Here is a 59,894-nt window from a genome sequence, read left to right as displayed (position 1 = left end):
CCATTGTTTGAATAATGTTCTTCAATACCTCAGTGGTTGAGTTCCCTTCTAACCTCTTTCTATTAGTTGCTCCTCATACTTCCTTTGAATAGTTTTTTTCGTACACATTTCACTATTATTTGTCTAAATTGTTCCAAACTTGAGCAAATGTTGTCCTTGACATAGACCCAAATACATTTATAATCTCCATAGTTTCTCTATAAAAAGAAAAGGAGTACTAGTGGCACCTTAGAAACTAACCAACTTATTTGAGCATAAGCTTTTGTGAGCTACAGCTCACTTCATCGGATGCATTCAGTGTGTATGATAACACCCATTTTTTCATGTTCTGTGTGTATATAAATCTCCTCACTGTACTTTCCACTGAATGCATCCGATGAAGTGAGCTGTAGCTCACGAAAGCTTATGTTCAAATAAATTGGTTAGTCTCTTTGGTGCCACTAGTACTCCTTTTCTTTTTGCAAATACAGACTAACACGGCTGCTACTCTGAAACCTGTCATAGTTTCTCTATAACGTCATTGAGAATCCTCCTCCCTCCTCACCCCGCCCCCAAAAGAGGAGAGGTGAAAAAGTGTGAATTCCATCCGGGTGTCATTACATCTCTACACTAATTGCACTCAAAGCCAACAACAAGGTGTTATTTCCACAAAAATATTTTCCCCCCGCAAAGGAGGAATATTATGTTTCTCCTTTGGGAAAAACAGTGGATTTTGGTAGCAGTTCTAAAATGTTTAGGGCATTCGCTTCTATTTCTGTACTGGCATTCATAATAAACTGGGTTCAGTACATCTGAAAATGGGAGTCATTTCTGATAGAAAAGTGAGAGCAGAGAGAGACCACGAAGAGGGTCAGGAAAATTTCAGAGGGTGCTTGGTGACCAATAGGAGGAAAGGATCCTTTCTGCATTGTTCAACCTCTTACTCTTTGATCTCCTCAGGAAGCCAAACCACTTGGCAGTCAGCTTGGTGACCGAATCAATGTAGAGGTGGATGCAGCTCCAACATATGACCTAACCAAGGTCCTGGGAGAGATAAGATGTCAGTATGAGACCTCAGTTGAAAAGAACCAGTGTGAAGTTGAGGATTGGTACTGTGCCCACGTGGGTATTTTATGGTAGACAAATCAAAATCAAATTCCAAACCCAAAGGGTGCCCGGCTGCCTATAAAATGGAGCCACCATTGTCTGATTGTTTCCTTTCATCTTATTTGTATTTCAGACAGAAGAACTGAATAAGGAGGTGATCTCTGCTGGAGAACAGTGCAAAGCAGCCAGACATGGGTCATTGAGCTAAGACACACAGTTCAGGCTCTGGAAATTGACCTGCAGGCCCAAACCAGTACGGTATGTAACACTCAAAGCATTCACAACATCTCTGGAATGTCTGAAAATGAATTAACAGGCATATATGACACAGCACTGTAGTGGAAACCGAAATAACTGGTGGCTGTATATTTATTGGTATATCTGAGAGTTTTGCTACACTGCAGTTGCAACCATCCTTTCGACATATATGTGACAAGTGGCTTTGGGGCACTGCCATTTCATCTCTGATGGCATGGATTTGAAATCAGACAGAAAAGTTCACCTTTCTCAGCCTAGTCTTTAGTGGATGTTTATTCCATTCTCAGAATAAGGCATATTTTAAGAGCGGCAGTCTCCCAGTTAAGTGCATCTTCATAAGATGTTGTTAGAAACAGGACATGTGACAGGTCATCTGTTTTTATCATTCCAGACACTGAGAACTGAACAGGAGTATGTGGGTTTGTCTCTAAACTGCAGGCAAACACCGGGTAATCATACAGTATTTGCAAGTCCTGGCTTGCATGAATAACAATATTCCTTATTTCCATTTTTTTCCCATCTCAGAACACTGCTCTGTAAAACACCTTGGCAGAAACTTGATATAGTAACCAACTGCCAGAGCTCCAGTGCCTGATCAGTAGTGGGGAGGCACAAATAGCTGAACTTAGATCTGACATAGAACACCAAAACTGCGAGTAAAAGGTCCTCCTGGATGCCAAGTGCCAGCTGGACTGTGAAATCAGTGCTTACTGCAGGCTGCTGGATGGAGAGGACTGCAAGTATGTATTAGGAAGCCCTGTCCTGGATGCTAAGGTTATGCCTCTAAGGGTATGTCTGCCCTGTTGCAGGAAGGTGTAATTCCCGGCTTGAGTACAAATACTCACTCTAGGTCTGATCCTGCTATCACAATAAAAATAGAAATGTAGCTGCAGCAATACAAGCAGCAGGAAGAGCTAGCTGCCCCAAGTATGTATGTAGGGTCCCATATGGGATCATACTCAAGGCAGCTAGTCCCGCATGCCTTCACTTCTATTTTTAGCCTCCATGGGTATCTACATTCCAGCTGTAGTGTAGACATACCCTAAAATGAATTATTTCAAAAGAAAATCCTCTTGCACTCCAAAACAGCCCAGCTTCCCCTTTTTTAAACTTCAGAAATATAAAGGAAAGGATCCAAATTGCTCAAAGTTGAGTTCTCTAGATTTAGATTTACTCTATAGCATTTTATTGTAAAATTTTCATATTGCTTATTTTTTGTTTCACGCTGATTTCTGTAAAGTCCATCACCTCACATTAAATCTATCCAAAACGATTTTGTTTTACCAGGCTGCCTCACTACCCCTGTAAATCAGAGAGTACAACCTCCATCTGCTCATCAATTTGCCAACCAGACTGTGCACCAGAACTAATCTGTGCATGAGCTTTTCCTCCTGACTGCAGCCACTGTGTTCCAATGATTGAATCAAACCTGGCTCTGGCCTACTGCAATCTCTGTGCACCAGCCTGTGCGTCAGGCTGCAGTCCCTGTTCATCAGTAACCCGGGTCACTACTAAAATCTGTCATATTTGAAAATCCTCAGGAGCAGAAACACTGATCTATGGCATCAAGACAAAGATACAGAACAGTGATAGAGAAAATACACTATACTCAAGACTTACCAAGAAGAGCCTAGGCTAAGATTTTCATAGCCACCTTATGGATTTGGATGCACACGTCCAAGGGAAGTTAATGGGAATGGGTGTCTAAATCCACTAGTTGGCTTTACAAATCTCAGTCCTATTCTCTTGAAGGTGCTAAACTTCTTACCATTTCAACATACTTTTCTGCTTTTTTGTTGCCACTTGTATTGCATTCCCTGTCTCCGATTCTGTTTCAGTGCCTAAGGCAGACTAAAGCTGCCTTGTTAATTTTCTGATAAACCTAATTTCTTTGGCAAAGCAAAACTTAGTTATCATTGCTATTCATTCCTTTCCATGTGCTTGTGTTCTTCATTAAATACACACAAATTAGAAAATAGTTTATTTGATTTCACATAGGGCCGCTAGACAGTACCGTAATGTGAACACTAATAAAAATTAAAACCAACATCAAAATTCCAAAGCAAAATAAACTCTAAATTTAGCCATTAAATTTATATGATTCCCTTTGCAAAGTATGATACAAGAAATACTTTTTCTCTTTGCAAGATAAATAAACATCTGATAAACATCAGTAAGATATATTTCAGTAACAAGAAATGTTTCTTAAACAGTTGTATTGGTTCATTATTGTTTGCCATTTTGGTCAATCTGTGACTGACTCTAGATCAGAACGTGAGAATCGCATTGCCCAATACAGGTGGCAGTGTGTCACTGCACCATCTATTACGCCTTAAGAAGAGTACTGCATGAACTCACCTTCCAGACCAACCAGCTCTGCTGGCCAGCTTGGGGACAAGGAGGAATGATTCTGCCTTTTCCCTGCCATTTTTGAGTTAGATCATCAGATCCAAGGGACACTAGCAGGAAGCAATCCCCTCCTTCAAGAGAGCGCAGGGACTGCAGATGTGGCTGCATGAGACATATAAATGTACTTGTACTTTTCCATTCTGATTCTTCAGCCATAACACAAGAGCCAGTGGCCATCTGGTCTTCTGTGCACCCAAGGGACTGTATCAAGATAAAATTATGAAGATTTACACCTATCAAAGAAATACACAAGGGCACACAGATAGCTGCTCCCAGAAAACGAGAGGTTTCAGAGTAACAGCCGTGTTAGTCTGTATTCGCAAAAAGAAAAGGAGTACTTGTGGCACCTTAGAGACTAACCAAATTATTTGAGCATAAGCTTTTGTGAGCTATAGCTGATGAAGTGAGCTGTAGCTCACGAAAGCTTATGCTCAAATAAATTGGTTAGTCTCTAAGGTGCCACAAGTACTCCTTTTCTTTTTGCAGAAAACGAGAGTGCATTTCAGCAACTGCCTTTTCAATTGACCCACACCAGGGCTGGACTCATAACAAATACTCACCATGCAGTACAACATTACGGGGTACTGTTCTGTTAGAGGAGTAGTCCTTTAGATAAGGGTGAACTGAAGTCCCGTATACTCATCTGATGTGGATTGTCTATGTGGAAGATAATGATCACCAGGTAGTTTTCAAAAAGAGTAAGAGAGAAATCTGGTGTCTTGCATAACTTTCCCTCAATACAGTAAGTTCTAACATCTATGGCTGTGCTCACTCTGAATGTTTCATTTGTCTCTAGAGCCACTGCACACTAAAGGTAGTGGAAAAACAGGATTTCTCCACACAAGAACATTTTGAAGGAAAAGTTTTTGTTCAAAAATTGTAATTTTTATGGGAAATTCAAAAGATAAAACTGATATGTTCATTTCATGTTAAATTTTAATTTGAACAACAAAATCAAATTTTAACAACATTAAAAAATGTTGTTCTTTAAAAGAAATGTTTCAACTTTTGATTTTGGGGGTTTCCCATTTCTCTCCCCCTCCCTCTTTTAAACTCTTTCCTTTTTTTCCCCACTGGAAGTACTACTTTTTCTCTTTCTTCCTGCCCTTCCCTCCCCTCCAACCCACATACACATTTTTCCAGTTGAAAAAAAAAGTTTTAAAAGGTGTGGAAATGTGTTCCCCTTCAAGGTTTCCTCTCACTTTTTTAAACGTATCTAACCAGTTTCTCTTTCATTCTTTCAACGTTTCTTAAGTGTACCTAGTACATAAAAGGTCCTATGCCAGTCCAAATTCTAAATCACATACAAGAGGATCAATTAATATTAATTAATATTATTACTTTTTTATTTATATAGTGCAAACAGCATGTAAAGGTGTTTCACACAGGCATAAAATAAGGTCCCTGCCAAGTATCAGCTGGATTGTGAGATCAGTGCTTACCAGAGGCTGCTGGAAGGAGGGGGACTGCAAGTTATGTATACCACAAATGATTGCTAGTTAAGCCAGGTACATCGATATGAACCTATTGGTAGTAAGTACCCATCCACAGTGCCTGAAACTCACAGGACATGAAAGTATATTTTAAAAGTGGAAAGTCTTGAATAATACTTCATTAAGAAGCTTTCTACTTCAGTGCTTATCTTCTGTACTTATTAGGAAATCTTTCAGGCTTTCTCAAAATTGTTTTATGGTTGCGTGAAGGATCAACTGAAAGGGACATTTAATTCTCTAAACCACATACCCTTCTGATGAAGTTGCTGTCTCCAACTGCTGATTGTTTCATAGTGTTTCACACTCTATCCCCCCCAGTTGCATAATTCCAGCTCTGATTCTCCCATATGTTTTCCCCCTCCTTTCTTTGCCCCTTCCACTAACGGGGGGTCCAGTTGTGTGTTGCTGGGGATGCTCAATGACCATTTGTAATTGGGCTCAGCAAAAAGAAAACTATTTATCCTGAATGCTGAGGTGAACTATTCCAAGGGAAAATCCCCTTGCCTTCCAAGACTTCCCACAATGACATTGTCTAATTTCCTTATATTATTTTTTACTTTACACATATAAAAGAAAAAAGATCTAACATGTCAAAATTGAGATTTTTCTGGATTTAATATTTTACTATATATTCTTTGTTGCTTACTTTTCGTGGTTCACATTAACTTCTGTAAAGTTTATTCACCTCATGTTAAATTTATCCAAAAATATTTTGTTTTACCAGGCTGCCAAAATACCCCTGTAACCCAGAAAGTACAACTCCATGTACTCAACAATCTGCAAACCAGCCTGTGCATCAGAATCAATCTGTGCACCAGTTTTTCTCCCTGACTATAGACCCTATCTGCCAATGATTGAACCAAACCCAGGTGCAGCCTACTGTAATCCCTGTGCACCAATGTGTGCTCCAGCCTGTCTACCCTGTGTATCAGTAACTTGGATTTCCACTAATATTTGCCGCATTTTAATATCCCCAGCACGAGACATACTGATTTAAAGCATCCAGACAAGGACAGGGCCTGGCAACTGAGAAAAGAAACATACTCTCTACCCTTTGCTTAGGAATCTAATCAAGGCTTATAACTGAACTTCTGGACACTGGAATTTGCTGAAGATCTTTTCACTTTAGCATGTTTTGCTTTCAAGGCTTCTCTCATATTGTGTTTCCTGTCTTTTATTCTGCGCACTTTTATATCTTCTTTGATGCAATGAAATTTTTTTGCTTATATTCTAATAAACCTTATTTCTCTTGCACAGCAAATTAGGTTCCCATTGTTATCAATTCCTTTCAGTATGTTTCTGGTATGGATTTGAAAGTCATTTGACACTGTATGTATGGTTTAAATGATTTCAGTGGGCAAAATGGTTCCACAGCAGATTCCTCAACAAAATAACGGTAGAATGAGAAGCCCAAATATTCAACATGGCAAAGCAGAACAAATTGTTTACTCAGTATTTAAGGGTCCTATCCTGCTTCTACTGGGTAAAATTTTCAAAAGTGCCTAAGCAATTTAGAAACGTAAGTCACATTTTCAAAAGTGACACAGGTGCCTAAGACCCAATTATTTTAAATGAGATTAAGGGTCACATTTTCAAAAGCACCTAGGGCTAGATTTTAAAGGTATTTAGGTGCTTAAGAGAGCAGATAGGAACCCAGTGGGATTCTGAAAAGCACCTAGATACCTAACTCCTATTATGGAATTTATGCATCTTAAATGCTTTGGAAAATCTCACTAAGCACCTATCTGCATTTTTAGGTGCCTAAATACCTTTGAAAATATGGCCCTAAGTGGTTAAATCTCTTCTGAAATGGGACTTAGACACCAAAGTCACTTAGGTGCTTTTGCAAACTGTACCCCTGGATTGGAGTGGGAGATGAATAGGGCCCAAAAGATACATGATTTTCCCTTTTCCAAAATATACTCTAGGGAATACAATATTTTACACTTTAACGTTAAGAAACACTAAATGAAGTTGCTTTGACTCATAGGATGGGGTTTATAATTTTGAAGATCATAAAGATGTACAAGCATTTAAAATGGTAAATTAATATAGAATTTCCAGACATCAGAAGCAAAACTGTTCTTGGTCTCAAGTCTACTGCAGAAGGTTTGAACTCTTTGCTCAGTGATTTACTGAAGAAAAGGATCTGGGAGTCATTGTTGTTCACAAATTGAACATGAGCCAACTATGTGATACAGCTGCAAAAAGCTAATATTATTCTGGGGTGTATCAACAGGAGTGTTGCATGTAAAACAAAGGAGGTAACTGTTTTAGGCACCACACTTTAAGAAGAACATGGACAAACTGGAAAGAGTACAGAGGAGAGCAATACAAATGATAAGAGGGTTAGAAAACCTAACTGGTTGCATTTTTAAGAGTCTCTGAAACATGTCTTTTATAGATCTGGGTTTTTTTTTAAAGATGAATTCAAATTCTATGGCCTGTGTTACACAGGTCAGACTAACTGATCATAATGGTCCCATCTGGCCATTAAATATATGAATTCCTGGTGGGAGATAAAGATGGCTGCCTCATCCAGTTTAAGCACTAGGAAATGGATTTTGTGGAATGCTCTAAACAGATGAGATATTGGTTATTTGTTTTTTATTCATAATGAACTGGATAGAGCTGAATGTAAGGTTCATTTCTGATAGAAATGTGAGAACACAGAAGAGACTCTGTGAGGCTTGGACACTCACTCTCTTACTTTTCCAGCTCTCCTGGAAGCTAATCCACTTTGCTGTCAGGTCACTGACAGAATCAGGATGGAAGTGGATGCAACCTCCTCATGAAATCTGAATGAGGGGGAGATAAGATATCAGTACAACACTTAGCTGAGAAGAAGTGGGATTGAGTTTAGAACTGGTACTGCACCCAGGTGAGTATTCTGTGGCAGACAAGTCACCACAAAATTCCAAACCCAAAGGATGCCCAACTGTCATGTAAAGTGGAGCCACCATTGTCTGACTGTTTCCTTTTGCCTTATTTGTATTTCAGATGGAGGAACTGAATACAGAGGTGATTACCAGTGGACAACAGATGCAGTGCAGCCAGACCAAAATCATGTAACTAGGACACTGTTCCTGCTCTAAAGATTGACCTGCAGACCCATCTCAGCATGGTGTGTAATACTCAGACCACTGACAATATCTTTGACATTTCTGAAAATGAATTAACAGTACTATGTCTGACACAGTACTCCAGCAGAAGACCTAATATTTATATTTATCTATATATCTGAAGATTCTCTTACACTGAAATGGCAACCAGCCTGTAAGCTGACAAGTTGCTTTGTAGCATAGGAAGAATAAGGGACTTGCCATTCATCTCTGATGGCATGGATTTTAAATCAGACACTGGACACAAGTAAGGATAGTTCACCTGTCTCAGCCTAGTCCTTAGTAGATGTTTATCCCATTCTCATAATAAGACACATTTTGAGAGGGAGGGCCTCCCAATTAAGTGCAGCAGGGCAGGCCAACTTCATAAAAAGTAGTTAGAAGCAAAGTATATCACGGTCATCTGGAATTTTCTAATCTATAAAACTAGACATTTAGAATTGAACAAAACTGACTGCATCTGTCTGTAAACTTCAGAAAAAACACAGGCAATATTGGTTGCTTGGGACCTGTCCTGCGTAAATAATAATATTCTTTACAGTCATGTTCCTTTTTCATCTCAGAACGCTGCTCTGCAAAGCACCTTGGCAGAAACAGTAACTCATTCTAGCAACCAGCTACCAGAGCTCCTGTGCCTGTTGAGCAATGTAGAGGAAGAAGCTATCTGAACTTTGATCTAGCATAGAGCACCAAAATTGTGAGTAAATGGTCCTCTTGGATGCCAAATTGTGAGATTCAACCTGCTGGATGAAGAGAACTGCAGTCATGGGTATCAGTATAATGCTCAGTATCGCTATCATGGAGTAAAATGGAGTATATTCTGTCTCGTGAACCATCAGCATCACTGCTAGCCACGTTCTGACTCCACAGTGAGTATGAAGCAGAAAGGCTGCAGTTTAACTTTCATACACTAGGCTGAACCCACAAAACTGTCAGTCTCAAAAGTCCCATTTGGACTTGAAAATTGAGCAGACTTGATATGAGTGTTATCAGTGACAAGTTATACTGGATACCAAGAAGTCATGTTTTCCCTTACCATATCCCCATTTGATTAGATTAAGCTAAATAGCTTAATTTCTGGCCAGGTTTCAGAGTAGCAGCCGTGTTAGTCTGTAGTCGCAAAAAGAAAAAGAGGACTTGTGGCACCTTGGAGACTAACCAATTTATTTAAGCATAAGCTTTTGTGAGCTACAGCTCACTTTATCGGATGCATTCAGTGAGCTCTCCTCACTTTTACCAATCACTAATTTCGTGCAGCAAACAGAAAACAAACCTTAGCTGTTAGTGCCATCTTCTGTCAGAATAGTTTAATTCAGAAAGATAACAATAATTTTGTAGGATTCAGAGTAGCAGCCGTGTTAGTCTATATCCACAAAAAGAAAAGGAGGACTTGTGGCACCTTAGAGACTAACATATTTATCTGAGCATAAGCTTTTATGAGCTACAGCTCACTTCATTGGATGCATTCAGTGGAAAATACAGTGGGGAGATTTATATACACAGAGAACATGAAACAATGGGTGTTACCATACACACTGTAACGAGAGTGATCAGGTAAGGTGAGCTATTACCAGCAGGAGAGCCGGGCGAAGGTGGGTGTGTGAGGGGGGAACTTTATGTAGTGATAATCAAGGTGGGCCATTTCCAGCAGTTGACAAGAACGTCTGAGGAACAGCCGGGGTGGGTGGGGAGAATAAACATGGGGAAATAGTTTTACTTTGTGTAATGACACATCCACTCCCAGTCTTTATTCAAGCCTAAGTTAATTGTATCCAGTTTGCAAATTAATTCCAATTCAGCAGTCTCTCGTTGGAGTCTGTTTTTGAAGTTTTTTTGTCGAAGAATTGCCACTTCTAGGTCTGTAATCGAGTGACCAGAGAGATTGAAGTGTTCTCCAACTGGTTTATGAATGTTATAATTCTTGACATCTGATTTGTGTCCATTTATTCTTTTACGTAGAGACTGTCCAGTTTGGCCAATGTACATGACAGAGGGGCATTGCTGGCACATGATGACATATATCACATTGGTGGATGTGCAGGTGAACGAGCCTCTGACAGTGTGGCTAATGGGATTAGGCCCTATGATGGTGTACCCTGAATAGATATGTGGACACAGTTGGCAATGGGCTTTGTTGCAAGGATAGGTTCCTGGGTCAGTAGGTTTCCGGTATAGGGTGGTGTTTATGTGACCATCACTTCTTAGCACCGTAGTGTCCAGGAAGTGGATCTCTTGTGTGGATTGGTCCAGGCTGAGGTTGATGGTGGGATGGAAATTGTTGAAATCATGGTGAAATTCCTCAAGGGCTTCTTTTCCATGGGTCCAGATGATGAAGATGTCATCAATGTAGCGCAAGTAGAGTAGGGGCATTAGGAGACGAGAGCTGAGAAAGCATTGTTCTAAGTCAGCCATAAAAATGTTGGCATACTGTGGGACCATGCGGGTACCCACAGCAGTGACGCTGATTTGAAGGTATACATTGTCCCCAAATGTGAAATAGTTACGGGTGAGGACAAAGTCACAAAGTTCACCCACCAGGTTTGCTATGACGTTATCGGGGATACTGTTCCTGATGGCTTGTAGTCCATCTTTGTGTGGAATGTTGGTGTAGAGGGCTTCTACATCCATAGTGGCTAGGATGGTGTTTTTAGGAAGATCACCGACAGATTGTAGTTTCCTCAGGAAGTCAGTGGTGTCTTGAAGATAGTTGGGAGTGCTGGTGGCGTAGGACCTGAGGAGGGAGTCTACATAGTCAGACAATCCTGCTGTCAGGGTGTCAATGCCTGAGATGATGGGGCATCCAGGATTTCCAGGTTTATGGATCTTGGGTAGCAGATAGAATACCCCTAGTCAGGGTTCTAGGGGTGTGTCTGTGCGGATTTGTTCTTGTGCTTTTTCAGGGAGTTTCTTGAGCAAATGCTGTAATTTCTTTTGGTAACCCCCAGTGGGATCAGAGAGTAATAGCTTGTAGAAAGTGGTGTTGGAGAGCTGCCTAGCAGCCTCTTGTTCATATTCCGACCTATTCATGATGACGACAGCACCTCCTTGACAGCCCCTTTGATTATGATGTCAGAGTTGTTTCTGAGGCTGTGGATGGCATTGTGTTCTGCACGGCTGAGGTTATGGGGCAAGTGATGCTGCTTTTCCACAATTTTAGCCCGTTGACGTCGGCGGAAGCACTCTATGTAGAAGTCCAGTCTGTTGTTTCGACCTTCAGGAGGAGTCCACCCAGAATCCTTTTTTTTGTAGTCTTGGTAGGAAGGTCTCTGTGGGTTAGTATGTTGTTCAGAGGTGTGTTGGAAATATTCCTTGAGTCAGAGACGTCAAAAATAGGATTCTAGGTCACCCCAGAACTGTATCATGTTCATGGGGGTGGAGGGGCAGAAGGAGAGGCGCCGAGATAGGACAGATTCTTCTGCTGGGCTAAGAGTATAGTTGGATAGATTAACAATATTGCTGGGTGGGTTAAGGGAACCATTGTGGCCCCCTGTGGCATGTAGTAATTTAGATAGTTTAGTGTCCTTTTTTTTTGCAGAGAAGCAAAGTGTGTGTTGTAAATGGCTTGTCTAGTTTTTGTAAAGTCCAGCCACAAGGAAGTTTGTGTGGAAGGTTGTTTTTTTATGAGAGTATCCAGTTTTGAGAGCTCATTCTTAATCTTTCCCTGTTAGCTGTAGAGGATGTTGATTAGGTGGTTCCGCAGTTTCTTTGAGAGTGTGTGGCACAAGCTGTCAGGATAGTCTGTGTGGTATGTAGATTGTAATGGATTTTTTACCTTCAGTCCTTTTGGTATGATATCCATCTGTTTACTAGATAATAGTAAAAAGAAAAGGAGTACTTGTGGCACCTTAGAGACTAAGAAATTTATTAGAGCATAAGCTTTCGTGAGCTCTGTAGCTCACGAAAGCTTATGCTCTAATAAATTTCTTAGTCGCTAAGGTGCCACAAGTACTCCTTTTCTTTCTACGGATACAGACTAACACGGCTGCTACTCGGAAACCTGTCATTAGATAATAGTATTTTTAATTTAAGTATGCTGAAGTTCTTTATAAAAGTGGATAAATTGCCCTCAGCAATTTAAAACATTATGTGCCCAACACAGCTTGTACACATGCAATGATGTATAAACACAAAAGAAGGAAGATGTACTTTGAACGGGAATATGACCTGGGAAGAATTTTAAAAAGAAAATTCAAAGCTCTTTGCTAGTTCTGAGAAACCTCTATAAAGGGGAGTTTAAATCCTTTGCAACTCAGCGAAAGCTGGATGAGAGTGTATTATATAATGTTCCTGTGTTTGTCTCTTTGGTAAGGATGCCTCATCAAGAATGGGTAAAGGTGGCAGCAATATCTACTGCTAGTAATATTACTGGAAACTTCAACAAACAGAATAAAAATATAAAAAGCTATCTGTAGCCCAGTTGTAAGAGGGTATAATTGTATTACAGCCAATCATGTTATAAAATAGCAGAATTTGATCAATCTTCTAATATGAAGCAACAGCATACTGCACTTTTTTGTACCTGTCCCACTGTCCTGAACATTTCAGTTCAGCTTTAGATAGTCTACAAGCTAAGGATGATGCTGAGAATTGCAGACCACTGACTGTTGCTTCAGGACCAAGTAAACGTAAGTACTGATTAAAATATTTTAATTGTATGCAGCAGGATTTAGAACTACTGGCCAAATCTGGCAGTCCTTATTGAAGACTTACTTAGGTGAATCTCGGATTCATTTCAATAAGAGTTATTTTGGAGTAAGTTTTGGCCTTAAAAGAACTGACTCTGTATTAATTCAAGTTTATCCTGCTCCATAAATATTTTGGCCATCCTTTATACCTCCGAATCCCATGTACCTGTTTTCTTGCGTCCCACAGACCTGAATACAAGACAAACTCTTCTGTAAATTGTTCATCAATTGTCCTTTATCAAACTAATAAATGTTTCCAAAATATAATATAAAATGAAAAGACCATATATAAAATAAGTTGTTTGCAGTGTTGTGGTAACCTTGTTGGTCTCAGGATATTAGAGAGTCAAGATGGGTGAGGAAGTATGTTTTACTTCTGAAGAAGAGCTCTGTGTAGCTTGAAAGCTTGATTCTTTCACCAACAGAAGTTGGTCCAGTAAAGATATTGCCTGACTCACCTTGTCTCATATATCAAATAACATATTTACAAACATTTCAACTGTAAAGAATTCAAAGGAATAGAAAACTTCTTTATCCAGGACAAATATAGTGTCTTCCCACACTATTCCCCGCATTTGGAAATAGCAACTGAGGAAGAATCATTTCAGTTCTACATTTTTCACCAGTAGGTGGTGCTACCAATACTTTTTAATATAAACCAAACTCCCTTGAAGACAGTTGTTTCAGTTTAGTCTGTAAAGATGTTTTTATTTGTTTATGTTGAGACAAAAACATTGGACATGTAAGATTGTTAGAATTAATATAATACTAATGTGGATACAGGGACCCCAAGTGGTACAGTGGGTAGGACAGAATTTTTGATGAACCAGTTTTCAGATCCCCAAGTCAGAAGACAGTTTGAGTTGCTCTCTCAAGATAGCACCTGTGCAAAATACTAGAAAGGAAAGACAACCCCATCATTCTGGTTGAGAGTAGCAGTTCTGAATATGAGCAATCACATGCAGATACATAGACTTGCACTCGCTGAGAGAAAGAAATGCTGGACTGTTTCTAGAAAGAACGGTCCCGTCTCTCGTCATCCTCTGGGAACCTGAGAATGTTCAGGCTGTCATAAAAAATCATGGGTGATCAGATTCTGAAAACTGGACATCACTCTTGGAAGTGAGGATGCTTTTTGAGGGAAACTTGTTCTACGTATGGTACTTGGGAGCATTTTACAGCTGATGGGAAAATAATGTGGGGGGGCACTGGCTGGGAGGTAGGTGCTTCATGGGGGCACTCTTTATTCCCACAAGTGAATTTCTTCTTCCTATCTTCTCTATTTGCCTCTTCTGCTCTTAACTTAATGCTGATTAGATGCACAGATGTGCCAATTCCTCCCTCTCTACCAGTCTTTTCAATTCAACCATGCTATTTTAAAATGGTGAATGTAACGCATATGAATTTGAAGCGACTGGCAGAGAGTTGAGAGGCAGCGTTTGTTCACTTAGTATACATTCAGTTGGGTCAATAGTTAGTACAGTATTAGCACAGGAATGGTGAAGGAATATCATAGGAGGAGAGAAGACGGAAAAGGGCAGAAGAAAGCCACAAGAGGAGGAGACAGTAAGTGAAAAGTGCCCCAACCCAGACTCCTCTATGTCTGTTCCTGGGACCTAGTGCCAAAAAACACATAGTTAATTCCAAACTGCAGAGCCGGTCTCTTAATCAAGAACTGGCCCAATATAAAAGCAACACAAAGCATATATTGTGAGGGCTTCATTCCACCAGGATGAACATACTCCACTGAGGACAGTATGTACAGTACAAATGTGTACATTTCTTCTTCAATTGCTTTGTCATACCTGGCATGCTACAGCAATTTCACTAATAAAGGGTTTTCCAGATATCTGTTGAAGAGTTTTGTTTGTTTTGATTAATGTCCACATCTGCTTTACTGTCTGAAAATGAGAATTCTATTATCTACATTATTTAATTCTTCCTGCCTAATGGTAACCCTTGCCCCTCCTATCTTTTCTGCTAGCTATCAGAATTCATTGGCTGGCTTTTTATCCTCTCCTATTTATCCTCAGCTCTTTAGTCCCAATACCAGTGCTATTGAGTATCTGTTTGTTTACAGTGCTACTAAATTTTTATATGTACTATGTAAGTGCTTGTGTGTATGAGAGAGAGGAAGAGGAGTTAAACAGTGTAAGATTATGGTTCTGTGTCAAGTTCAATACTAGTTTTAGCTGTGCCATGCCAAGGCCTAGTCAGTACCCAAATTATTGTCATTGTGCTTGCTTACAGAAGCAAATAATTTGGCTGTATTTGTAGTGTCTTCACAACTGATCTGTTTGAATAGTCTGCTTGAAAGTGTGCACGCTAATGATTTTACTGCTGTAAAATGTGAAAACCTGGCCACTTATTTTGGTGTCTAAATGGGAGTTAGGCTCTTTTGAAAATCTAGCTCTCAGGGTAGATTTTTTAAGAAAGCACCCAATATTGGTCTAATTCTGCTCCCATTTAAATCAATTCATTATCCTCAATGGTTTCAGAAATATGCTAACACTGAGCGCTTTTAAAAATCTTACCCCAAGTCTCTAAAGTTACAAAAACAAATTTAGAAGCCATTTTTGAAAACCTGGTCTTTAAGCTGTTTGGGGAATATTCTCCACTCTAAATCTGCTTGGGTATGATCAATGGGGCGGGGGGCAATCAGGGAGTTGCTTACAGTGCTCTGATCCTGCGCAGTCTAGCCCCAGCACAATTTAGAGCTGCAGGGAAGCAGCTTTAACTTATGTGACTAGTGTAAGGTCCCTCAAGGGCCTTATGCTGGTGGAGAAACAGCTGTAGCTAAAAAATATAAAAGTGCTAATTGCTAGTATTTATTATTATTGTCAACAGCACCAAAATAATATGTTGTCTTCCTTTAAGGAATATGCAGACAATTTAAGATAGATTTTCCTGTGACGATCTCAGATTTAAAGGACTGATTAACAAATTCTTAACTAGAGTATCACTACAAGAGTTGACTCTCAGTAATAGTTATTAATTTAGAATAATTTAATTCATTAACAAATATATTTCACCAGACAACATTTCTAGCTGTAAAAGAGGGCTCAGGGCTCATTAGGGAAAACAATTTGGAAGCAACCGCTCTGAGAAATTGTATTTGGGATTTAGTCTAATTTATGTTCTTATATAGTCCCATTCACAATATCATTTTAGCACCTCATAAGTATTTTAAAATCTCTCCTTTCCCTCTAAGCCTCAGTAAATAACTTAATTAGTTTATAATTTATATATATATATATATATATATATATATCCATACACACTTGTGTGTGTGTGTGTGTGTAGGTTTAAGAAGAATTTATTGTGGGAAAACTAAGTAGAATAAATGAGTTTTGTATTAAATTCCAAAGGCTTTGAGCCCGATCATTCCTATCTCTTGCAGAGCTGAATTCCATAATCTAGGTCTCTTTCCTGTGAAATCTATGTCTTCTGTACTCACACCCATTCTGCTATCAGTTGACAATTCCAAGATTCTGGGTAGGCATTGAGATTGCTGGGAGTCAGCGCCATTTCTGTTTGATATAAAGCAGATGTAAGACAGGTGTAAATTGAGTTTGTGCTGCTTCACCAGCTCTCCCAACAGCTTCCTATAAATGTTAAATAATGTGAGTAAAAGGATCGAGCTTTGTGGGACACTGCATTGGAGGCTTTGGAGGTCATTACACAGTTTCCCATAATGATCCTCTGGGTTCATTCTGATGGAAAAGACCTAAGCCATTTCAGGGTATTTCTATTCACCTCTGAAGCTACTTGGAGGCAAGACACGAGTATCTGGTGAATGCTGACAACTAGCAAGTGGTATTGGAGACTCTTTTTTGCTACCTTCTCAATTAGCTGCAATAGATAAGGGAGGTGAGACAATGGGCTCCACACCTCAGGAAGGAGGCTGATAGCAGCTTTAGCTGGTATCTAGTCAGTAAAAGGTCTAAGACCTTCACTCCGGGTATTCAGGGTTAGGGTTAGGGATAGGGTTAGGTGAAAATTCCCAGTCTTATTAATCTCTCCTCGTATGGCAGACACTCCATAACCCTAATCATCTTTGTTGCCCTTTTCTGAACCTTTTCAAATTCCAATATATCTTTTTTGAGATGGGGCGACCACATCTGCACGCAGTATTCAAGATGTGGGTACCATGGATTTATATAGAGGCAATAGGATATTTTCTGTCTTATTATCTATCCCTTTCTTAATGATTCCCAACATTCTGTTCGCTTTTTGTAGTGTCGCTGCACACTGAGTGGATGTTTTCAGAGAACTATCCACAGTGCCTCCAAGATCTCTTTCTTGAGTGATAACAGCTAATTTAGACCCCATCATTGTATAGGTATAGTTGGGATTATGTTTTCCAATGTGTATTACTTTGCATTTATCAACACTGAATTTCATCTGCCATTTTGTTGCCCAGTCACCCAGTTCTGAGAGATCCTTTTGTATCTCTTCACAGTCTGCCACTGAGAATGCACTTACTGTTAAACATGTCTTGTTGAAAAACATTTTTAACAGGGAAACAGTTTACATTGATCCAACAAACACAGGCAGTATAGCTGAAGCTATCAGAATGAAGCCTAGTAGGTCTACCACTGGTGTGGAGCAGATCAGCATACTGGTGCCTTTCTCTTGTTATTGCAAGAACCCTATTTTACCTGCATTTAATCTGTTAGAATACTGTGCAAAGGTGCAGGTACTGTTTGCTGGGACCTATGATTTGACCAAGTTCACCAGCTGACACCTTTGAAAATACTCAGAATACCCAATGACATAGGATACCATTGCCAGAAGTACCACAGCTGGAAGATGGTCATTCCACAGGTATTGCAACAAAGTCTGTATTTCCATTTAGCTTGTGCACTGACCAACAAAAACAGAGAGGATTCTTGTGTCTGGGTATATTGGCACATAAGGTACTTAAGATCATACAGTTTTCCAAGATATTAAGATGTCTGTGCACAGTCTTAAAGATGAATTTTTAATTTCTATGTTTTGGATTTTGATGACTTTAAATGACCTTACCACCTCCTCCCCATCCCACCATGAGAGAAGTACTCTGAACCACATGTTCCAAGGTTGCAACTTGTATTATGGCAACTTATGACCTTGTTACAGAGGGCTTCATACAGTTGCCTCTGGAACCTGACTGACACTATGAAAGCAATGAGAGGGAAGGTCAATGCTCAGCTGTTTACAAAAGATATTCTTTTCTCACCCCAGCAGCCCCTTTAGTGCTGTGCACACTTTTCTCCTCCCTGTCCTTTACAGCCCATGTATAAAGATTGACCATTAGTTTGTAATTGTGATCCAACATATGATAACATATTGTATTACTGGGGGAATCTGAGCACTTGGGATTGAAATCCTGGCTCCATTAAAGTCAATGAGAGTTTTGCCATTGACTTGAGTGGAGCCTGGATTTCACGGTTGGTATTCTTATCCTAATCCAATTTTTCTGTATAGGCTCCATATCAAAGCAAACAAGAAGTTAATATGCCTCATAGAAAAAGCTCAGTTTTCAAATCTGTGTTCCTTTCTTTAATAAACAATCTAAATCTTGGATTCAGATACTTGAATTAATGCATAAAAATAATATAGGTAAAGTGCTTATTTGAGCATCCAAATGCAGGATTTGGCCATCATATTAAGATGTCCATGTTACCTGTGTTATTAATATATTTATTAATAATCTGACATATACATAGTATCCATCTGATTCACAACCACAAACATCAAGCTGGAGCAGAGGGAAACAATCCCATATTTGAGACCTTCCTTCCAGATGACGTCACAGTATCCGCACTGAGGATTCCTCTCTGTTGGAGGGGACTCCCATGAGCAGGAAGAAACAGATAACAGTAACAGAGGATTTGATTATTAGAAATATATGTAGTTGGATTTGTGATAACCAGGAAAACTGCATGGTGAATTGCCTGCCGGGTGCAAAAGTTGCAGATCTCTCAAGACATCTAGACAGACTTATGTGTACTGCTAGAAAGGAGTCGGTGGTCACCGTACATGTAGATAACAATGACATAGGGAAAGGTAGGAGAGAGGTCCTTGAGGCCCAATTTAGGTTGCCAGGTCAGAGATTAAAGTGCAGGACCTCCATGCTACCGTTCTCTGAAATGCTTCCAGTTCCACATGCAGGGTCACTTAGAAAAGCAGAACTGCAGGGTCTCAATGCATGGATGAGATTATGGTGTTTGGTGGAGGGATTTAGGTTTATTTAGGAAATCATACCTCACCAATCTATTTAAATTCTCTGAGGATGCCAACAAACATGTGGACAAAAGAGTGCCAGTTGATATAGTGTACTTGGACTTTCAGAAAGCCTTTGATAAGGTCTTACACCAAGGCTCTTAAGAAAAGTATTCGCAAAAAGAAAAGGAGGACTTGTGGCACCTTAGAGACTAACCAATTTATCTGAGCATGAGCTTTCGTGAGCTACAGCTCACTTCATCGGATGCATCAGTATGCAGTATGCATCAGTATGCATCCGATGAAATGAGCTGTAGCTCACGAAAGCTCATGCTCAAATAAATTGGTTAGTCTCTAAGGTGCCACAAGTACTCCTTTTCTTTTTGCAAATACAGACTAACATGGCTGTTACTCTGAAACCTGTCACAGAAAAGTATTGTGTCAGACCAATGGTTCAGCTAGACCAGTATCCTGTCTTCCAACAGTGGCCAGTGCCAGATGCTTCAGAAGGAATGAACAGAATAGGCCAATTATCAAGCGATCCATCCCCTGTGGTCCAGTTCCAGCTTCTGGCAGTCAGTGATTTAGGGAAACCCGGAGCATGGGGTTGCATACCTGACCATCTTGGCTAATAGCCATTGATGGACTGATCCTGCATGAATTTATCTAATTCTTTTTTTAACCCAGTTATGCTTTTGGTCTTCACAATAACCCCTAGCAACAAGTTCCGTAGTTTGACTGTGCCTGTGAAGAAGTACTTCCATATGTTTGTTTTAAACCTGTTGCCTATTAATTTCACTGGGTAATCCTTGGTTCTTCTGTAATGTGAAGGGGTAGATAACACTTCCCTATTCACTTTCTCCACACTGTTCATGATTTTGTAGACTTCTATCAGATCCCCCCTTAGTTGTCTCTTTTCTAATCTGAACAGTCCCAATCTTTTTAATCCCTTCACATATAAAAACTGTTCCTTGCCTCAATCATTTTTGTTACCCTTCTCTGTATCGTAATATATCTTTTCCAGTTGTAATATATCTTTTTTTGAAATGAGGAGACCAGAGCTGCATGCGGTGTTCAAGGTGTGGGCATAGCATGGATTTATATAGGGGCATTATAATATTTTCTGTCTTATTATCTACCCCTTTCCTCATGGTTTGTAAAATTCTGTTAGCTTTCTTGACTGACCAGATGTTTTCAGAGAACTATCCACGATGATTCCAAGATCTCATTCTTAAGTAGTAAAAGCTAATTTAGACACCATCATTTGGTATGTATAGTTGGGATATTTTTTCCAATGTGCAGTACTTTGCTCTTATCAACATTGAATTTTGTCTGCCATTTTGTTGCCCAATCACCCGGTTTTGTGTGATCCCCTTTGTAACTCTTCACAGTCAGTTTTGGAGTTAACTATTATGACTAATTTAGTATTATCTGAAAACATTGTCACCTCACTGTTCACTCCCTTTTTCAGATTATTTATGAATATGTTGAACAGCACAAGTCTCAGTACAGATCCTTAGGGAACCAACCCCTCCCCCCACCCACCCATTTGCCTCTTTCTATTGTGAAAACTGATCATTTATTCCTATTCTTTGTTTCCAATCTTTGAACTAGTTACTGATCCATGAGAGGACCTTCTCTCTTACCCCATGACTGCTTACTTTGCTTAAGAGTTTTTGGTGTGGACCTTGTCAAAAGTTTTCTGAAAGACCAAATACAACTGTATCAACTGGTGCACCCTTTTCCACATGCTTGTTGACACCCTCAAAGAATTCTAATAGATTGATGAGGCATGATTTCCCTTTACAAATGCTGTGTTGACTCTTTCCCAACATATTGTGTACATCAATGTATCTGCTAAATCTGTTCTTTATTATAGTTTCACTCAGTTTACCTGATACTGAAATTTGGCTCACCAGCCTCAAATTGCCTGGATTGCCTCTGGTGCCTTTTTAAAAAATTGGCATTACTTCGCTATCCTCCATTTATCTGGTACAGAGGCTGATTTAAGCGACAGGTTGCATACCATAGTTTCACTTTGTGTTTCTTAGTAGCATCATTTCATACCTTTCTTTCTTGATGGCCCTACACTCACATATTTGTCTTTTTTCCCCTCCAATGTTGTTAATTTTTTGTGTGTCATTTTTTCTTTGCTCTGCCTTCATGAGATCAGCATGATCTTTCTCTCCATGTCACTTTCTCTATTGCCTCTCAACTGATGGATTAAGTCACTGCATGTAATGTTGATTGTCCTTGGGAGGGTTGGATTAGATCAATCAACACTTTTAATCAATCATCCTTTCACTTGCTGATGCTTTTATAACAAAGTGAGGGAGCTGAACTATCTGAACCACAGACTGATTACACTATTTAACAGCTAATATTTGGTAAGAAGAATTTCCAGAGTACCTAGTACAGCCAGCCTTTTCCATCAACTCTCTTGTTTCTGTGTTATTACATTTGTTTAGCCTAATTTGCAAGAAGCACCAGGTCCAGGGAGAATGAGGAGTATATTTTCAAAGAGCCTTGTGAGGGGGTGTACTTCCCACACTGGCCCTGCAAGAGCTGCATTAGACCAAGTGGGTCCAATAAACCAGTTAGTATGCAAACAGGAGCGATTTAGGCTGGATGGAGCTAATTAGAAGGTGAGGGAACAGCCAGAACTTTTATAAAGTGAGGAGGCTGGAAATAGCGTGGGGAAGTAGCAGCGAGGAAGCCTGCAGTTCCTCTCCCTGTGGTAAGGGAGAAGCACAGTAGGAAGGAGTCCAGGGGTGAGAGCAGTAAGGTGGTGCAGATGCAGACCTTAACTGTTCACTACAGGGCCCTGAACTGGAATCTAAAGTACAAGGTGGGCCTGGGTTCCCCTACCAATCACTGCAGAGTGGTATTGCTAAGGGATGTGAATATGAAGACTGCTGGAATCACTGCGAGAGTGACATAATCAGGGAGGCAGATGTGAGGAATGCCTGATGCCACTTATGGAAAGAGACTTTGAAAGACTACCCCTGGAAGTGGAAACCACGTAGCAAAATGGGCAACAGGCTGAGCCATGATGAGGCAGCAGCAGCTCCCGGAGCAAGAAAGGGGCTGCAGACTGGGCGAGAGAGACAGAGGGCAACTGCAGGAAGGAGCGTCAGCTTCGCAGAGTCAATCCCTAGAACCACCATAGGGCAGTGTCATCCCGTGGTGTGAGTACAGTACCCCATCACAATGTCTTCGCTTAGCACCCAAGGGATAAAGAATAATAGGGAGGTGTTTAGGAGGGTCAGAAATGTTAGGAAAATATCACAGAGGGCTCAGAAACCAGAACAAAAGCCACAAATCAAGTAGGACCTCTGCTCTCTGTTATAAATACCTTTATCTTTCTTTGTATTAACCTCTGACTTTAAGGCTGGGAGAACATTGTGTGTCTTCTACTGCACTCTACTGAAATAAAGAACAAAAAAGCAACCAGAAATAAATATATTTGGACAGATTAAACCAGTTCATCCTGTCTTTTCTCAGAGGTGAATGGGAAGACTATGTGAGGGAGATACCAAGTAAGATATGTGTCCAAAGCCCATGGGATCCCAGCTAGGCTATCATAGCTCCAAAGGAGCAATTTGCGTTTACAACACATGGCTTAGGTACAGATGAGTTCTTCCACCATCTATGTAATCACTGACAATCCATATGATCATTTAATAGATGGTGGTAGAGGGGGAGTTTTCAGACTTTTTAATGTCTATCAGCTTATTTTAATGAGATTTAGCAGCTGAAAATAAAGAGGAGAACCAGAACTACGTGATCAACCAGTTGCAGTTTGGGACCCTCTGGAGAAGAGGAAGCTGACAAAAGCACAAGCAGAGCAGTGAAGTTCTGTGAGTAAAATTATGTACAGAGACATGGAGAAAAAGAGGAAAGACACATATTTAAACTTGTAATGATGGCAAGAAAGGAGTCTCATAAGGGGAAATGAAAAATCCTTAAGTGATTCTAGCCTTTCAACAAGAACACATGAATTTTTCACAAGCCTATTAAGGATCTATTGAGAAGTGAGGCTTATTTTCCTTTAGGCTAGATTAGAAATTTCCAAGCAAGATAAATTTAGGTAAACTGAAATGAAATTTTAATCCTCCTGAGTATGTCTAAACAGTAAAGACATGATAGATTAATGGAGATAAATTGATAATTACATCCAAAATAATGATGTAATGATAGTTTCTTAAGGATAAATGTGTGAAGTACAAAGCTGAGAATGAAGTAGAAGAGAGGCATTTCTAGGTGCTGATAGGCAGAGATGTAATTAAGTGAAGAGTGCCCACCATGACAAGTAGGAGTATTGTATTTAAATCTTCTCTCTCACTCATAGTTCTACAATGAGGGTGATTATTAACATAGAGATGATAAAGGGGAAGGCTTTAGGAAGTAATTTGAAGGTAGATCTCAACTATATATATTTTTATGGCCACACAACATTGTTATTCTCTCTAGTATCAATACACCTGTGAAAAGACAGAAAAGCTCGCTGATAAAACATTTAGTTATATAATAGACACTCTTCTTGCAGCAGATGCATGAATACAGATGACCAAATGCTTTGGTATGTCAGAGGAACGTGATGCATGTTCAAAGTTTCTTTCCATTAATGCAAAACTGGAAAAGCTTGTTGTTGTGAAAGAACTCACCATAAGATCATTCAGAAATTAATTGGCCGAGGTTTCAAAAGTAAATTGTGATTTGGGGCAACTCAAATTTTGAGTGTTCAACTTGTGACACCTCAGAGGGGCTTGACATTCAGAAAGTGCTGAGCATCCACAGTCTGAAAATCAGACCCCTTAAAATAGGGCACTCAAAAACTGAGGCAATCAAAACCACTGGTTTCTTCTGAAAATCTTGGCCAGTGTTGTTGTTTTGGTTTCATCAATGAGTTTGTCTGCAGTTTTAAGGAAAAAAACAAACTTCTGTGGTAGCTTTGATGTATGGGAAAATGCCAAAGTAAAAGCAAAATAACACAGGAATCTGTTAAAACACAGCTCAGTGCCAATTATTTTCTCAGGCATTACTATTCAAAAGAAGCTGCCCAAAGAGGAGCTGGTCTCATGCATTCAGAGATTCTAAGGCCAGAAGGGACCACTGTGATCATCTAGTCTGACCTCCTGTGTAATGCAGGCAACAGAATTTCCCCATTAACACATACACACAAACACATACACATAAAGCATTGTACAAACAATACAAACTACATTCTCAAATTACCCACCTGAGATAAGCAAGTATTATTCTATAGATGCAGAAGCTGACACAAAAAGAAGGAATGTGATTTGCCCAATATCAGGCAGTAAGCCAATGGCAGAGATTAAAATAGAAGACAAGAGTTTCCGTCTTCCCATGTTTTGTTGAGTCTACCATACCATGATGTCACCTTATTCATAAATGTTGAAATAAAAGCAGCAGAAATTGCCAGTGTATGGTTCACACCCCATTCTGTAGACAAGATAAAGATTATCTTTCAGCTAAAATAAATCATGCATCAGAGCAGCCACCATATGGTCCCAGGTCTGGAGTAGAACTGGGTAGCTTTTAAAAAGATGGATTTCTCTATTTCCTGGCTATCCAATTTAATATATTATCTAAACTGTACTAACAAATGGGTCAGTTGTGTGTCCTGGTTGAAGTTTAATAGTTGGTTGTTTTATATATTTCTCGGTGCAAGGCATCAAAACTAATGTGTAGTAAACGGGAACATTTAGAGTAATTTGGGAACAAATGAACCCGATATATGATTTATTTTAAAATAATAATAACTAGGAAACACTTGTAATAATTGTAAAAATTTTCTTTGAAATGTTTGGATATATTGAAAGAGCATAATTTATCAGAAAGCATTCAGCATTCTTGAATCTTTGGGTGTTTGTGGGAACAGAATGCTTCGTGCTAAGAGGGATGGTGGGTAAAAGAAAAGGGAAAGATGAAGAAAACTGGGAAATCTGTTATGGTTCCAGCTGACACACAGCAACAGCTAGAACAGAAAGCATGTTGAGGGACTAACACCTCCGAATAAACGTTTATTTTTGAAGGAAAAGCAAACATCCCAAAATGTTTTAACTAAGTTAATTACTGGCTCCAAAACCAATTACACACAGAACTTAATATCACTCCAAATCACACAAATAATTAGTGACATACATCCAAAACAAACAGTATGCTTCCAAAATGTTACAAGGGGAATTTATTTTTTAATCCTACAGTATTTATGAAGCCCTTTCTACTGAAACTGGAGCTAGTATATATTCTGTAAGCATGTTACTGCTGCTTAACATACAAATTCAATAAGAAAAATGTACTTCCAGTCCTGACCAATGTACCAGTTTGGAAAAAGTAAGATCTTCTGCCCCTGGAACATTTGCCCATTTGTAGAAATGGATCCAAACTAAAGCAAACCCCTTTGAATGTCAAATGATCAGTCATCTTCCCTTCAATGCCACTCCCAAACCCCACTATTTTGTATTTTCATGCTGCCTTTGCAATTCTGGGTTCAGCTCAGGACTAACAGTGGACGAGCTGATATTACGGGAAAACTGTTATCACACTATTTCTAGCCTATCTAGACTTTGGGAAATAACTGGAATGTCTTAGGAGCCCATTCCGACAAGATTTCCAGGCAAATTTTTGAGTTAGGTTCAGAGAAGCATCTGACGTTTTGGGTGTCTCTTCTACAAACTCAAACTCCAAACTTTTTACATTTTCCCATCACTACCTGCTATACTAAGTTCCTATTTAAGTGGAAATTAGGTCTTTCTCCTTTGGTCCCGTACAACATGAAAGAACAAGTGGAATGTAGCAGCAAAGCAGTTAGTAACACCGGGCCAGATCTCCAGTTAATATCAACTGGCCTAGCTTCATTCATTTATACTACTTGAGTATCTATCCCTTTTTTGTTCTTAGAAGCATTCATAACAGCTTCATAGGAAGTGGTGTTTAACATGCAGTTAAAATTCTAAAGCTTGTTATAAAAATACTGACATTTAAAAAGTCTGTTTATTAAAAAGACACATGGGAAACCCAACCCTGTTCGGGCCTTTAGTACTCTGTGTAATTCAAGACGCTCTTCCCACCGTAGACAGGAACACACAACATATTTACTGAGAGATTAGACAGAGGCAGAGCTGGTCCAGCTCCACACCTCCTGCTGCTGGCCACACCTCACTGTTATAATAATAAGAAGAAGGGGGGAAAAAGAAGACAAATAACTGAACATTTTATGCAGTTGTTGTTCCAAACAACAACAGTGTGTGCAGACACATAAATAGTTCAGAATTGACCAAGAGGAAACACATATTTAATGATGACACAATCCTGTTGCTACAGTCATTCACGTAAGGGAACTCCCACAAGGAAAGGCATAAAAAAGGCTTAGGGAAGGTTGAGAAACTACTCAGTCGATGCTAGTAAGTCAAACATTGTGTTAGATCCCTAATAGATGTGGTCATGAACTCCAGTCAAGGCCGTTTCCAGTTCTCTTCTGGATCCCACAGGGGTAGTGCAGGGTGTGATTTGTCCCTGCTAGGAAGCTCCTACAGACCTTCAAGTGCACATGGAGGGGCCGCTGGCACATCAGACTCCATTTCCTCCACCAGGCCCCTCTGGCTGGCCTCTGGAGTGGGAGTATCTTGGGGAGCTTTTGGCAAGAGCCATGGGGATAGCATCTTTCTGAGTGGGAATGAGAAACAGACTATGCAAAACCTGAATGACCGTTTGGCTGCTTATCTGGAAAAGGTACGTTCTCTGGAAGCAGCTAATGCTCAGCTGGAGAGCTGTATCCTGGAGCGGCACAAGAAGAGGTTTCATGAAAAGAAACATGACTTCAACCAATATGAGCAAAATATCACTGACATGCAAGGACAGGTAAGTCAGAGCTGCATTTGGCTATGCCATTCTGCATTCCCCCTCTGTAGAATCCGGGTACTCCTTCAGGCTGGCAGCCCTCCTTTACAGAAGCATAAATAAAATATTAGAAACATTAATGAAAATAGTTACCAGATCTATGCATAAAAGTTCATTGTGCACTCAAGGACGCAGGAGGGGGATAGGAAAGGGTGGAGGGAAGGAAAAGAGAGGTACGTCAGTCTGTAGATGTCTGTGATATAAAGAAATTAAAACGCTGTCAAATGTTCTTTTGTTTTTAACCTGAAGTTGCAGACAGATCTGCAATTTCTTGCATAACATGTTCTCATTGAATGCCCAGTGTGGTAAATCACACAAAGACAAATTGTAAAGCAGGAAAATGAAGAGATTGCCTGGCTTATTTCAAAGGGGGAGAAAAGCAGGTTGGACTGCCTAGGACTATTGGAGCAAGGGGAAGAGCTGGCCTATTGTAGAAAATAGGAGGATGTGGGGGTTAAAAGTTCAGAAAATCTGCAAAAAGTCATTCATGAATGCCCCTTCAGAGCACTGACAACGGTGTTACAAATCTTCCAAATAATCCAAATCTTGTAGGTTTTATATCGAAAAACCATAAATGTCTAGTGTGTAGTCTAGAAATATGAGTCAGTCAGCAGATGCCATATAGAAACCATTACCTACAACTGTTCGTCCTCCTATCTAGAAGTTCCTTGCAGCAGGCTTTGGCTATACCAAAGATACCCATAGCCAAGTAATGAAATCATTCCTGAAATCACATGCAAAAATGATGTCACCAAGATTCCCAACATAGCACTTTTGAAGGGAATAGATTTTGCAATGCCTTAGGAAATAACAAACATAGAAAAGCTCACAATATGTTTGTAATGGAATGAGTAGAAATACACATTCACACAGGCTATGTATTTCATTCACTGATTTCTGTGGCGGTGGAGCAAGGAATCATAATGAGCATATCCAAATAAAACAGAAAAATGAAATGTCCATTCTAATTATGAAAACAGCAAATACTGACAAATATGAAAACTGACAAATACTCTTTGGCATGTTTTCACTGTAACTAAAAAGTGAATTTATGGTTCCCACCACTATTGCATATTAGCGTTCAACAATATGTCTTTCAAACTCATGTATCTAAAAATGTAAGAATAATATTAATCTGCATACATAATAAAACCTAATTAACTCAGTAATCATCCTGTGACTAATCAAAATAATTAACTTTACATGACCATAAAAGGCAAGAAGCAAAGCTACTCAACAATGCTATGACAGGTTTCAGAGTAACAGCCGTGTTAGTCTGTATTCGCAAAAAGAAAAGGAGTACTTGTGGCACCTTAGAGACTAACCAATTTATTTGAGCATGAGCTTTCGTGAGCTACAATCTGCTGCAGTTTCCATGGCATGCATCCGATGAAGTGAGCTGTAGCTCACGAAAGCTCATGCTCAAATAAATTGGTTAGTCTCTAAGGTGCCACAAGTACTCCTTTTCTTTCAACAATGCTATGTGTTTAGTTTTTAAATGGCACTTTTTGTTTGGAATGGGTTAGGATTTCTTATGATCTTGAGAACTTTTTTCCAGAGATACCTGAACATTGGCATTAACTGGCACCTTTGCTGATTTACAGTAGGGAGACCTGGGACTGAATAAACATGGATAAAACTTCCTTCTCACTGCTAAAGGTGTTCCCTTCAGGCAGAAGATGAGGGACACTGGCCCCAGGCAATGCATAAGGAAAGCTAGTTCTACTGCTGCCTTGGCCTGTTCTTAGGATAAAAACAGGTCATCAGTCTCCAGGCCTGTCAGTTCCTCAGTGAATTCATTTTAAAAGAAAAATATCTCTAAACCAGAGATAAATACTTGGTCTCCAACTAAACAGATTTTCTCACGTCTTGTATGAGAGCCCAGAGAAGTTCTGATTCAGGGGAAAAATCCAGACCTACAGAATTCACCCATGCCAGAACCTTTCTTTAGAAAGGAAAAGAGAAATTAAGAAAGATGAAAAGACGCAAATCATAGGATTGATCAGGATAAAACTCTAAGTGAGGGAAGCACTGTACCACCAATATAACTCTTGTATCTACCATTCACAGTTAAGGTGGGTTATCCAGTAGTTACTAGCATCAAGCCTCTTAGACCAAGTATGTATTATTTTATTAGTATATATATTTATATACCATTCATAGAGGAGGTGGGATATCAGATGGTTATTTACAGTGGGAGCCTCAGACAGCTTTAAACCAGAATTTTCGTTTACTCTGGAAGGAACACCAGCTAACCTCATAATTGCCACCATTGTGAAGGTCAATGAAATAAATATTTATTAATCATAATGAATTAATCATGTATTAGTCAAAGTGCCCATGTTTTCTGATTGAATGTGGAATATGTCCAAAAAGAACTTTTCTGAATATCTATCATACATCCATAGAGCAGTAAAATGGTTATGGTATTAGACTACTGCTTGCAGATATTTACTGCCTGATGATGCCTCTCTGTTGAGGACTTTACTGCTATTTTAGCTGTATGCTCTTCATAATCAAGATCCCTCCTTACAATAAAACCTGGCATTTTCAGTTTCCTAAGCTAACAGTTCCCACCTCCCACCTCAGTGCATATGGTACAAATGATACAGGCCTTTCAGCATATTATCTAGTGCTTTGTCAAATCTACCTTTGCAGCCTCAAACAATAGGGTTTAGTGTTGGCATTAGAGATGGAAAGTTGTTAAATTATGGCTGTTTCATGCTCACTGTAACACAAATTGAAAGGCTCAGTCTACTTCTAAGCAGATAGATGTCCACATTTCAAAATCAGCTGCAACTAGCCTTTTAGATGCCACGGACAGAGTCTCTTTTACACTAAGCCCTTACAATGTCATTATTTTTATTGTTGATTTGCTATATTATAAAATGGTTACATAACTCAAGACACTAATGGACCTTTCTGATCGGCTCTCAATTATGCTCCTCCACAGTATAATCCATAATGCTCGGGAAATGGGTTCAATTATTTTCTTTATTTTCTTTATTTCTTTTCCTTGCCAGCAATAACAAACCCCAGATGGCCCAACATTTAGGATATTATTGTACTTCTCAGCTGGCCTTCATTATGCCTTAGGGCAAAACCTGAAATGTGCTGTAATTGACCAGGAATGTACTGCGTATTCTGTATTATTGATTGATTAATGCATTCCAAGGACACCTTGATTTTTCCATTCAAAAGTCAACCTGGAGCACTTCAAGATATTTTTGTCATGTTTTATTTTTCCTGGTTTCTTGCTGACTAGGTGCAGAAAGTTTTATTTGAAAAACTACTGGGAATTCACTGGATAAAGCTATTTCTGATTTTAGGAATATTTTCACCTTTTATTGCCATCTAAATGTTTAGTAAAGGCTGAAGTGAGAAATTTCCCTGTGATTACCTCTTTTCTCCTCCTCCCCCTTAATTAGTAAAAGACTTGATATGTCACAGTTCTTAGTTCATGCTAATTATATATTAAATTAATGGTTTTAAGTGAACTGGATTGCTTTTAAGGATTTGGAATGAAATACTGAGCCTTTCACATTCATATCAGTGTTCAACCTATCCCAGGTTGGTGGTGACTGAAAGCCATTACCCTTTGATGGCCCAGTACCTTCTGTAAAATGAGCTAGTGCTCTTACTTCTCTTCCTTTAGAGCAGGCTTCCACATCACACAAGCCACCACTGGAATTGTCACTAACTAATTTCACTTTGCTGGTATTCTTAACATGGGCAAGAGATGACATTCAGTGAGACTTAGGTTCCTAAACACCTAAGTCACTTTTGAGAGTGGGGCTTAGGCTCCTAAGGAGTTACATACACCTAAAAATCTTTGAGGATCTGGGCCCAAGTCACTAAGGGGCATTTGAAAATTTTACTCTAAATCCATTCATACGTCAAACAATAGGAACGGTAGAATAGCGAAAGATATCCACTATATGGCATATCTGTGGGAACTTAACTTAGTGTCTGTGGTTTACAGATTGAGGATGGCAAGATCACCAATGCCAGTATTCTTCTGAATATCGATAATGCTAAAATAGCATCTGAAGATTTGAGTCTCAAGTAAGTTCTTTCTTGGCTTCTTCATATTTGTAAGGAGGGTGAAAGGAAATAAATCCAGGCTTTGTCCCTGATAATATAATAAAACTTGTTTCTGGTGAAGTTCTTTGGTGACATCTGATCAATAAAATGAATGTACAGCAAAAATAATAGAGAGATGAGAACTTAATGTTAAAATTACAAATGATTGCTGAACAATCACGAGTCACTCTGTTTATGAATCGTAGATCAGGGCCTGAAGAGCAGGTTTTACTGCAGGTGTTTAATTCCTATCACAAAAAGTATGTATAGACGATAAGGCTGAATACAAATTAACTCTGGTCTGCACCTCATCCTCTCCCCAAATTCAACCAAATTATTCTGTCTCCTATGGTCTTCAGTTCATTCTTCCTGACCCCTAGCATGCCCCTCTCCCTCACTACCTTCTGCTGGTCTTCACAGTGAGGTTGCCACAATAATTGAATCAGTTCCTCATGAACCACTCGTGTACCATCTCAATGGGCAATAAATAGTATTAAGAGACTTTTTTCAGGAAAATCTAAGAAACCTGAATGGTTTAATTTGAACTGCAAACTTCCAGGCAAATATATGCACATGCGGGAATTTACATTATTGTAGGCTAGTTTCTGATGGACCCTGAACAGAATCTTCCATTCAGCAAAAGAAGCTCAGTCACTTAAGTGGCCTAGCACTATAAGGCAATATTTTTTAAAAATGACTTTTTTCTTTTAAGACTCAAAAGCCCAAGTCACTATCCCATACATTCTCTGTGCTTCCTTTCACTTCATTACTGGTTACCAAAATATTTCACTGAGCGGCGCCACTAAAAATTGGAACTGTGAAGCTTCTTAAATGGAAGGGAATGATGTGCAGAATAGTATTTCTGTGTGATTATCGCATTCTGAAGAGAGTCTGGTGAATTAGTTGGAGGAAACATTAGTTGACCCCATGAAAATTAGAGGGAGAAAGAGATTTTGGTTTCTCTTATATCTGAGCTTGGGGAGCAATCAGAGAATCAAAGAATCATAGAATATCAGGGTTGGAAGGGACCTCAGGAGGTCATCTAGTCCAACCCCCAGCTCAAAAGCAGGACCCATCCCCAATTAAATCATCCCAGCCAGGGCTTTGTCAAGCCTGACCTTAAAAACTTCTAAGGAAGGAGATTCCACCACCTCCCTAGGTAACGCATTCCAGTGTTTCACCACCCTCCTAGTGAAAAAGTTTTTCCTAATATCCAACCTAAACCTCCCCCACTGCAACTTGAGACCATTACTCCTTGTCCTGTCCTCTTCCAAAGGCTGTTCCAGAACTGAAAGTAAACGCAGTACAAGTTTCAAGTGTTGTTTTTGTCTCTTTTTTTTTTTTTTTGCCTCGGAGGTGTCAACTTCCTAAATGTGGCTAACTTGAAGAGTTTTAAAGGATATTACTAGCTAGTTTTTAAGCAATTTTTACACATAGTGATTTCACCTGGACTGTATGGCAATCACTCTGGGGCAAACTGCAGGAGACATTAAATTATAGATGCTGTTTTAATATCCCTAATAGCAATTTTTTTCTGAGTTTTGAAACCCCTATTTCTAGAGCTGTGCTAGTCACAAACAAGAAAATTAAGAAAATGCTATCTTGGTCATTTCCCTTTATCATATAAGGCAGTGGTATGGGGACATTTCATTTTAAAGGATTTCTAAGAAATAGCAAAGAATATGTTTTCAAAGAGCCTACTGTCTTGTGATTTGCCCAAGCATTTGCTTCTCTTTGATGCTATTCATAGAGAACTCATGAATTGACCTGTTCTCAGCATGCATGTTTTGCCTCCTTTTTCCTGGTAAAGGTATGAGGCAGAGCAGTCTCTCAGGCAGGGAATGCAAATCAGTGTTGAGAACCTGCGTAAGGAACTTGACAACCTGACCATTGTCACGACAGATCTGGAACTGGAGATTGAAGCCATCCAGGAAGAGCAGATCCTCAGGAAGAAAGACCATGAGAAGGTAGGAGAAATCTAGACCCTAAAATCCTAACTAATACAGTTTTTCTAATGAATGGAGAAGTTTGTGTAATATCTACATCCTAAAAATGAGGCAGATAATTCAAGGCCCACTTGTGTTCCCACTGAAGTCAATGGGAGTCTTTCCATTGACTTCAATGAGAGTTGGGTCCAACCCAGAGTTTGCATTATACATGATCTAATGGATTGGGATTGGACCTCTTTAATTCTAATCCTAGATAGGACAATGACTCACTGTATGTCCTTGGAAAGTTCATTTTGCCTGTTTGCCTCTCATTTACCCCACCTGTAAAATGAAGATAATAAAACTTGCCTATCTTACAGGAATAGTGTGAGAAATTATATAATATTTGTACAGTGATTGCAGATGAAAACCACTGAGATTATTCGCAAAAAGAAAAGGAGTACTTGTGGCACCTTAGAGACTAACCAATTTATTAGAGCATAAGCTTTCGTGAGCTACAGCTCACTTCATCAGATGCTGATGAAGTGAGCTGTAGCTCACGAAAGCTTATGCTCTAATAAATTGGTTAGTCTCTAAGGTGCCACAAGTACTCCTTTTCTTTTTGCGAATACAGACTAACACGGCTGTTACTCTGAAACTGAGATTATTATTATCATTAGCTGATACAGCACCATTCATATTTAGGGTTAGCAAAGCAAATACTAGCAATGTGGTGAAATTATTTCAGATTATATATTGTGATTCCTAATGTATGAAATGATTGTTACTGGTGTGTTCGCCCCCAGATTTACCCTCATACTCTGGATATGTCAGTTCTGCAAAGGAGGTTGCTTTGAGATTTTGGTTTCATCTGAACCCAAAGTTCAGAATGAAAGTTTGAAAGAGATTTGGGCAAGAATGAATACAGATAGATCAAAATTGAAGAAAATGTTTGCGTAAATCCCTCCCAAGTGAAAATTAATTACTTTTCCAAAGCTCTAAACACAGCTAAATAGATAGCACTTAATGTACTTAAGCCTTGACAATTAAACTTTACCACTCTTAATTCTCGCTTTGTTGTTGTGCTGTATATGTTGCTACCTCCACACAGCACTGTGCCACTGCTTGACAACATGACATTTTCATGCTGACTGCTGTACTGTTGTCCTTAGGTACCAAGTATCCTGCTCAGTGATCATCGTTTTTTAAAAAGTGGAACAGAAATCCAAAGGGTAAATAGTAAAAGATCAGACTTCGATTGGCTGACTCACTTGTGTACCCAGAAATATTAATGAGCTATATTCTAACAGTTTTTGGAAGCAGGACAACCAAGAAGGATGTTACTGTGTCCAGTCAGTCTGCATTTCAAATGCTGTAGTATCATATCTTGGAGTGTTACCATTTTCAAAAGCTCCCCAGAAAAAGTATTTAAAACATGAGATTATGCTACACTGAAGAGAATTTTACCAAACCTGTTTGACTTGTGCTATAATTAGGGTGTTTACAGAGTAATTATATGTTTTAATTTGACTGCTCCTCTAGTAATTACACGGAATTTTTGTAGTCTTCTCCTGTAAACTTGGCTATAGTTTCATAAATACTATGTATTCTCTGAAAGGTGAAATTAGAATTAGAGTTGAATGAATCTGGATGGTTTCAAATTCCATTCAGATAAACATCCAAATGTGGCAATACTTCATTCAAGTGTCTTACTTCTAGAAATACTATGAGAACAAGTTTTTTGTTGAATTCTCTGACCCAGTCCTACATGCACTGAAGTCATCAGGAGCAGAAGCAGGCTGCTGGTTTTGGCCATGTCAGATACACCATGACATTACCTATCCACAATATTTAATTAAACTTTACTGAACCTCCCAAAAAAGTTTTGAGCTCTGGTTTGAGTCACATTTTAGATAAATTTCAGAGTAACAGCCGTGTTAGTCTGTATTTGCAAAAAGGAAAGGAGTACTTGTGGCACCTTAGAGACTAACCAATTTATTTGAGCATAAGCTTTCGTGAGCTACTGTGGAAACACAGTATGCATCCGATGAAGTGAGCTGTAGCTCACGAAAGCTTATGCTCAAATAAATTGGTTAGTCTCTAAGGTGCCACAAGTACTCCTTTTCTTTTAGATAAAGATATACTGGCTCTTATTGAGGCCAGACTAGTTTGCAGACCCATAAGAACAACTGAATTTATCTAGAAAATCATCCATCTCAAGTGGAGAACAAATTATTTTATCACCCAAGAGGTGGTCTTTCCATGGAATCATGTTAGTGGATGACCTGGGGGAAGTTTGCATTGCTCTTGTCCATGCTGTACCTGTTTTGTGGATATAGAGGACTTCAGTCTCCAGGATTCTCAGTAGAACATCTTTCACCAACAGAATATTCATTTTAAAAAAAGCAATCAATAGGTCTTGCAGATTGTCTGCACCAGTCTCTGGTGAACAGAAGCCCCAGCAACCAGCGAGGTGGGGATAGCCACATCTCAAAAGTATTGGTATAAAGATATCAGAATGAACAGCTTGTCTATGGAGGCATACTTCCAGCACTAGGTTCTCTGTTAAGTATGCCAACAAAGCAAGAAAGTGGGGGAGGGGTTTGTAGGTTGTAATGAGGCAACCTTTATAAGAGTTTAATATTTTGACTGGTATGGGTGTGAGACTAGTGAAGTAAAACTGATTGGATCTGTCATCTACACTGTAAAAAACCCCAAAGCATTCTTATTACATGGAGGGCTCCACATCTGCCTTGATGGCTTGTCATATATTTTACAGATTAAATATATCTTGTGCTGTAGACAAACAAAAATCACGTACATTTTTTAGGAAATGAACTCTTCCATTATGGAATTTTGCAATAGGAATAAAATCAACTTCCTTTCCAGCCAATCGGAATTCCCTAATGGTTTGGGAGCTTCCATGATTGTCTTTGTTTCAGCTGATTCTGCACAATAATTTACTCACATTGTCATATGATAAAATAGTGTTCCAAAAGGTTGGGTCTGGAATCAGTCAGACGAGTAGATGCAAAAACCCAGATGTGTGTGTTCCCTTATTATACATGAAGAGTCAGCGCAGGCAGTGCGCTTTCCTGGCTGACCAGAGAAATGGTATGAAAATACAAGCTTTTAGTAAGAAGTTAAGAGACCACAAAGCATAGGTAGGTGAGAGTCTTTCTGCAGGAAGTCTAAAGTAATAATCTTTTTTAAAAAATAATTTAAGAAGATTGCTCTTTTTAAATTAAATCACTGTGTGTTTTAGGATTATCCAGGTCAAACTAGTATGATATAAGCAATTGTTAACTGTGTGTATAACAATTAATTCACTATAAGGAGACTAATCTTTTAGTGCTACTTACTGAAAATAGGAATGAAGGGGACAAGGTGAGAATGGGGAATTCTTTGTCATCATTTTCATAAATGTGTCTTATTTTCTCTTCTCTGCTAATATGAACAGGAAATGGGTGCGCATCATTCATCACAGGATTTCAAGGTCAATGTGCAAGTGAATGCAGTGCGGCAAGAAGATTTGGCCAAGATTTTAGCAGGGATAAGAGAGGATTATGAAGCCATTATTGAAAAGAACCGCCAAGACCTTGAGGTCTGGTACAAAGAGCAGGTAACAAAGGAATAATCAAACTTCCTTCTGCTGATTTCACAGAGTCCTATTTTCATAAAAGATTGACCAGTATCAATTACTTTTGCTCCACAGACTGCAACTGTGTCCCCAGTGGCAAACATCAGCCCAGAAGAAATACAGAGCAAGGAGGGTGAAATCAAGAACCTGAGGCGAACTTTTCAGGCCTTGGAGATTGAGTTGCAGGCACAATTTAGCAAGGTATCTTCTGGGGAAATCAATGGCAGGTCACTTTTTATCCAATAAGTTTTCCAGGAACGCATACCTTCATCCAGATTCTGCCCTCATTCACACCCATGCAACGACATTGACTTCTATGGAGTTATATATAAATGAAAGTAGAATTTGACCCCTTTTGCCTATATTTAAACCCATGGACACTTGCAAAGAAGACTGTTACATGGTCACCACATAGAAAATTCATTAGATACTTCCCTTCTTGTGACTGCACATGGAGGAAACAGGAGGAAATGGGTGAGATGACCTGGAAGCCAGCCAGCAAGGTGCTCCAGTCGGGGGGAAGGGGAAGGCTGAGGAGTTTGCCTATTGGTCCAAATGTCAGGTCTGGAAGATCATATGATATGTGAAATCCTGCTACCAACAGTCACACACGGTAGGAAGAATATTGGCTGAAAATCTTAAGAATTCCTCAGATTTCCCAGAGATTAAAGCTTCTGTGTCCATGACATGGCAAGCTTGGAGTAATACTGTATAATAAGAGGAAAACTGACAAAATGGTCCAAGAAATGTCTCATTTACAAAATATAAAAGTGTATTTTACAACTCCAGAGAGAGGAAATCCGTAACTTCCAAAGTCAGTAATCTAAGGTTAGAAAAATTCTATGTGCCATTGTATAACATGTATATTTGCCTCCCTTTTTTAAACTAATCAAAAATTATCCTTTGTGATTTGCTAACACCTCAGATATAATCTTTCCATTTAGAAAATTACATCATAAAATGCACATTTGGTGTCAACTTATTGTTTTCCTTTTCATTTTAGACCATTGTAAAAACAAAGAGTCAGAGGAATTCTCATAATTAAGCTGAAAATATAACCTTAACATTTCACCTTTCTAAAAAAAGAATTCTGGATATGTCAATGTTATGTTAATAACTTTTCCAGAGGTTATTAAGAAAAAAATAAATGACCTGTGAAGATCATATTAAAAAGTTATATCCAGAAAGAGGAAATATTTCTAAGATTTAACTTGAGATTTATTTATGTTTACTTAGTCCTTGTGGACACCAATTTCAGATTGATTATGATAGTTAATGTCTGAGAAGGGCCTGACTGATCCCAGTATGAATGCAGTTTTACGCCAGTGTAATTCTGTTTAAAACAGGAGCTACACTGTTGTAAAAGTGAAACAACATGGTGGTTAATCAGTCCAGAAAAGTGCTAAGTATTATTATTACATTACTGCTGTTGATAAATTGTATAATCAATTGTTTGACCACACTGATGCATTATGAAATATACTCTAGACACCAAATAACCAATGTCAGTCAGGTTTATTAATATGGTACAGGGAAAAGGTTCTATATGATACCAGGCTACAAAGAGCCGTCCTGTGTAGCAATGTCACATTCATCGTACATAGATGGTGTGCTCTCTGTGCTACACTTTTCAGCTGGTATTATTTATAGGATGATTTTACAAGTTACACATCTCTTTACACATCACTAAAAATCTAATCCATCAGTTTGTCTCAGTTCTCTAACTTGTTGTTCTGTCCCTTCCTTATTTTTTTTTTTGGAGGGGGGGGTTTGGGGGGGGGATACTAGCATTCCAGGTACTGGTCAATGAAGGTACTTCCCTAGCATGTACTAAGACATGGAACAAATTGTACCTTGATTTTGCAAGTTTCCTTTCTGTTTGTGCCAATTGCCTACCTAATCAAATGCAAAGAGTTATGGTATACTTAGAATACGGTAACAGGATTATTGTATAGGCCAGTTTAGTGTGTATCACTGTTACAATATTTGTGCTTAATGTTATTATTGCTTAATGCATAGATAGATAAATACATATGCTAGCCAGCATATATTAGTCAACAATGCAAACATTAATTTTTGTACCTTTTTGTGAGGATTGTGCATAATTATGGAGATTGTCAGAGTGCAAGTCAGGTGGGATCAAAAGGCCATTCCAAGATTTCCTTAAAGACCGACTCAGTTACCCTTTGAGCACGGAGAACAGAGATGGGATGATTTAGGCTCCACTCCCGCAATTATGCACATGCAACACTTTATTCATGTGAGTAATCCTACTGATTTCAATGGAATTACTTACATGAGTAGTCATGCATGTAACTTAAATGTTTGAAAGACTAGAGCCTTAAGTTTGGAAGCTCTTCTGGTTAGGGACCATGCCGTCTGGTATTTTTGTACAGGACACACTATAGGCACCTCACAAATAATTATACTAGTATTGTTATTTTCTGCTCTTCCAGAAATATGCCCTCGAAGGTACCTTGGCCGAGACCCAGGCTCACTACACATTTCAGCTCCAGAATATACAACAATTGATCTCCAACTGCGAGGAAGAGCTGAGTCAACTCCGCCAAGATATCAAGTGCCAGAACAATCAGTATAAGATCCTCCTTGGGATCAAAACCCGCCTGGAAAAGGAGATTTCCACTTATCGTCAGCTCCTGGAGAGAAATGTTGATGGGTAAGATAAAGCTAGCCTAATTTGGGTAGAGGAGAGGGGAGTCCTTATGTTTATGTAATTTATTTATTTGTTTACTCAGTACTTGTGGGCACCATGAAGATGGTAGTAAACATTGGTATTTTTATGTGTATGGACCATAATAAAATCCACATGAGACACTTACTGCACAGTGAAACTTGCATCAATGTTATTTTGATTAACTAAATTTATTTAACAAATACCTGCATGTATTGCTCTTGTCTAGTAATTGGGATACTTTAATTATAATAATATTTTGTATTTGTATAGTAACTTCCATCCCAGACTCTGAGTACTTTAGAAATATATAAAAAAATAAATTCACAATATCCATGTAAGGTAAATACATTTAATTAACTTGATTTTATAGGTAAGGCAACCAAGGCGCAGACAAGAGAAATGCATTACACAAAGCTAGAATCCACCCTGTAGTAACTGAAGCATCTCAAAGTCTTGTAACAGAATGTGCTGCGTATTGTCTAACACCCAGGCTAGATTCTTCAGGGCTGTGATAATTTAGTTATTTTGTTAAATACTCACACACACACACACACACACAATGTAACTAAAACAAAATTGTTACTATGTTCTTACACTGTGTATGATTCAGTTGGACTCAGAAAAATGCATAGTTTTTTTTTTTATTTTCAGCTCTTATTTATTGTCTAAAAAGAAGAATGGAGATATGTTTGGATAATCATCCAAATTCACAGTTGCCTCCATAGCGCATCTCTGAAGTTTTGCCCCTCACTAATGAATTATCTATTCTATCCATTCTTTGACTTCTATGAATCTCTGCATTCAGAAACCTCTTAGCTCACAGTTCTTTGTTCTGTCAATTAAAATACACAACTTGCTTCAAACACATGAAACCTGGCCATTAACAAACCAGATGGAGGAAGGTTATTAGTAGTAATTTACAGCTCTGCTACTGAACCTCCCAGAGAGCACTCTCCCTCCAAATATTGAACTCCTTATTAGAAACCACAATGGGCCCAACACTAACCATTTATAGGACATGATGAAAGATGTTGCTTTTGAGGAAAAGTAACAGTAAAAAACAAAGGGGGGCATTCAAAGTAAAAGTGGCTGGACCTAAGAGTAATGAAGAGCAAAATCCCTCATGGTAAAAAATGCATGTGGTCAGTTTTTGTTTTTGCCCCTTAGATATTGGTATGATGGTCACATTAGAAATACCATTGATGGATATATGAATGGATACTTGAACTGAGAACATTCATTTATTTTACCTTCATTATATTACCTTTACAGAACAAAAAACTTTGAATCAAGCACTAAAGGTAAAAACTACTTATTTTGTTTTCTATAGTAAATACCAATCACATTCACTTTCAGTAAAATTTATTCCTGTGTGGAGGGTCTATGCAAAGCTTATGCACCACTTAAGTCCCACTTAAGCCACATTTTGATATGGTTTAACTGGTGCATATATGTCTCATGCAGGGGTGAATTTCAGTCAGTTTGTCTACAATGTAACCCTTCTGCCCGTCAGAGTTGGCAGCAACAAGGGCCGGGTTCAATATCTAGGGGTTCCATTCCAATAACACAATGCAAACCGGCTCGAGCCCCCACCCAGTGACCTGGGACCAATATATACCACCCCCGCTGGGCGCCTCCAAGAGGCAATACTTCCCCTCTCGCAAGCACATAGTCTGAGTGTAGCAAAAGTCTTTTAATAACAGAGAGAAACAATGTGGCATTATGTTGGGGAAACACCACCAACAGGATTCATAACACAACCCATGAGCAAAAACAACCCCACCCCAGGCAAATTGGGGCATGCCCTTTTCCCTTTGGTTCTTGAGTCCAGCAACCCCAAATCACCCAAAGTCCCAAAAGTCCAATGCCCCAAAAGTCTCTGTCCCTGGTCAGGGCAGCCCCAGAGTTCGAAAGTTTATCGGCGGAGCTTTACCTCCCAATCTGGGTGGAAATGGGACAGGGGTAAGAGGCACCTTACGTGATCTGAAGCTGACCGCCCCATAGCTCCATAGCGGCGCTCCGCTCCGCCAGCCGCCCCACGAACTCCTTCGCTCAGCTGCGCTCCGCTCCGCCAGCCACCCCACGAACTCCTTCGCTCAGCTGCGCTCCGCCAGCCGCCCCACGAACTCCTTCGCTCAGCTGCGCTCCGCTCCGCCAGCCGCCCCACGAACTCCTTCACTCAGCTCCACGGCCCACAAGCAGCTCCTGCCATCCACACACTGCTCCGCGTCGAACTGCTTCACCAGCCGTCCCGCAAATTGCTCCACAATATATCTTCAGGCTCCCCCACTACTTAACACAACACTCAGTGATTTCAGCTTATAGTAGGGGAGCCCCAGTGCTGGTGCACTGTCAGCCCAAAGTGAGCTCAGCAGCCTATAACTAGACTTCTAATGAAATCAAAATTAGCTCTGATATTCCACAGTGGAGAGAGGAGGAAGTGCAATCAGCATGTAAGGCCCTCACCAAGGGGCCCATGCCACCAAGTATTAATACTTGTCCCCAGCCTCTCTCCATTCACACAGTTTTGGAACCCATGACCCTTGCCTAGCGAGTGCTACTTAGTTGATGGTGAATCCCTCCATCATAACAAAAGGCCACGTACAGTTCCAAGCACAGTTCCCATAATCAGGGTAATAGCAATTTATTCTTCCTGCCCCAATAACAGAGACACTGGGGATCCCACAGCAGCCAAAGTGACCATTTGGGCAGCTATGGTCTCATTCTAGGCGTGGTGGGTGTGCCTATGCAAATGAGATCGGCCCCTGAAGTTCTTTTCCACAACTTGCCACACCTCACCACCAGATGTCAGGGTGGAGCTCATCCTGACACTGCTTACATCCTCCCCCCAGCCGAGACTTTGTCGTCCCGACAAATCACACTCCCTTTATACCAACTCATTGGTTTCCTCCAAAGGGCCTCAGGAAGCCCACTTTAGCTTCCACAAGCCTGTGTGCTAAATGTATTGGCTCCTCACTAGTCACCCCAGGTGCATCATAAGTTAACCGTTTCACTGGTCTTATCACCCTGTCTCGTCTATTGAGAATCTCTGTTGCCGAGGTAGGGGGAACATCCTCTTGAGTGACGGATGGAGAGGCTTCCCTGGAGGGTCCCTCGGCTACTGGCGTAGGCCCCTGCACTCCTAGTTCTAACGCTGGAGGGTCCAAGGTGCCCAGGACATCCTCTACCTGTCTGTCCCCATTGTCCAATAACCTGTGTTTGTCATCACAGGGGGGTCTCATCAGCAGCACCGGGGTATCAGAAAGGGGCCTAAATAGTTCCGCCAATGGGTTTAGGGCGGAAAAGGGAGAACTCTCGTTTGGTTCAGCTGATCGAGACTGAAATCTTGTCTCCATCCCAGGATACACCAGGGTTGTGTCTTCCTCCTCAGACTCACTCTCAGATGTGCAGAATAGGGGTAAGTTAGCTGCAGGGGGCCCACTGTCTGTGTTGGATGGCGGCTTTGGTCTAGCACCTCTGTTCTGCCCGGCGGCCCTGCCGTGGCCCATCTCACAAGGGGTGCTTACCAATTCCCCCACAGGGAGCAAAAGGTTTCTATGCACCGTCTTTATTTGCCCTGGACCGTCTTCAGGTTTGATCTTGTAGACCGGCAGATCTCCCAGCTTTTCCATCACCAGGTAAGGTATTGCCTTCCATCTGTCAGCTATCTTGTGTTTGCCAGCCATACCCAAATTTCGCAGCAGGACTCTGTCCCCCGGCTGGAGCTCCTGCGAACGCACTCTAGCATCATATCGATGTTTGTTGCGGTCTGCGTTCTTCCGAGCCGCAGCGGTAGCTAAGTGATAAGCATCCCGCAGCTTTTCTCTTAGTCGGGATACATATTGCTGATGAGTTTCATAGCTATCTCCATCCTCTGATACACCAAAGCACAAGTCTATGGGTAATCTTGGTTCTCGCCCAAACATCAAGAGATATGGGGTGACTCCCGTAGCATCGTTCTTTGTGGCATTGTAGGCATGCACCAGAAATGCGACATGCTGGCTCCAGGTTGCCTTCTGCTCTGGTCGCAAAGTTCCCAACATATCTAATAGGGTTCGATTGAACCTCTCTGGCTGAGGATCACCTTGGGGGTGATAAGGCGTTGTCCTAGACTTTTTAATTCCTGCTATCTTCAGCACCTCCTTCAGAAGGTGACTCTCAAAATCCCGCCCCTGATCAGAGTGTATCCGAGCCGGGAATCCATAGACTGAGAAATATTTGTCCCACAATACTCGAGCAACGGTGGTGGCCCTCTGATCACGTGTGGGATATGCTTGTGCATACCGTGTAAAATGGTCAGTCACTACTAGAATGTTTCCAACATTCCTCTTGTCTACCTCTACAGACAAGAAATCAATGCATACCAACTCCAAAGGTTTGTTGCTGGTGATGTTCTTGAGATATGCAGCCCTCGTGGGCAGAGTTTTCCTTTGAACACATCGAGCGCAAGTCTCACATTTCCTGCGAACATCTTCAGCCATTCGGGGCCAATAGAACCTACTACGAATAAGTTCCAGGGTCCTCTCCATCCCTAAATGCCCAAAGTCATCATGCAGGGCCCTCATGGCCAGGGCTCTGTACTTTTTTGGCAGTACTAGTTGTGCTCGTTGTTTTTGTAAAGGGTCAGTGGTCATTCGGTGTAGCACTCCCTGAATCAGTTTTAGTTTGGTCCATTCTCTCAATAGTAGTTTACCCTCCGGGTTAGGTGGGACAACCGCAGTTGGGCTTCGCCCCTCCCTTTTGGCAAGTAGTGTATCACGAATGTCAATATCTTGCCGCTGGGCTTCTTGCCAGTCAGCCGCATTGAGCATGGGCAAAGGAGATTGGTCTAATGCAATATAGTTCACCGAAGCAGAAGGCATGCATTCAGGGGGCAGGCCCAAAGCTTCTGCAACACATCCCTGAAAGTCTTCACGGGCCTCTGGCTCTCGGCGACTCACACTGCAAATAGCTCTCACTCCATCTGTAGGTATCACAGCAACTTCTGGAGCCTGCGGACGCCTGGACAATGCATCTGCATCTACATTGCTTCTCCCTGATCGGTACTGAATGCTGAACTCATAGCTAGCCAAGGCGGCCACCCATCTCTGCCCTGTAGCATCCAGCTTAGCACTTGTTAACACATAAGTCAGTGGATTGTTGTCTGTCCACACCTGGAACTGAGCACCATACAAGTAGTCTCGAAATTTCTCAGTGATGGCCCATTTCAAGGCCAAGAATTCTAGCTTGTGGGTGGGATAGCGAGTTTCACTATCAGACAATCCTCGGCTGGCAAAGGCTACAGGTTTACATTTGCCTTCCACTTCCTGGTACAGGACTGCTCCCAGACCCTCCAAACTGGCATCAGTATGCAGGATAAATGGTTTGCTTGGGTCAGCAAAAACTAGGACTGGAGCATGAGTTAGGCAAGTAATGATTTCTCGAAAAGCCCTTTCACATCTCTCATCCCACCGTGGCCCAAATGGTGCAAAGGGGCCATTGTGTCTCTGCACAGGAGGCTTTGGGGACCTCCCCTTATTCTTGGTCTTAGATTTGTTCTTGCTGGACTGATGTCCCCTGGTAAGATCATTCAGAGGCTTTACAATCGTAGCATAGTTTTTCACAAATCTGCGGTAGTAGCCACTAAATCCAAGGAAGGTCTTGAGTTCTCTGTAGTTACTTGGACGTGGCCATGTAGTGAGTGCTTCTATTTTATCAGGATCAGTACTCACACCTTCTTGGGACACAATGTGACCCACATACTTCACTGAGGTTCTGCAGAACTGGCATTTGTCAATTGAAAGCTTCAGACCATAATCCTCCAACCTATCAAGCACTTTAAGAAGTCTTTCTTCATGCTCCTCTAAGGTTCTTCCAAACACAATCAGGTCATCCAAATAAACTAACACTTGCAGTAAATTCATGTCTCCCACAACTTTCTCCATGAGACGTTGAAAGGTGGCAGGTGCTCCAGAAATCCCTTGGGGCATGCGTTCAAACTCATAAAACCCTAATGGGCAGATGAAGGCTGTCTTCTCCTTATCTTCTTCTCCCAGAGGGATCTGGTAGTATCCACTTCGAAGATCCAACACAGAGAACCACTGGCTTCCCAGCAAACAGTCTAAGGCGTCTTGCACTCGAGGCATAGTGTACTGGTCGACCACAGTACGGCTGTTTAGGGTGCGGTAGTCAATACACATCCGGATTTTCCCATTCTTTTTGCGGACTACCACAATGGGTGAGGCGTATGGGCTGCGGGACTCTGTAATGATGCCATTCGCAGCCAGCTCCTGAAGATGATGTCGCACATCTTCCATCTCAGAGAGAGCAATCTTCCTAGATCTCTCCCTGAAAGGTCGAGAGTCATGTAGTCTGATATTGTGCTCTACTCCTTTTGCACATCCCACATCCCACTCATGCAGTGAGAACACCTTGGATCTTTCACAAAGTTTCTTCCTCAGGCGATCTTTCCAGTCCTCGGACACTGGTGAATCTCCAAAGTCAAACTTTGCTGGGTCTATTGCCGAAACTGGAGTTTCATACTGGGGTTTTACAATCGACTCAGGCTCAAAGAGGTCTGCTATCTTTTGTCCTTGCTTCACAAAAATATCACGACTCGTTTCATTAGCAATCAATATAGTCACCATTTCCTGGGCTTCAGCAGGTAGGGTTATGACTCCACTGGGGACCAGCACTCCTTCAGGGAGCTCTCCTCCCATCGGCTGCTCTATCATTGCTAACGTCCCTTTACTGCCTTTCAGACAGGTACTCATGACAAGCACTTCTTGCTCCGTCCTTGCAGGCACTACTAAGGGGGTTGTGCCCGCGTACTTCAGTGCCCCAAGCGGTAGCTCAGATGTGTCCCTTTTAGCGCTCTCAATTTTCCTATAGGCTTCAGCACAAAGCGTATGGATCATCAGGGTATTCAGGTACTGGTCCCCAGCCCGCCTTCTGCAGTAATCCGCGAGTACCTTGAAGAGACTGGAGTTGGTCCCTATCAGCACAGACACATCAGAAGTCCCTTTAGGGTCAGGGCATATTAAGGCAGCTGTGTCTACCTCTTCTCTTACCCCAGCAACCTCCTCTGGGAATTCCAGGTGCACTATGACATACCCTTGATAGGGGTATTCATCCATGCTGAGGCCACATAGGCCAAGGCCAGTCAGTGGCTGTATAGGCAGGTGCCTAAGCATCTGTTGGTAGAATGACTGAAATATAATAGTCACTTGAGATCCAGTGTCAAGCACTGCTTTACACTCCACCCCTTCGATCCTCACCATGACCTCTGCTCGAGGCCCTATCAGTCCTGCAGGGATCCCAGCTGGACAGTCTTTTCTGGGGGAATCTTCAAATCCTGCAGACCTGGGGGGTCCCCGTCCCCAGACCCTCTGGCAGCTACCGGATCTCTCCCAACTGATCCTCAGCTTTCCATACACTAAGGAGGGGTTTTCTTCATTACGGCACTTGGCAGCACTGTGTCCATCCTGACCACATCGGTAGCAGAAGAATTGACCTTTCCCCCTTCGCCTGGGGGGGATGGTGGCTCTAAGTGCGGGCTTCTCAATCACCACAGTTTGAGGCTTCTTATTCCTAGAAGTCTTAACTCGGTCAACGGTACTTTGCAGCTCAGCTATCCGTTCCGTCAGGACCTGCATTTGTTGGGCAAGTTCCTCTCTGGTGCTCACCATCAGTACACTGGCCATTTGCAGTGGTGTTGTGCTGGCTGGCTCCGATGTTTGGGCTTCCCAAAACTCACTGGCAGCCTGCCTTTCTTCCTCCTCTCGGACCTCTTTTATCAGCTGGGAGTAACTTGGGGGATGTTCCCGTCGTTCTCTTAGCCGGAGATGAAGTAGAATCGGGTTCTGATACTGAGTTCCTCTTACAATTTGAGCCAGTCTGGTCTGATCCATCTGCTCAGCAGTCACTGCTCCCCTCATGACAGCTCTCTGAAGCAGTCTCTCCAGTCTCTGTATGTAGGCTGAAGCCTTCTCGCCCTTTTGTTGTCGGGAATTAAGGAACTTACAGTAGCTGTCTTCAGGGCCCTCTACGCTCCCAAAGTTGTGTTCAAGGGCCTCTAGGCAGTCCTTCACACTGACCCCAGGGTCAATGAGCTTCAGGGTGCGAATCACATCTAATGCTGGGCCGCCAAGGCTCTCTATAAGGCATCTTCGCTTTTCTGCATCTGGTACGGCCCACTCTTGCAGCATTTCAGTGGTATGCTCTAACCAGGGTTCAAACTCCTCCTCCCCAGCAAATAATCTTAACTTACGACAAGAGTCTGACTCAGCATGGGGAAGCACAACCTTTTCCAATATTTGCCCCAGAGCTTTTGTCCAATCATCAGCCGAGGCTGCAGCCTCTGAGCTAGAAGCTGCTGAGCCAGGGCCCAACAAACCTGACATATTAGCCATTATACAAACAGTAATTTCCTCAAAATATAAGCACAAACAAAAAAAAATATAAATTGTTTCCCAATGTAGTGGATCACTCAACAGGTGCTTGCGAGGGGTACTGACCCAGGCGATCCCGGACGAGCCCCCAAAAATGTAACCCTTCTGCCCGTCAGAGTTGGCAGCAACAAGGGCCGGGTTCAATATCTAGGGGTTCCATTCCAATAACACAATGCAAACCGGCTCGAGCCCCCACCCAGTGACCTGGGACCAATATATACCACCCCCGCTGGGCGCCTCCAAGAGGCAATACTTCCCCTCTCGCAAGCACATAGTCTGAGTGTAGCAAAAGTCTTTTAATAACAGAGAGAAACAATGTGGCATTATGTTGGGGAAACACCACCAACAGGATTCATAACACAACCCATGAGCAAAAACAACCCCACCCCAGGCAAATTGGGGCATGCCCTTTTCCCTTTGGTTCTTGAGTCCAGCAACCCCAAATCACCCAAAGTCCCAAAAGTCCAATGCCCCAAAAGTCTCTGTCCCTGGTCAGGGCAGCCCCAGAGTTCGAAAGTTTATCGGCGGAGCTTTACCTCCCAATCTGGGTGGAAATGGGACAGGGGTAAGAGGCACCTTACGTGATCTGAAGCTGACCGCCCCATAGCTCCATAGCGGCGCTCCGCTCCGCCAGCCGCCCCACGAACTCCTTCGCTCAGCTGCGCTCCGCTCCGCCAGCCACCCCACGAACTCCTTCGCTCAGCTGCGCTCCGCCAGCCGCCCCACGAACTCCTTCGCTCAGCTGCGCTCCGCTCCGCCAGCCGCCCCACGAACTCCTTCACTCAGCTCCACGGCCCACAAGCAGCTCCTGCCATCCACACACTGCTCCGCGTCGAACTGCTTCACCAGCCGTCCCGCAAATTGCTCCACAATATATCTTCAGGCTCCCCCACTACTTAACACAACACTCAGTGATTTCAGCTTATAGTAGGGGAGCCCCAGTGCTGGTGCACTGTCAGCCCAAAGTGAGCTCAGCAGCCTATAACTAGACTTCTAATGAAATCAAAATTAGCTCTGATATTCCACAGTGGAGAGAGGAGGAAGTGCAATCAGCATGTAAGGCCCTCACCAAGGGGCCCATGCCACCAAGTATTAATACTTGTCCCCAGCCTCTCTCCATTCACACAGTTTTGGAACCCATGACCCTTGCCTAGCGAGTGCTACTTAGTTGATGGTGAATCCCTCCATCATAACAAAAGGCCACGTACAGTTCCAAGCACAGTTCCCATAATCAGGGTAATAGCAATTTATTCTTCCTGCCCCAATAACAGAGACACTGGGGATCCCACAGCAGCCAAAGTGACCATTTGGGCAGCTATGGTCTCATTCTAGGCGTGGTGGGTGTGCCTATGCAAATGAGATCGGCCCCTGAAGTTCTTTTCCACAACTTGCCACACCTCACCACCAGATGTCAGGGTGGAGCTCATCCTGACACTGCTTACACATATATGTCTCATGCAGGGGTGAATTTCAGTCAGTTTGTCTACACTGCAACAGAAGGTGTGATTAGAGTGCAGGTAGGCATACCTGTACCACCTTTAATTTAACTACTCCAGCTAAAAGTAACAGTGAAGCTAGATGTGGGCTAGGAATATGAACACATAAACGTGCACCCAATCCACTCGGGTAAGAGCTTGCAATGAAACCAGTCGTCACTGCAGCGTCACTGATATTTTTAGCTGTTCTAGCTAGATTAAAGTTAGCATGGGTATGTCTACCTGAGCTGCAATCACACCTTTTTATTGCAGCACAGACATATCCTCAGTGTATGCTGCTGTGTCCTCCAGCTTGTAGCCATTTCTTGGTACAGACTTCGCCAGTTACTGAAATACTTTATCCACAGCTGAAACTCTAGCTCAGGCCCTCATGGTCCATAACAGGAACAGCAGCTCCACAAGGCAAGCTAAAAAGTAGCAACCCCTTTGGTTTTAGCCAGTAAGTTCTGGGCTGTTTGTGCCAGGTGCAAGTCAATGCTGTCTCCATATCTATAGACAACATTTTCTTTTTCACATTTCTTTTAGACACATTAAGACACTTTGGTTAGAGATGTGGGCAAGTATCTCTATTTATGTGACAGGTTTCAGAGTAACAGCTGTGTGTGTTAGTCTGTATTCGCAAAAAGAAAAGGAGTACTGGTTTATGAATGTTATAATTCTTGACATCTGATTTGTGTCCAAACTGGACAGTCTCTACGTAAAAGAATAAATGGACACAAATCAGATGTCAAGAATTATAACATTCATAAACCAGTCGGAGAACACTTCAATCTCTCTGGTCACGCAATTACAGACATGAAGGTCGCTATCTTAAAACAAAAAAACTTCAAATCCAGACTCCAGCGAGAAACTTCTGAATTGGAATTCATTTGCAAATTGGACACTATTAATTTAGGCTTAAATAGAGACTGGGAGTGGCTAAGTCATTATGCAAGGTAGCCTATTGCCCCTTGTTTTTTCCTACCCCCCCTCCAGACGTTCTGGTTAAACTTGGATTTATGCTGGAAATGGCCCACCTTGATTATCATACACATTGTAAAGAGAGTGGTCACTTTGGATGGGCTATTACCAGGAGGAGAGTGAGTTTGTGTGTGTGTGGGGGGGGAGAAGGGTGAGAAAACCTGGATTTGTGCTGGAAATGGCCCAACTTGATTATCATACACATTGTAAGGAGAGCGATCACTTTAGATAAGCTATTACCAGCAGGAGAGTGGGGTGGGAGGAGGTATTGTTTCATGGTCTCTGTGTATATAATGTCTTCTGCAGTTTCCACAGTATGGATCGGATGAAGTGAGCTGTAGTTCACGAAAGCTTATGCTCAAATAAATTGGTTAGTCTCTAAGGTGCCACAAGTACTCCTTTTCTATTTATGTGATAACCTAAAGGTGAACTATCATCACTCCATTCTGCGTATGGGAAAAAATCTGCCTTTGTGAATTGGTGCCTAAATACTCAATGTGCAAGCACCAAGTGGTTGTGTTTGTTTTGCATAAAAGGTGCATACTAATTTTTGCAAGACCAAATAGCTGTGTCCACAAAGTGACAGTGAAAAACCTGAAGCTACGGCTGACTATTTAGTCCTAGAAGGGTCAGAAACCAGCATTAGAGACTGGAAATCAGTTTGTACCCTGCTTCAATACCAATTTAAAAACATAGAGCGTAAGAATGTTGCCATGTCAAGCCAAAGGTGAAACATACAGAACTTTTGAATAGCCGCTCAAACAGAAAAATTTCACCATTCACATCACATACCAGAAACCTATTTATGAACTATACTACCCCAGAAAATCTCTTCATGGCTAGGCCAGGTCGGGGCCAAAGAACATATAGGATTAAATTGTCAGCTGGTATAAATCAGAATAGCTCCAATTACTTCAAGAGAATTATGACAATTTACCATATGGATCTGGCCCATAAACTATGTACAAAAGCAAACTTTCCCCTGCTTAGTTTCTTTTCTGTACTCCTCTTGCCTAATAAATCTCTTATTTATTTCCATTCAGAACATGCTGGAACGACCAGTCGAAAGATCAAAACAATCACACAGGACAGCGTGAATGGGCAGGTGGTGTCCTCCACCATAAATGAAATTGACCAGCAGATGTGAAGCAAGGGGCATACTAGGCCCTGGCTCTACCAATGGCCTAATATGTGGCCTTGGTGCAAATCTTTCATGCTCTGTGCTTCAGTTTCTCCTTGTGAAAAATCAGCATAACACTGACCTTCTTTGTAAAGCACTTTGAGATCCACAGATGAAAAGTGTTATATAAGAGCTAGATGGGTTTTTTGTGGTTTTTTTTAAAGAAAAATTCTTTTATCCACCAAGACATGGAAGAAAAACTAGATAATGAAAATGACTTGGGAATGTTGGTATTGAATGTGGTATACATTTCTCACCAGTGCCAGGAATCTGCTGACCTTCTATAATTGACATATTGTTTTCCAAACTGACTAACTTAATGTGAATTTAATAATTTTCCACCTTCTCTGTCAGCCACAATTACGTTTTATCTTTTACAATAAACCTCATGACCTGTAATAAACTCTATTCAAATACTTTCGCTGGTAGTTGTTTTTTTATATTAAAAAATTAGAGGGAGGCAGATCCAAGAGGCCTGAAAACCTTGTGTGTCTTGGGCAAGCGTGAGGCTGGATGGTAACATCATCATCAATCATCAAAATAATCAAAGAAAAGGGTTGACACTGTGCACAAAATCCTACACTTGCCATGTACAGTAACTCCTTGCTTAACTTTGTAGTTATGTTCCTGAAAAATGCGACTAAGTAAAACAATGTTAAGTGAATCCAATTTCCCCACAAAAATTAATATAAATAGGGGGGGTTAGGTTCCAGGGAAATTTTTTTCAGACAAAAAAGTGTGTGTGTGTGTATATATATGTACATATATATACACACACACAGAGTACACGTTTTAAACAAAATTTAATACTGTACACAGCTATGAGGATTGTGAAGCTTGGATGAGGTGGTGAAGTTAGAGGGTGGGATATTTCCCAGGGAACGCCTTACTGCTAAATGATTAACTTGCTTTTGGCTAAGACCTCAAGGTTTAACATGTTGTTAATGTAGCCTCACACTCTATAAGGCAGCATGAATGGTGGGAGGGGAGACAGAAACACACACCCTGTGTGTGGGAGAGAGAGACGGAGAGAGAGATGCGCATTGACCCGTTTAGTACGCTGACCCCACTCTTAAGTACATTGTCTTATTAAACCGATCAGGAAGTTGAGACAGCAGCTGCTGCCCCAAGCTCTCTGTCTCTCTCCGTCTGTGTCCCCACCCTGCTCTATATGGAGAAGGGGTAAGCGGGGTGCAAGAGCAGGGGGACACGCTGACATTAGCCCCTCCCCTCCATCCCCCCGCACAGCAAGCAGGAGGCTCCTGGGAGCAGCTCCAAGGCAGAGGACAGGAGCAGCACATGGCAGTTGGGGGAGGGAAAGCTGAACTTCGAGCAATGGATAGCCTGTTGGGCAGCTGCTGCACAGGGAACTTAGCAGAGTGGGGAGCTGATGGGGGGGCTCCGGTCCACCCTGGTTCCAAGCCCCCAGCAGCTAGATCCAACGGGCTGCTCTTCCTGCCAGCAGTGGACAAAGCAGGTGGCTGCCAAACGATGTCATAAGGGAGCACTGCACAACTTTAAACGAGCATGTTCCCTAATTGATCAGAAACGAAACAACATTAACTGGGATGACTTTAAGTGAGGAGTTACTGTATATAAACAAGGTCAATTAGGCATTTCCTGTGTACAACTTTTTAAATGTCAGATTTTAAATATATTACTTTTAGCATTATTTTAAAGTATATTTTAATGAAATGCCCATTCTGGAAATAGAAAGCCAGTACTTGTGGCACCTTAGAGATAACAACTTTATTTGAGCATAAGCCTTCGTGAGCTACAGCTCACTTCATCGGATGCATGCAGTGGAAAATACAGTGGGGAGATTTATATACACAGAGAACATGAAACAATGGGTGTTACCATACACACTGTAACAAGAGTGATCAGGTAACGTGAGCTATTACCAGCAGGAGTGCGGGGGAAAAAAACCTTTCGGAGTGATAATCAAGGTGGGTCATTTCTAGCAGTTGACAAGAACGTGTGAGGAACAGTAGGGGGAGAAATAAACAAGGGGAAATAGTTTTACTTTGTGTAATGACACATCCACTCCCACTCTCTTTATTCAAGCCTAAGTTAATGGTGTCCAGTTTGCAAATTAATTCCAATTCAGCAGTCTCTTGTTGGAGTCTGTTTTTGACGTTTTTTTGTTGAAGAATTGCCACTTTTAGGTCTGTAATCAAGTGACCAAAGAGACTGAAGTGTTCTCCGACTGGTTTTTGAATATTATAATTCTTGACGTCTGATTTGTGTCCATTTATTCTTTTACACAGAGACTGTCCAGTTTGGCCAATGTAAATGGCAGAGGGGCATTGCTGGCACATGATGGCATATATCACATTGGTAGATGTGCAGGTGAATGAGCCTCTGATAGTGTGGCTGATGTGATTAGGCCCTATGATGGTGTCCCCTGAATAGATATGTGGGCACAGTTGGCAACGGGCTTTGCTGCAAGGACAGGTTCCTGGGTTAGTGGTTTTGTTGTGTGGTGTGTGGTTGCTGGTGAGTATTTGCTTCAGGTTGGGGGGCTGTCTGTAAGCAAGGACTGGCCTGTCTCCCAAGATCTGTGAGAGTGATGGGTCGTCCTTCAGGATAGGTTGTAGATCCTTGATGATGCGCTTGATTTTAGTTGGGGGCTGAAGGTGATGGCTAGTGGCCTTCTGTTATTTTCTTTGTTGGGCCTGTCCTGTGGTAGGTAACTTCTGAGTACTCTTCTGGCTCTGTCCATCTGTTTCTTCACTTCAGCAGGTGGGTACTGTAGTTGTAAGAACGCTTGATAGAGAGCTTGTAGGTGTTTGTCTTTGTCTGAGGGGTTGGAGCAAATGCGGTTGTATCGTAGAGCTTGGCTGTAGACAATGGATCGTGTGGTGTGGTCTGGGTGAAAGCTGGAGGCATGTAGGTAGGTATAGCGGTCAGTAGGTTTCCGGTATTGGGTGGTGTTTATGTGACTATCGCTTCTTAGCACTGTAGTGTCCAGGAAGTGGATCTCTTGTGTGGACTGGTCCAGGCTGAGGTTGATGGTGGGATGGAAATTGTTGAAATGATGGTGGAATTCCTCAAGGGCTTCTTTTCCATGGGTCCAGATGATGAAGATGTCATCAATGTAGCGCAATGTAGAGTAGGGGCATTAGGGGACGAGAGCTGAGGAAGCGTTGTTCTAAGTCAGCCATAAAAATGTTGGCATACTGTGGGACCATGCGGGTACCCATAGCAGTGCTGCTGATTTGAAGGTATACATTGTCCCCAAATGTGAAATAGTTATGGGTGAGGACAAAGTCACAAAGTTCACCCACCAGGTTTGCCGTGACATTATCGGGGATACGGTTCCTGACGGCCTGTAGTCCATCTTTGTGTGGAATGTTGGTGTAGAGGGCTTCTACATCCATAGTGGCTAGGATGGTGTTTTCAGGAAGATCACCGACAGATTGTAGTTTCCTCAGGAAGTCAGTGGTGTCTCGAAGATAGTTGGGAGTGCTGGTGGCGTAGGGCCTGAGGAGGGAGTCTACATAGCCAGACAATCCTGCTGTCAGGGTGCCAAGGCCTGAGATGATGGTGTGTCTAGGATTTCCAGGTTTATGGATCTTGGGTAACAGATAGAATACTCCTAGTCGGAGTTCTAGGGGTATGTCTGTGTGGATTTGTTCTTGTGCTTTTTCAGGGACTTTCTTGAGCAGATGGTGTCGTTTCCTTTGGTAACCCTCAGTGGGATCAGAGGGTAATGGCTTGTAGAAAGTGGTGTTGGAGAGCTGCTTAGCAGCCTCTTGTTCATATTCCGACCTACTCATGATGACAACAGCACCTCCTTTGTCAGCCTTTTTGATTATGATGTCAGAGTTGTTTCTGAGGCTGTGGATGGCATTGTGTTCTGCACGGCGAAATCCAACTGTAGAGAAATCTGCCTGTAAAACCCTCCTTCCATCAGTCAGTATAATTAAATTCCTCTTTTTCATCTATAGTTCAGGCAGTTTGTCCAGATACCTCCTTCAGCCTCCATCTCTGAATTCCCAAGTTTTCTCTGTAATCTGATTAATCCAACTGTAGCAGGGTAGTCACCCCGCTCCGGCGCTGAAGGGGTTAAAGGAGCCCTGGAGAGGGATGTGGCTGCAGGAAGAGGAGTGAGAACAGCTGTGGGAAGCTGAGTGAGTAGCTGACCACAGCTGTAGCCAGCTCAATCAGGGCCCAGCTGGCCCTTATAAGAGGGCTTTGGGCCAGCAGCAAAGGAGTCTTACTCTAGCCCTGGAGTAAGAAGGCTACTTGCCTGAGAGTGAGGTACGCTGCGCTGGGAAAGGGCAAAGGGAGCTGGGGCGCTCCAGCCTGGTAAAGGCCCGGAAAGGTACTGGGGCTGCAAAGGGGCAGCCTGGGAATAGGCAGAGGCAGTTGGTCCTAACCCCTTGCCAATGATTAGTGGCCATTACACTGCAGTCTGCCCCAGGGAAAGGGGGCTGGATGATGACTGGCAGTAGCCACTGAGGCAAGGTGGGTTTAGGGGGTTGGGGGTTCCCCTGGGAGGGGAGACCCAGAGTGAGGGGGTACTGCTGGGGCAGAACCCCATGGTAAAGGGCACCGGGGTCTAGGAGGGACACGGAAGGCCAAGGGAAGTGGGACACCAGCCTGCAGAGGGTGCTCTGGAGAGCTAATTCTCAGGACTATCAGCGGGAGATGCTGCACCGGTGAGTCTCGATCTTGCTACACCAACCCATCACTTGACTGTTTGCCTTTCTAACAGAAGCTCATATCCCATATTCTTGACTGCTGTATAAGAACATAGACAGATAAATAGGTGTCTATTGAGGTATCAAAGAATAGAACCAGGGTCAATCTGATTATTTTAGGAGTTCATGAACAAGTGAGCTGAACTGGTGAAAAATTTTTAATTTGAAATTTTTTAAAATGAAAAATGGCTTTTTTAATCAGAACAGAAATTTACATGGGACATGTTTTGATTACAATAAAAATTTGTGGAGGTCATAAAAAAAATTTCAACTGAGAACTGAACGTTTTGGGTGTTTAGTTGCCAAAAACTGAAACATTTTCAGTTTTGAGGTTTTCAACATTTATGACTTTTGTTGAGGGGGGGAAAAGAGAAATTTCAATGAAAACAAAATTCATTCTCATAAAAAGTTGCAGGAAAAAATTAATTCTCAACAAACTCTAGTAACAAGGAGAGACTGATTTTTCAGATACAATGAACAATCTGAATTGCAGTAGAAGCCAATAGCAGTTCTGGACGCTCAGCTTTTCTGAAATTCAGGCCAACAATCTCTGTGGTCAAGGCCTGTGGTTCCTCCCTACATTTCACATCAGCACATTCACCAAATCAGGAGAAAATCCTGACTATGAGGGGACAAATGACAGTGAAGTATAACAGAGTCTGGCAAACAGAATCAACACAAGTGGATATTCAGCCAGGGAGGACTGGAAAATGAATCAATGGAAGAGACAGTATGGAGGAGCATGAGCAACTGTATGTGATTTGTACTCCCCAGCAAACATGCACACAAGACAAAACAGTTCTAGTCTGACCAGTCTTATGTCAATGGGAGAAAATGACACTGTGTTCCTTCATATCTGCTCATCCTTAGCTTTAATGGGTTTGCACATATATTCTGTTGCTTAGTCTGCATTGAAACAAGGATCACAAAAGAGGATGAAAGTCTCAAAGACTCAGGAAAAATGTACTTCTAAAATGCACAAAATCAAACCCCATGACCTAACCCTTTCTTACTGGCATGTTAGGACAAGTTAGTGATCACCCACCCCTGGTTGCAGAAAGAAGATTCCCAAGGGCCTTGAACGAATTACTTAATGTTTTGTCTAAATTGGGTAAGACTGGTAATACTGGATTGGTGGCTCTAGGCTAATAGAAGTTGTATTCCTTAGTGCTCAGCAGCTCCAACCAGCCAGACCTGTTACTTAAAGCACCTGGGCTGGAATGTACCTGGCTGACTGTAAACAAAAATTTTGGATTCTTTTAAACTACCTTTCCACTCCCCCAACCCTATGGTCTGCTCTAAATGATACTGACTGGACTGGTCCCATAGGTACCCTCCCAATCTTTGTCAAGGATGGGTGAGTAGGTGGCTATGCCAGCTCTGTGCTATCAAAGGATTCCCTTGCACTGAGGGAATACTTAGATACCTGCCTGAGGTGGCTTTAAGCACCCCTTGCACCACTGGAATCTCCAACAAGAGCCAAGGAATTACAAGCTTTAGACTACGAAACTTGTAGATATATTTTAAAAAAATCTAAATAGTGATTTTTCATCCATATGTCTCAAGGTGAGACAAACAGAGGAACAACAAAATATCTTCATTTTACAGATGGGTAAAGTGAGGCACAGAGAGGTGAAATGACTTGTCCAATGCCATATAATAGGCCAGTGGCAGAGCTAGGAATGGAACCCAGATCTCTTGCTGCTACTTAAGGGGCCCATCCAATGGCTCATATTAGCACTCTCAGATACATTACTATTGACTATGCATTATTTCTGACTATATGATAAATAGAACAGGAGTGTAACCATTTAATGCAAAGCTACAGTTCTATTGGCTAAACTTGGTGGTATCACAAAGCACAAGAGCAGAGCTCAAATTACCAATATCCCAATGCATTTGTTTTGTTTTTTGATCTAAGATTAGAATAATTTTATGTGACTATGTATATATGCTTATTTCTAAAACTTCTAACTAATATTTCTTATCAACATTTTAATATTCAGCACTACATAATTTGAGAGTAATACTAATATGGATGATTGTTTCAAATAGTCCATAACAGAAACCATAAATATTATTTTTTCACAGGATGTATTTCACTGACAAATGTTTGTTTGATTTTGAAAAGATTATAATCAAAGTGAAACACAGGTACTATGAAAAGGATAAAGTGAGCTGTAGCTCATGGAAAGCTTATGCTCAAATAAATTGGTTAGTCTCTAAGGTGCCACAAGTACTCCTTTTCTTTTTGCAAATACAGACTAACACGGCTGTTACTCTGAAACAGGTACTATATTAACTGGAACATCATTACTGATATGTTCATATATGATGTGTTATGTTTAGTGTTTCATTTTAACTGTGAAATGATAGCGTTCATGATTCTAAGGAATGACTGGAGGGAAAACGGCACAATAAAGATAATAGATTTCAAGAAGGCAGACTTTACCAAACTCAGGGAGTTGGTAGGTAAGAGCCCATGAGAAGCAAGTCTAAGGGGAAAAAACAGCTGGCAGTTTTTCAAAGAGATGTTACTTAAGGGCACATGAGCAAACTATCGCACTGCCTAGGAAAGAGGAATTATGGCAAGTGACCACCCTAGTTTACCCAGGAGATCTTAAGTCATCTGAAACTTAAAAAAAAAAAAAGAGCACTACAAAAAGCAGAAACTAGGTCAAATTACAAAGGATGAACATAAACACAAGCATGTAAGGACAAAATTAAAAAGGCCAAGACACAAAATGAGATTAAACTATCTAGAGACAAAGGGTAACAAGAAAACCTTCTACAAATACATTAGATGCAAGAGGAAGATCAAGGATAGGGTAGGCCTATAACTCGATGAGGGAAAGACAGTAACAGAAAATGTAGAAATGGCAAATGTGTTAACTGACTTCTTTGTTTTAGTTTCCACCAAAAAGTTCAGTAGCAATTAGATGTCTAACATAGTGAACGCCAGCGAAAATGAGGTAGGATCTGAGACCAAAATAGAGAAAGAACAAGTTAAAAATTACTTAAACAAATTAGATGTCTTCAAGTCGCCAGGCCTGATGAAATACATCCTAGAAGCTGACTAAGGAGATATCTGAGCCATTAGCAATTATCGTCAAAAACTCATGGAAGACTGGAAAGATTCCAGAAGACTGAAAGAGGGCAAATATAGTGCCAATCTATAAAATGGGGGGGAAAAGGACCACCCGGTGAATTACAGACCAGTCAGTTTAACTTCAGTCAGTTTTTCCATGGAAAGTAATGGGAAATACGAAAGTGGAACTACTTGTGTGAGTAAAGATACAAGGAAAGTAGTGAAAACAACTAGGCAAAAAAGGCCTGATTTTCATAGGGACTGACTAAAGAAAAGCATATCTGCTCTTGAGATGGGTTTATTTAATGTTCTCTTACTAGAAAGTAATTCTGATAGTGTAATCTGAGATGGAGAATAGCAATTTCAACCACCTGCAGAACATAATGGGGGATTTTCAAAAGCTAGCATCCATCAAACTTAATTCCTCTTAAATCCCTGAGAGGCTTTTGAAAATCTTCCTATCAAGTCCTTCTGTAATATGGAAGGCAAATTGGCAAAGA

The 59,894-nt window shown here is 41.2% G+C and overlaps 1 protein-coding gene across 3 annotated transcripts; it reads left to right on the top strand.

The window, feature by feature from the left end:
• Positions 1–26,693: 26,693 nt before the first annotated feature.
• On the top strand, positions 26,694–51,987 carry KRT23 (keratin 23). 3 transcript variants are annotated; one of them, XM_084615902.1, is made up of 8 exons: positions 26,694–27,147; positions 31,169–31,251; positions 33,080–33,236; positions 36,658–36,819; positions 36,913–37,038; positions 39,294–39,514; positions 40,805–40,833; positions 51,461–51,987. In XM_084615902.1, the coding sequence occupies exons 1-8, from the start codon at positions 26,731–26,733 to the stop codon at positions 51,562–51,564; spliced, it is 1,299 nt and encodes a 432-aa protein (XP_084472028.1). In that variant the 5' UTR covers positions 26,694–26,730; the 3' UTR covers positions 51,565–51,987. The 3 variants fall into 3 exon arrangements, with proteins under 3 accessions (XP_084472028.1, XP_084472029.1, XP_084472030.1); XM_084615903.1 differs by lacking the exon at positions 40,805–40,833; XM_084615904.1 differs by lacking the exons at positions 40,805–40,833; positions 51,461–51,987 and adding an exon at positions 40,184–40,238.
• Positions 51,988–59,894: the final 7,907 nt, after the last annotated feature.

This window comes from Lepidochelys olivacea, assembly GCF_965140295.1.
Source record: "Lepidochelys olivacea isolate rLepOli2 genome assembly, chromosome: 27".
In the NCBI taxonomy this organism is placed as follows: Eukaryota; Metazoa; Chordata; order Testudines; family Cheloniidae; genus Lepidochelys; species Lepidochelys olivacea.
The sequence above is the reverse complement of the archived record's forward strand: the minus strand, read 5'-3'. Positions and strand labels throughout refer to the sequence as shown.

What these genes read in the sequence shown, in the direction of transcription:
- KRT23 (XM_084615902.1), top strand. Translation starts at nt 26,731, where the DNA reads ATGAACTCCAGTCAAGGCCGTTTCCAGTTCTCTTCTGGATCCCACAGG. An exon ending in AGGTCTGGTACAAAGAGCAG is followed by an intron (nt 36,820 to 36,912) that starts GTAACAAAGGAA and finishes TTTGCTCCACAG; the next exon opens with ACTGCAACTGTGTCCCCAGT. An exon ending in TGCAGGCACAATTTAGCAAG is followed by an intron (nt 37,039 to 39,293) that starts GTATCTTCTGGG and finishes CTGCTCTTCCAG; the next exon opens with AAATATGCCCTCGAAGGTAC.